The sequence below is a fragment of the Eulemur rufifrons genome, chromosome 18 (assembly GCF_041146395.1).
Source record: "Eulemur rufifrons isolate Redbay chromosome 18, OSU_ERuf_1, whole genome shotgun sequence".
Classification (NCBI taxonomy): domain Eukaryota; kingdom Metazoa; phylum Chordata; class Mammalia; order Primates; family Lemuridae; genus Eulemur; species Eulemur rufifrons.
In genome coordinates this window covers 50,926,118-50,998,206 of record NC_091000.1, presented here as the reverse complement: position 1 = coordinate 50,998,206, position 72,089 = coordinate 50,926,118, and positions in this window count along the sequence as shown.

The following is a 72,089-nucleotide window of genomic DNA, read 5'->3' as shown; positions in this document are numbered from 1 at the left end:
ACATTTTCAAGGTTCATTCCTGTTGTAGTATCACAACGTCATTCTTTTTTCTGCCTAACATTTCACTGTGTGAGTACAACCACCTTTTGTTTTCCCAGTCTTCAGTTGGTGGACATTTGGTTGTTTTCCCTTTTTCACCATTGTGAATAATGCTGCTATGGATGTTCATGTCCAGGTTTTTGTGTGGATATGTGTTTTCAATGCTCCTGTGCAAATACCTGGAGTGGAATGGCTGGGTCATATGGCATCGTGATGTACAACATTTTGAGGAATGGCCAACCAGCTTCTTGAAGAGCCATACAATTTTAAAATCTCACTAGCATTGCACAAGGGTTCCAATTTCTCCACATCTTCACCAACACTTGTTTTTATCTGTCTTTGTTTACTTTGGTTGTACTAGTGGGTTTGAAGAGGTATCTCATGTGGTTTTGATTTGCATTTCCCTAATGACTGTAATTGCTATGCATCCTTTCATGTGTTTATTGGCTATTTGTGTGTATATGTTTGTATATATATTTGGACAATGTTTAAATCATTTGCCCTTTTTAAAATTAGATTATTTGTCTTTTTATTGTTGTAAGAGTTCTTCATATATTCTAGATACAAGTCCCTTATAAGATATATGATTTGCAAATATTTTCTCCCATTCTATTGGTTTACTTTTTGCTTTCTTGGTGGTGTCCTTTGATGCACAAAAGTTTTTATTTTAATCTGGATTAAATTTCATTTAAATAATTTTTTTATTTTGTATTATGTGATTTAGATGTCCTAAGTCTAGTAATGCCTCATTCAAAAATCATTTCTATATTTTTTCTAAGAATTGTATAGTCTTATCTCTTTAATTTTGGTCTATGGTCCAATTTCAGTTAATTTATATATAAGGTAATGAGTTCAAGTCTAACTTCTTTCTTTCACATGTGTATATCCAGTTATTTCAGCACTATTTGCTGAGAAGACTATTATTTTTCCTTTGAATTATTCTGTCACTCCTGTCAAAAATGAATTAATGATTGATCTCTGACTTTATTTCTGGATTTATTCTATTTCATTGATATGTGTATCTATCCTTGTGACAGTATCACATTGTCTTTATTACTATAGTTCTGTAGTAAGTTTTCTTTTTGTTATTTTCAAGATAAATTGGCTATTCTGGCTTTCTTGCCTTTCTGTATGAATTTTCAGATCACTTTATTAATTTCTTAAAAAAAAAAAAGCCTAGGTGGCATTTTGGTAGGAGTTGCTTTGAACCTGTAGGTCAGTTTAGGGAGTACAGTCATTTTAGCAATAATAAATCTTCTAATCCCTAAGCATAGTAGGTATTTTTATTTATTTATGTCTTTTTAAACTTTTTTCAATGACATTTACTAGTTTTTAATGTAAAAGCTTTATACTTCTTTAGTAAAATTTATGCCTGAGTATTTTATTTTTTGTGCTCTTGTAAACACATTTTTTCACATTTATTTTCAAATTGTTCATTGATAGTGTATAGACATGCAATTGATTTTTGTATATTGATCTCATACCCTGAAACCTTGCTGGATACATTTATTAGTTCTATTTTTTTTTAACAGATTCCTTAGAATTTCTATATACAACATTATGCCATCTGCAAATATAGTTTTACTTCATTCTGATTTATTCTTTTTCTTGTCTAATTGCTCTAGAAATTTGTTGCAGCAGCATTAGAAACTAATACATCTGTATCCCACAAGTTTTGATACTTTATGGTTTCATTTTTATTTGTCTTGAATATTTTCTAATTTCTCTTTTATTTCTTCTCAGTTTCACTTTTTTTTTAAGGGTATGTTTTTTAATTGCCACACATATTTGAAATCCTCAAATTTTCTTCTAATTGATTTTCTTTTATTGATTTCTAATTTAATTTCATTGTGATTAGAGAACATATTTTGTATACTTTCAATGCTTTTACATTTATTTAGTCTTGTTTTATAGCCTAACATATGGGGCATCTTAGAGAATGCTCCAGGTGCGCTTGAGAAAAATCCGTATTGTGGTGTTGGGTGGAGTGGTCTATAGATGTCTGATAGGTCTAATTGGTTTACAATTTTGTTCAACTCTTTTACTTCCTCCTTCATCTTAGACCTATTTTTTTCTATCCATTATCAAAGACCCAGTAGTTATTTGTGGGTTTCGCACTTCAATTCTTTAGTTTTTGATTTATGTATTTTGGGGTTCTATTGTTAGATGCATATATGTAGGGGTGGATGTGTGTGTGTGTGTGTGTGTGTGTGTGTGTAACTCTTATGTCTTTCTGATGGATTCACCTTTTTATGATTTTAAAGGGAGTTAACTGCCCCCTGGAGGTTGTATTGAGTAGTGTCATTTCAATGTGAGATGCTGGGGGAGACTTTAAAGCCAGAAGTTACGCAGGTAAGCCTCTGACTATTAAAGTCAGACCCCACAGTGAGTGGGGTGGTGGTGGACAGAGATCAAGTTGGCTTGTCAATACCAATTAAAATATTCCTCTGAGCTAGTGAGGGACATGCAATGGGGATTATGCCCTTTAATTTGCACCTAGTATGAGAGAGTAAATCATAATTATTTTAGGTATAGATACTAGCTATATCTGGAAGTTAAATGCAACCAAATTGATGATGGATTAGCTATAGATAATAAGGAAGATGCTAAATTTGTTATTTTAAGAGATGAGCTCTCACTATGTTGCCCAGGCTAGTCTCGAGCTCCTGGGCTCAAATGATCCTCCCACCTCAGCCTCCCAAGTAGATGGGACTGCAGATACGTGTAACCATGCCCAGTTTAGGAAGACGCTACGTTTTAAATATTGGTCAGGGTGGATATGAGTAATAGGGTCATGTTCCAAAATGGAGATTAGAGGAGGAAGAAAAGTTTTAGCACGTGAATGTCATCAGTGCAGTTTTAAATTCACTGGATTTTGGCAATCATTTAACCCAACTTGTTCTCTTTGCTATCAAGAAATAACCAAGGCCTCCAAATCTCATGTAATGCAGAGAATTAGCAGAAACACCAATCTTAGAACTCAAGCTTACTAAACTTTATGTCCCAAGAGAGTAATTCTCAGACATGAAATAACTAGAGTCTTGACTGGATGATCTAAATAGCAAATTAAGATTTGCAGAATAACTGTAGAATGTAAGAGAAAGGTGGCAGGCTGGAGGTATGTTTGCCCCATTCTTAGTGAGTATGAGGGACTAACTAAGAACATAGTAGAAAGAAGAAGCAGGATGGAGATTAGCTAATGGTATCTGTGATTACATATTCTGAACCTCAAATTAAATGGTTTTATAATATGAATACGTTTGCTATAAAAATGGCAATGTATAGTTCACAGAGCCCTTCCTACAGAATACCTTTACTCATCACACTCTTACAATCATTTTAATTTTTCTTGTACAGATAAGACAAAGTCAAGCAGGAAAAATTAGCCAAAGATATTGGCGATGACAATAGGCCTATGATTACCAGAACATCAAGTGCTAACAGTTACTATTAACAGTTACTAATAACAGTAACTATTACAGCTAACAGTTCAGCCCCTAAGAAGACAAGTGGTAAATGCAAATATGGACATAGTGCGGAAAAACAAAAGAATGAAGCCAATAGTGAAGCCAATGTTGAATTACTCATGGAATCTTCCAGTACTGCCTGGATAAATCTCCTTCTTTATTGGCACTTTCTAATTCTCCTACATCTTTCCCCTACTTATCTCTCCTTTCCAAAAATAATTTCTTCACTTTGATTTAAAAACCATTTGCTCAAGGCACTCCTGAAGATCCCTAAGCCAACAGAATGTGGATTTGGTTTTTTTTTTCTATTTTAATTATGTGTCATGTAACCAGTATGAATGTAGTTCACCAGCCACACAATATTCATGGATCTTATTGCCTCTGGCAGCCACTGGCTACATCTTCATAATGTAATATATTTGTGGTTATCAGTAGGCGGAGGTTATAGTTATTCCAAGGAACACAAGACAGATATAAGACAGAAAAGCAAACCAACTCTTCTAAGATAAGAATGCATAAAATCAGAAATAGACATAAAACATTTTGTTTCCTGGTTTAATATTCTGGCACTATTTTTCTTTTAACTCCTTTTATGCAACTGTAGCATTTGGTATAATCTGTATTACATGGAAAAGATGAGTCCAAAAATGACTGTCTTCTTTTAAGGTCTGCTGAATATAGTCCTATATGGATCATAGATACTATAAAATAAAATGTTCTCTTAAGGAAGTGGAGGCCTATATATGGGGAGATTTAATAGAAATTAATCCCAGTACTGAAAACTCAGTAGTGTATATAATGTTTCATGCTTTTAATACTTGCATGTTGAACATTTTAATGTGATTTACAGAAAACTGTGACTCTCAATAAAATGTAGAAAATGAGAAATGGATTTATGTAGTATGAAACAATATGTCAAAAATAAAACTATCAATATACCTCAGTCTTTCTTTATGGTGTGGTATTATAGAGTTCTTGCTCACATCTGGAACTCAAAGCACCATAGCTTTATACATGGAGACTCAAAAGAGACTTTAATGGTGATTAATGCTAATTCTACATATATATATGCACACATACATATATACTTGATGAATGTAAAATCTATTTTATAGTAAGATGATTTAAGATGTTCAAAAAAGTCTTGTACAAACTTAAAACCAGCTTTCTTTGAAAAATTACATTTGTTCCTTTTAAAAAATTATATCATCCAAGATGTGTTTTTAATCAATTATCATTGCAGATAATTCAGAGGGCAACATGTATGGAAAAACAATGGCATGATTAACTAGGTGTTGACCTTGTATCATGGCACTGGTCCAGGGAGAGCTTCTTAGTTTTAGCTACCAGTAAATATGAAACTGAGAGCATCGTAAATCACAACAGTAGGATTAATCTGCATATGAATCAGCCACGTGGGTAAAACTGAGACATTCCCAGTTAGTCCGAAAATAGTGGCATGAGGCCAATAAAGGGAAAATAATAATTTTCATACACAGATAGATCTATGAACAGTCCTTTCAGTTTTATCTAGAATATTCAATGGAAGAACGTGGTCCTTATACTTAAATGAGAATTCTCCTTAATTAAATAGCTCAGAAACATGAGCAGTTAAGATTGCTTGTGACTTTTGTCAAGACAAAGTCTTTGCAGGGGAGGCTGTGTGTTTTGCTTCTCAAAGTATTCTGTCTAATCATACCATCAGAGGCCTGGAGGATCCCCATAACTTAGGGCATAGTTTTAGCGGCATAAACTCATTTTGTTTGGTTTGCCTGACTCACCGCAGAAGTTTTCATTCTTATAAAAACGTCATGACCCGGGCTTCCCTGAGGCAGCCAATTCATTGGTTAGACCATAGCAGACAATGATAAAAAATTGGTTGGAAGTGTTTTGAGCCCTGTTTTGATTCATTTCTAACATACAGATATGGATTTAATTGGGATTTTTAATAAAAGCCCTATGCGTGCAATGACACTTTTACATGTATTTCTCACATAAAGAAGGAGTATCATAAGAGTTCACTACATTTGGGGTTGACAAGGAGATGTGTTTATCAGCTGTCAGGCATATATGTTCATCTTAGTTTGCAATATTTAACAATCGGTTGGAATCCACATGTTCGAGTTTTTATTTCCTTGTGCTTTCCAGACACAAGCCGTATGGTAATATAGCCATCAGAGGCAGATGGAAGAGGGAAAATACCATCAAAGTCATTATTTGATATTATGGTCAAATAGCAACAATAAAATTGTTTTAGTAAATACAATTTTATTCTTACTTTTAAGAGAATATTCAACAAACTCAACCAGGTATAGAAACATAGCTAAACAGTATGCTAAGCCAGTAATATTAGATAATCAGAAGCAAACCTGTGTTTTATACTTCTTTGGGATTTCTATATGGACATTCTTCCATTCATATATTTTTATTGTTCAAGCAGACATACTGACTGTATATAAAATATATATTTCCTTACTGTCACCTGCTTATAAGCCAGCTGCTGTTGTTGCTTTACTATTTCCATTAAGACATATTTGTTCTTTCCCAGAGGCACTGATAATATTCACTGTGGGATAAGTTGTACTGAAGATGAATCAATACGGAATGCCTAATTCCAGAAGCTTCTGAGGGATCAGAAAAAGGTGGTATGCATCTGTCTTTTTCTAGCGTTGTTCATTCTAGAAATGTGTGAATAAAAAAATAATAATCAGCCCTTGCATTGTAGACCAGAAGTCCTCCCAAGCACTTTAACTGTCTTTAACTGTCACAGTAGGAGAAAAGCATGGACAGAGTGGCAGGAATAAAATTATACTGCACAGGTGATTACTATCCTGGAATGAGGATACATACTTCTTTAACCTGTGTGAGACAGGGTTAAATGAACTTAGTAAATTAAAAGATTATATCAAAGGAAGATAAAAGAGAAAGAAAAAATTTATTTTTATGATTGGAGAAAATATGAAATTATGTAGGATAGGTGAAATTTTATGTCATTCAATTTTGTTAGAATATAGCAAGGCAATTAGATAAAATTAAATTTCAAGCCTGATTGATTTTTTACATATTCATTTTAAGCACTGCATTTGCTGTTTTTTTATATTATATAGGGAATATCAAAGAACGCCTGCTGCATCCAGGAATTAAATGAAACCTATACCGTCAATAGCCTAGTAGGGGTTTTGATAAAGTATTATGACATTTCTATATTATGCAGTAACATAAAATGCCAAACATACACAGAACATGACTATAAGTTTAGAAAAGCACATACTGGAAGCTGGAGTATTTTGGCATTTATAGCTGGCTAGCACGGGAAGATAATGAGGGCTTTGATACCTTGGAAATCATAACTATGAAATATATAACAATAGTTTCCCATCAAGATGGATCATATATCACACAATATTGGAGGATAATTCAAGTCTGCAATGCAATCTGCTTTTCATTTCAAGCGGAGGGCCAATGTAAGCCATAATTTACCCAGGTAGCACTCATGTGGGAAATAATGACAAATTTAGAACAACTCATGACAAAAAAATCCATGTAGCAAAAACATGAAAGATTTTATGTACTCTCAGATCTCAACTTTCTTTCCCCTATTATTCTTACCCCTCTCCATAAGTGGAGTATCTTTTGTGATAAAATGGACTCAGGATGAAATATAAGTATTTTTTAAAAATATAAATGGACACATACAATTACCCAGAAGTATTTCCCAAACTGTTGACTAAGATAAAGTGGGATAAATCCTTTACGTGAGAGTTTATTGTGGGTATCTCAGACTCCAGGAAAATCTGAATTTAAATAATTGTCTGCTAGAATTACTTCTTATGTTAAGGTAAATAATGATTCTTATATTATATATCAATTATTTCCTTATCCAAAAAGACCTTTTATATATCATATAGAAATAAAGTTAGGGTGGCATAGGATCGGCACTTCTGGATTTTGGAAAGAGCTAAATGACTGATATTCTGTTTTGACCTTTCATCTCAATATTTCATAAAAATATTGGGATAGTAGGGAGACAGAAGAAATTTTTGGAGAAAAAATAGACTAGGTCTTTGTGATCTGTCAAAATAGAGGGAACTCTTTGGCCTTGGGCATTCCCCATGATCTATGTAGGCTTTGGCCAGCTGCCACCTGGGCTATCCATCTCTTGCCACTGGATGAAAATATGCCAAGTTTAAAGAGAGGTTTAGAGGGAGTATGGCAACATGGACCCAGCCTTTAGCTTCATTTCTACCCTTATTTACTTGTATAATATAGAGATACCTCTCCATTCTAAAATCTAAGTTCATCATGAAACAGGACTTCAAGGGTGTTAGTTCCATATGAGTAACATCTCTCCTGTATACAAGGCAAGGTTCAAGGTTCTTTTATCTCTTCTTTGCCAGCTATGTAATCACTTCAAATGCTTTACTTGAATTTCTTTGCACATATTCAAAACCATCCTTTTCATCTTATTCACTCTTTTAAGAACTTTGAACCCAAAATAAAAAGTTGTATGACATAAAAATAACACAAAAATGAAACGTTTTTGAAAACTCATTACATCGCAAGCACTTACAAGGAAGGCATGGGTAAAATAGGCTTACACTTCAATAGCAAGGCTAAGCTTGGATTTACTTACTTATTTATAAACACCCTGAGTTCTTCGCAAAGGAATTTTGAGAGCTTACAAAAACAAACATAAAAAAGATAAAACAAGTAGCTGAGAGAAACAGAGTAAAGCATTGAGAAGGGTCATGCTATAATAAAGTTCTTGATGTACAGAAGTGCAAACAGACATATGTTATGTACACACTGTAGTTACTAACGGTGAGTCACATATTTGACCTCAAAGGTTTTAGCAGTTGAAACAAAAAGAGAACGAGTATCAAACTAAGACTTAACAATGAAAACAAAATAGAAAACTATAATTCAGGAAAAAATGCCCCAAACTAAAAATCTGAGAAATTTCTCTCATGACTTATAAAAAGATTTTTTTTTATTTCAGCATATTATGGGGGTACAAAAGTTTAGGTTACGTATATTGCCCTTGCCCCCCACCCCCCACCCCCTGAATCAGAGCTTCAAGTGTGTCCATCCCCTAGAAGGTGCGCATCGCACTCATTATATATGTATACACCCATCCCCTTTCCCTCCCCGCGCCCCCCCCCCACATCTGCCCGATACCTGATTAATGTTATTCCTAAATGTGCTCTTAGGTGATGATCAATGAAACCAATATAAAAAGGTATTGAATAACATAATAAAAATATCCCTATAGTAGGTATAATGGCACATTTTATTGGATTATTTCTTAGGGTGCCCCTCAATACAGACAACTGGCATAAAGTTATTGTGTAATTTAGTGAAAACCAATCAAAATGGTGCCAAAAATTATGATCCAATGTCCAGCTCTTTTATGCTTTGGTTGGATCCAAAGACACAGTGAAAATATATAAAAGGATGAATTTTTAGCATGCTCATCAGGCCTATACCTGCAAACAATTCCCACAGCCCACTTTTTGATAAAGATTAAAAAGCAGAAACTTAAACATTTTTATCTGCCTAAAAGAACCTGGAGTGCAGCTTTTTGGCGCTGCTGATTAAGGGCCGAATCCTATTCCGCAACACTCAATTAAACCAAAATAGGGTCTTCAACCCCTTTCCTTATCTGAGATAAAGTAGGACCTAATCTTAAGAAATGGCGTGGAGAAGAAATAATATGTCAGCTCAGAGGAATAGCTGAAATCGCCCTTTCTATCTAGAGACCATCAGCCTTAAAAACATGTAAGTGTGGAAATGATATCTATGGGTAGCCACAGACTTCTTTGAGAGAGATAAACTCAAATTCCAGTGGAATTAATGCTATTGATGTTAGCAAAAGGTGGACATGGATATTGATGTTTATGGCAAGATGTGTGTTTATGTTCTTAGTTTATTTGAGGTCAGAACATCAATCACATTTAGTACTATGAAAATGATTTGAAATGCATACAATGGGCTATAAATACAGTTTTGATTTGTTTGGCTTTCCACAAAATTAAAAATGAAATGTCACTGCTCCTTTGCCAAACATATCAATTATTTGGTCAAATTCATTTTGAGGGAATCTGGAGAACATTTCATTGCTTTAAAAGTTGCATTTTTAGATGAAAGAGGAGAGTTGCTACTCACCCCACTCCACTCCATCCCCAGGAGAGAAACGCTAGAGAAGAGAATTCTGGAAACAATTTCCAGGTATGTATTCTCAAGGCAAAAGAACTGCTTATTTGCTCCTCAGCTCCCTTCCATGGCCAATGGCAGTTTTGTTCCATTGCTTTTTGGGGTTTTTTTGTTTTTTTTTTTTTTCTTCTGTAATCTCTCATCCTCATAGTACTGAAAGAGTTTAAACAAAAATGACTTTGTTTGGTTCTGCAGAATTAACACAACACTCAGGCTTACTTCTAATTGAATGCAGATGTTTTCTAAGCAGAGAAAAGCCTTAAACTTATGTGCATAATTCTTACACTACCCTGATGGAGAGAAGTGAGTCCAAAATTAGCAACTTTTTTTTTAACCCAAATCTGGCCATGTGCCACATAGACTTTCTTTCTTTCCTTCTTTTCTTTTCTTTTCTTTCTTTTTTCATTTTCCAAGGGAGTACAGACAGAAAGTCTTTAAAAATCTATACTGAGAGGGGTACCATTTTTAAAAAGAAATTTTAAAAAGGGAAAAACAGAAAGCCAAACTAATCAGTGCAGCAATGCATGTGTGCCTCTCCTCTGCTCTCTGTCCTCAGAAATAACACTTATGAGAATTCACAAAAATGTTGACCTTTGTGTGGCCCAGCAGCAAGCTTTGGAGGGAATGAGGTCAACTCAAGGGTTCTGTTTTGACTGTCGTGAGACTGAGTTGCTGACACGGACAAACTTGTGAACATCGGATGAAGAAAGGGACACTCTGTGTTCTTTCGGCTCCTTGCTTCAACAATTTGCCACTAAAGATTTAACAGCCTCGTTGTTCCCTTCCAGACTCAAGGCCGGGTGTTTATATGTCTAGAATAGCAGGCTTTGGGGCTAATTATATTGTCTCTTTTAAAAACTCACTTTGATTATTGAGAACCTCATAATTAGGCAGTTTCTGCACAAGATCTGTGCTCCAGGGCTCTGACCACAGGATTGAAGAGGGAGAGAATGCATCGCCGACAAAACTTGATGATTTAGATGGAGTATGTATGTGTCTTGTTCTCTTCTTTTCCCATTGGTGAAAGAGTTCAGGACAATTAGGCAAACTTTTAAAATGTATGATTACAACTAATGTGAAAATAACTAATTCCCTGAAATTGCATATTCATAGATTGAGAACAAAATTGTGTGGTTAGAGGATAGCATAATAATTCCAATGAACATGAAAAAGTTCAGCCCATGGTGAATATGTTGGGTTAGATTTCAACATATATTCAAGTTAGAAAGAGGATTCCTGACTTTCACTGGCATCTTCCAATCTCTTACTCAATCCATTGATAAGAGAATAATTCTAACTTCAAGCTCATTTCCTGCCCTGAGAGCCATTAGGATTTTATCGATTTTAATATGTTTGTGTTTTGTAAAAGGTCACCTGCAACAATAGCATTGCACTAGATTTTAGTGATTTACAAACCTCAGCTGGCCATGGGTTTTGCCTTCATGAAATTATTTTCAGTGATTTGATTATACAATCATGTGGATCCTAGTTTGGGTAGGTGAAGCATCCTTTGACAAATTGTTTTGAGCAAAGCACAACATTTTGGGGAGAGAGGAAAGGAAAAAAATATTTATCTCCATTTTCTTTTTTTGCAATTATAATAGATCTTTCAAAGAAGGCTCTATTGCAGAGCCAAAGCAGAAAACAACTTTCAAAAGCTAGAAGTGGAATCTGACTTCCAGAGGAGTAATTTCTTCCCCTACTCAAATAATATATATAAAAATGGAACTGTGCCTGCAGAAACATGTTGAGGTGTGTACTAAGACAGAACCAACAGATAAGGCACCTTCAGAAAGCCATCTGGGTGTTAATTATGTGTTTTCTGTTTTAGAATAATGCTTGGCACAATAGTAAAGGGAAAAGAGGTCTCTAAAGTTTCTCTACCTTTTGTGACCCTTATTTAATGTGGGTGCACTGCTTATTAAGCCAGGTTAGGGCTAGGTAAAGTCATAAGAGCATATCCTATGGCTTTTCTTATTAAACACATTGTGGGATTCTGTTATTAATAAAATACTTATTATCTCATGAAACATTAAAAATATAGAAATCTCTGAAGTTGTCTTAACAATAAGATGATGTCCCTGTGAGTTGGGAAACTTTAAGGGGTTCAGCTCGTGTCTAGATCTATGAGATGATTTGGGGCTTTAATAGCAAATAATTAGTATGTGATCTAGAGGTAAAAATTATAATATGAAAGTCTACAATAAAGGATTGTTGGAGACATAAGAAATGTAGAAACAAGTTGGTTTGCCTTATTAATACCATCCACATGTGTTCTTAAAGATTCAAAGATGTTAAATTTCTCTATTCTAGGTATCATACCTGTCTAACCTGTTACTTTACTCAGCAAAGGCCTAGATGAGCTGAATATAGATACTAAAAAATGTTAAAGTATATATAACATTAAAAAAGAAAAAAGTCATCCAAAACCCTAGCAAACCAACCCAACACTTGCCTCCTCCATAGCGTAAAAGAAAAGGAGATTATTTCTGAAGCATTTTCATATTCAAGCAGTAGTAAAAAAATACTTGAATTCTTAATAATTAAGGAAAACACTTAAGCCAATTTCAACCAAAAAGATTAACTCAATATTAAATCTAGTGACTAGTTTTGTCTTCCACCCAATACCAAAGAATACATAGGGATGTGGATTGGAATATCCACAGGACAAAAGCCTTCCCACTGCTCCTTAGAAGTTCAATATTAAGCAGCTCCAAATGCACTTATTTTCCTCTGTTTCTTTTCCTCTTGGATTTAGCTTCTGTTTGTAATCTGCTCTAGCTAGAAACTTCTAGAGTACATAGCTAATAGAGTAATTTCTGCTTTTAAAGGTAATTCATGGTGTTATATTCTCAGGTTATCTTGTAATTGATTGTTTTTAATGAATGGATCTTTTTGTTTAACTAAGGATTTCTGACATTTAAGACTATTAGTATTTCCAGGTGATATTTACTCTGCTGATCTCTTCCTTTCATTGTTTCTTTGCACTCTTTGTGTGTAGTTTCTGTGTTTAAGCTAGTGATTTCAAGCATTTTGAAACTAAACACTTAATCTCCTTGGTGGGTATACTTTCTGGTCTGTGCTTACGGAAACACTCTCCTAATGCATCAGAGAGATGTTGAAATCTTCATGTTTCTTGATGTTGGGGGATAAGGGAGTGTGGCTTAACAACTTTGGTTTATTTTCTATTTGATCTTTGGCTTATTACTAATATATCTAATTATATCAGGTCTTGGCATTTAGGAAACTTACTAGGAAAAAAGGAAAAGAAATAAATTCCTTCAAGATCTTTACCCTGCAGATCATTCTCTACTTCCTAGGAAGAATAAAAGACAAAATAATGCATTTAAAATTATGCCATTTATTCACCAAAGATAATATCAGGTTATGAATTACCTGCCAGGTGGTTTGAGGCCAATTCTCTTAGGGTGGGGTACGATGAGGGGAATGCTCACATTTACCAGTGAAATAAAGTTAAAAAATGCTTAAGGAAATTCTAAAGGAGAGAATCAAAAACCGTAGGGATTTGGGAAAGTGGACAGGATCAGTGACACCCTTTTTATCTTAATAATTTGTTCTGTGCTTCAGGGCTTGGAAACCCATAGGTGAGATTGGGCCTCCAATTTACTCTACCTGGAGTTCCTAAGCTCAAACTTGCTCTCAGCCAGTCCACCTGAATCCTTGTCTAGTGGCATGGCCCCCAGAGTGAGAGGGTTGGAATGAAAGTGGAATAATGCCTCTGATTCACCGCACCTAAAGTAGATGTCACCCGATCTTGGAAAATCTCTCCTGTGTTAGCCAAGCAATCTTGTTTGTAGAGAACATGGAAACCTCTCGGGACTCTTCTAAGAATAAAAGCAGTAATCAAAAGTGAGGTACTTAAGCAGCTCCAGCAAGCAAGAAAATGCAACAAATACCATTCCATTTACCAGCTTTCAAAAACTGAAAAAAAGAGATGTAGCCCTGAAATGCATTTAAGAAAGAAAAATCAAGACAGTCTAGCAGAAGCTGAGGGAGGAGGGAACACACGGAGTAAAAATTCCCCCTGTGCCCGCGGAAAGCAATAAGAGTTCTCATTTAACCTCGGAAAATGACTTGAGAATCACTTGTATTTTGAAACGATTCTAAATTGCAAACTAATTTCCCAGTGGGATATGTTGATGGCCTACTGTACACAGCATAAATAATGAGTTTGCAACCAGGACCCCAAAGAAAGCAGTGCACGTTCATGGAATTTATGAACAAGTTTCCCCACCTCCACCATCTGACATTGCAATGTTAATGCTCCCGGTTAGGAGTTTTACTGTGTCAGCAGGTGAATTCTCTGGCAGTAAGTCAAGCTTTAATGGAACATGCTGGTAGGAACGATTATGCTGCTACAGTGTAAAAACTCTGGTGTCAGTATTCGGCTTCTAGAATACATGGGCATGGTCTGCTATCCACCCTGGTTGCAGGTGTTCTTGGCTGTTTGACTTTTAATGCTATACTTTAAATTGACCATGACAAAGTAAAATTTCATCTTATAAAGGATTTTAGAGCTGGCAGATATAATGAGGCCTAGTGGAATCTTCTTTGTGTATACCAGGAAGAAATCTGAGCTGGCGGGGTAAAGTGACTGGTTAGATGAAATGCACTGACATTTAGTAGAACTGGGACCCTAATCTAGGCCTCCCTTACTTGTTTAGTGTTCCTATAAAGGATGCTGCCTTTGCTTTAAAAAAAAAAAGGTAGATGGAATAAATTTTATAAATGTGTTTAAGAAAACTTGACAAAAATATGAATCTGGAGTATAACGATGCTAGAAAGCAAAACATACAACCAGGTATATCTGAACATCCAGACTTTTCTGGCTGAGAAACACACACACAATGAGACAAGTCTATAAGTGATTATGATATTTTTTAATAATCATTCAAATTTAAAGGCATTGTTAGATTGGATGTCAGCAGAGGGTAAATATGATGCCTGTAAAAACCTCACTGGGGTTGAGAGCTGATGGTCCTTTCCCATATTCCCAAAGTGAAAGAAAAAAAAAAAAAATCCCTGTGAGTCAGAAACAATTGATAGTTCCTGAGAAAGGCTTCTGTGTCTCCTTCCTTAGGAGGTTGTGTCCTGAGTATGGCCAGCCCTAGCACTTGTGACATCATTCAGGGGGCCACGTGGTTTCCTCCACTAGCCCAATGCCTAAATCCTTAGCCTCTGCTCCAGCAAGTGGCTTCTGTTCCTCAAGCAGTTCCAGCCATACAAACTTCCCCAAGCCTCCCAGGGCCCCCATGGCTTGCAAACAGTGCAGTGTCAGTGCACTTTCTTCATTAGAACCCCAGGCATACGTGCGGGGTCTGAGTTCTAGTCTAGCCTGAGAATTAGTGCCACTGCCACAGAGCCAGCCCAGCTGGGCTTGGGATGCCAACCAGAGATCCTTCCCTCATTAGCTCCTTTCTTCCTTCACTATATCAGCTATTTTGTACGGTCAGCCCTTCTTTCAAATCCCCTGCTTCATGCTGTCATCATTATTCCCGGCAGATGAGCGTCCTTTTCCAAAGAGAAAGGCAGTCAGGAACACGTCAAACTGCTGCTCATCTCCAGCAAATTGTGTCCAAACCATCATCATCTCCCTTCCTCTGTCTCTACCTCTATTGTCTGCATCCTATTGCATTTTGCTCCAAAAGTCGTCTACTCTTCTCACATAGGCTTTTCCTTTCAGCAGGCAAATATATCCATATCTTCTACATCTAAGAACCAAAATAAAAACAGAAACAGAAACAAAAAGTCTCACTTGGCTACACATCTCCCTTTACCTCTTACTCTACCAAACTTCTATCAAGAGCCACGTGCACCCCATTTTCCTGTCCCTGCTGCCACACTTCTGCACCTTCACTATAAACGTACACCTCTGCCCACCCGACCCTGGCACTTATTTACTAAAATTGCCCATGACTTTCCACATGCTCATATCAAAGAACATGTTTAATTCTTCTACCTATTCACCTTCTCAGCTCACTGCGTTCCTGGAGACTCCTCCTCCTTGTAACCCCCTCTTCTTTTGGTGTCAGTGACACCATTTTATCCCAGTTTTCCTGTACCTGTTCTGGACAGTTCTCAGCAGGTCCCCATCTGTCTGTTAAATGTGGGTGTTGCTCAGGATTCCATCACTAGCCTTTATTTTTGTCCCATTCCAGCTACTCTCTGTAGGTGAAAATGTGGCTCTTATGGCTGTAACTATCATTTTTATGAGATGACACCCAAATCTGCATTTCTTTTCCACACCTCCGTGCCACAGGCAAGTATGTTCTACTGTCAACTAAACTTCCTTTGCAGGGATTTACACGTGGATCTCTGTCTAAAGAGATAAAAATCTAAAGACAGCACCTTCTTGTCTAAATGGACCTAATCCCTCCATGTTCATCTGGATGAATGACATACTGATCTGCCCAGACGAGTAAATCAGGTACCCAGGGATGTATTCTTTACTTACCCCTCACCTTGAACTTTTCAATCCAATTGGTGACGAAAATTCTCTCTCTATTTTTTCATCTTAATATTTTTCAAATTTTCCACATCTTCACTATCCCACCTCCATTGCCTTAGTTCAGACCATCCAGTGCCTCCCAACGACTGATACAGCAAACTGAGTGGCTTCCCTGCCTTCACCTCTGTCTTCCTCCCCCATTCCTTTTCCCTAATGTACAGTGAGAGGAAAAGCATTTTCTAAATGCTCCTCATTTCTAATGGTAAAAGCCAAGCCACTGAACATGGCAAAGAAGGCTCTTTCTCATGTCCTGCCTCGCTACCCCGCAGTCTGAAACACATGCTAAATTGCCAGGAGAGTCCCTCTCTCTCTCATGCTTCTAGATGTCCCTGCATAGAACACCTTCTATCTGAATCTCTCTCTCACACTCTTCACTTGGCCGTCTCCTGTTCATCCTTTAAACCTCAGCTTTACTCCTCTTTGCCACTCAGATTGGGCTATGGACCCATCTACCAAACTCTCGTGGTTCCGCTCTACCAGAGCATTTACACATAGTTGTACTTAGTGTCCACCCCTCTCTTCTCCATAGGCTATGTGGCGGGAGGTGGGGACCATGCCTTTTAACACCTCATAATGCCTGATCCTTAGTAAATACTCAATGTATAATTTCTAAGTGAATAGATGGCCACGTATGTAAAGTAAGTTGTAATTTTGATCATACATTCCCATGAACATGCTTTTGTATATTTTTGATCTTTTTGTTCAATTACATTCATTCACAAAATATCAGACATAATAAGATTTTATTTCTTTTCCACATCTCACTTAGCTCTTTATGCTAATAACAAACATACTAATTGAAGACTTTATATTTTTTCTCAGACATATTTTATTACTTTGCATTTATTTATCTAATGTCTCCAACGACTACATGGGTAGCTATTATTATTATTATTTCCATCTTACACACAAGAAAACTGGTGCGCACGGAGAAGCAGAGTGGAGACGGAAGGCAGAGGGCACAGGCCTAGAGCCTGTCTTCACTGCTATGACGTCCTGCCCAATGTCAGTGTTTACACTACCGTGGGGTTGTACTGCTTCCTGGCTGTCTCTCCCATCCATTCATTTTCGGTACACTTCTTAGAATTTTATTTTTATAGCCTTAAGCTTCAATAGCAATAAACTTTCCAACTGAAAGATTATGTCTCTTTCCACAACTAGCCTGTTTCTAGCAGTCTGTAATATGTACACAGGGTGGAGAATTGTTTCGATATAAAGTATAAAGAGATGATTAAGAAAAATGGCTATAAATGAGTTCAGAAGTGGCAACAACCATTAAGATTTAAAATGCTTGAACACTCCCTTCAGAATCAAGAGACAGTAAAATTTTGTTTAAAATATATATAGCATACCTACCTAAAGAATTCCGAAAAAGATATCCAAAGGTGATGGAGATTTCTTTTGTAGTTAAAAAAACTACAAAGGATTTGTTGACAGAATTGTGAGTGACAATATGACCCAGTCAGTGCCTGGGACATGACAAGTTCACATGGTCCCTAAACCTCTAATTATTATAAAACCTTTGAAAATAAGGCTTAATGGTTTTATTCTAAAATACATTCCTCCAAGTGCTAAGTGTTTTCTAGAGTATTATGACTTGTGTCGAGGTAATGGTGACAGAAGGAATAAATCTGTTCATTTGTTTATGCCCACTAGTTGAAAACAAAGTGAATATCAGCCAGCATAATTCAGTTGACACTATTCTGAAATATCCTCCTCCTACACAAAGCAGGATTTCACATGAGCAGAAAATATTTATCCCACGCTGCAAGTAGTATTATACCAGCTCTTTGTTTCATGCTACTAAATCATCGTATGTAGGTAGGTTGCAAATGGCAAGTCAGGTATCCTTCAATACAAGGTCAGAATGAGGGGTGTGGTGGGAAGTATTATACACTCTTAGAAGGGATGCACGTGACTTAATCAGTTTGTAATGGCTATCTGTGAGGTGGCAGCATAGTATGTATTTAATGGCTTTTGTCCAAACAGACAGCTATTTGTGCTTGCCTACTGGTTAACATGGATGGGCCAGTGTGGACTCATGATGATGTGGTCTCACCAAGTGCCTCATAGAAGTTCAGGGAAGTGGGGCACTCAGTTATCCAGACCTCGCATTCCCTCGAATGCCAAGTGGAAAATATGAACACATTTCATATTCTGGACAATGATTGTTTCCTGCACCCTAGAATGATATTCAAAGTCAAATTGTAATTCTTAACTCGCATCACATCCTGACTGTTTAAGTGAAAATAAGCCTTTGCCCTTTTGCTTTTAGTTGCTAATGTATTCCATATGTAAAAAGTGGGAAACAATTAAGCAGCAAAGCCCACTAAGAACAGGCTTTTTTTTTTTTTCCAGAAAGTAATGTATTTAATTTATTTATTCTTTTTTAAGCATTTATTACTTATACCTACAATGTATCCACCACTGAGCCAGGAAAAAGGAATGCAAATATATATCTTCTCTGTTCTCAAGTAGGCTACAATGTCTTGAAGGAGACACACAAAAATAAGTTTCAGTAGGATATGATGAATGCTCTACCACTAATATGAGTAAATACTATGGAAAACAAAACCCTTATAAATTCTTGGAGTTTAGGTGAGAGCCTCAGAGACAGTAAATCTGTGCCTGAATGCAGGAATAGAAGTTCACCTAGAAAGGGGGTTTTCCTTGTAAGCAAGTACAAAAGCACTGACTGCCAAAAATGTCTGATCTATCTTTTGACTTCTGCTCCTGCTGCAAAAGAGGGTGACCATGATGATGACAAGGGTGAAAAATGAGGAAACCTTTCTACCAGATCAGAGGAAAAATATAGGAGCAATGACCTGGAGCTTTCATCTCAAAAGTTATTTTTATTTTATCTTAATTTGGGGGATGTTTATTAATTTTTGCCTATCATAGACTTGAAGTTGGAGTGTAATTACAAGCATGTCAAGACAGTGAAAAGATTTTGTGCCCTTTGATGGATGCACACATTACTTAGATTTAGGCAATAGCAATTATGCATCAGAAAAATGATCAAGACGATACTGAAGAATTGTGTTCAACAAGGCACAGAGGACGTTTGGGTGGAGTTTGAAGAACTACAGATGCAGAGACTCAGAATGCTCCACCGTTATCTTGGAGGATTTCACACCATAATGCAGTCTTTCACAGACAGCAAAAGAAGCTAGAATCATCAAATTATAATGAAGAAGGAAGATATGAATGAGGACTCCAGTCAGGATTCCTTGCCCCGTTACTGCCAGGCAAGGTTACAAGGACTCTGAGGAGGAGGTGATCTCATTTAATAGGTTGCCATTATACATGCACATTTCTTCCTACTTATTTTATGTGTAGGCACAAAAGCTAATGGTCTAATGTTTGGCTCTCCCTTTCTTGGCATGTGGGCAGTTCCCTATAAATATTTATAGAATGAATGAATTCATTGTAAATTGTTTATACCATAAGGTAGTTTTCTTCCCCCCATACTAATCCTTTTTGGGTTATATAAAGTCCAAGTTAAAGGAAACCCTTCACCTCTTGTTAAGTAAAGTTCTTAGAAGTGAAAGAACTTGCCAAACATGGGTAGCGACTGTTGAGTTATTCCAGTTAGATCGACAGACCATGGTGAATGGTGCTGAAACAAGGGTTGTTTCAGTTTGGGAGAACCTCCCTGTAGGCCAGCTTCCATTTTACAGTTCCTGCCTTTCTATAAATACAGCTTCAATTGACAAAATATGTAACAGTCTGTGTTTGGTAGATTCTCATGGTGAATGTGAGATTGAGAACTCTTTTAGCAAGAGAAGTGTTTACATGGGAGACATAAAAGCTATTATGGGTGACATATTTATAGTGACTTGTGACTAAAGTGTCCTTCATTTTTATTAATTACTGCTAGAGATGTTCCTCAGGACCTGGGCTATGTTAAAGAACAAAGAAAGCAGAAAGAGAATTTGAAAGCTTTTAATTCTCTCCAAATACCATTAGAAGATAACTTAAATTTCACCATACCAATCAAGAGTCCAGATAACCAAAAGCTAAAATAATCCAAATCTGATTGTCATATCTACCATTATTCATACTATTGATTTAGAGCCAGCAATAATATCCAACCTGTTTCTGAATCACAGAATAAAAATTAAATTGAGAACGATTTTATTGGTAAGTATATTTGATAATGTTTCTGCTTATTTGAATACTGGAAAATCATATAAATGTTATACATTCATTCTTTCATTCAAAAAGGCATTTCATTTTTACTCATTGAGAAACAGAATGCTAGATGCTAGGGTTACTAATAAATTAAGATTAGTTCCTGCCCTCAAGAAGTTTAAAATCTAGTACATGAAAGCTGGATATCTTTGTTTATTTGCCATGTCACTCTGTACCATCGACTGTCACATTTGGCTAATGTAATGGTTCACAGTCATTGTGCAAAAAAGATGGAGAAGGATGTTGGGAGGAATGAAAGAACAACAAAAGGTCTTCTATCACTTATATTGATAGCAACACTTTATTTATTATATAAAAAGTATCTTTTTTACATCAAATTGAAAAACTATTAGGATATTTAGGTCAAAACTCATTCAAAAGAAAAAATAATAACTAGAGCCACATGGTGGTAAAGAAAATTCAAGATTCAAGGCAACTAGAATCATAAATAGCTCATTTCTCAACTTAATTGTTCTTTCTCCTTTTAATACTGCCTGTTAACATTTTGCAATTGGAATGTTTTCCATCTGTGCCTTTCCTTGAATTGTGTGAATATAGCTGATGAAAACTATTATCACTCTGTCTTTTCGTCTTCGATCTGCTTTGTGTTGACACAATCACAAGCAGAAAAATGTTAGCTCAGTCATGCACTTGATATTATATATGTTTTATGTTCCATGTTTAAAATTCTCCATATGTACTGCAAACTGCTTTAGTCATCCTTATTGTGATGGAGAATACCTATATATGCACAAGCAGAAATATTATTGATAGGATTGATAATAATCGTGAAAGTTTTGTTGTGATCTTTTAAATATCCAGGATAATATTAAATGTAAAGACTCTATTGTGTCAATACATGAAAATAATAGAATGTACTAATTTAGCAAGTGCTCATTCTTGATATTCTTCCAATATAGTGTTTTATTCAGCATTCTCTCTTACGTGTTTTTGCATGTTCTCACATGTTCTTACAAGGGTACCATATTGACTAAGTACTGCTCCAGTCGTAAATATATGAGGCTCCCATCCCTGAGACTGTGCCATGTGCAACCCACTTGGGTTGGTGAAGTGACCATGAGGTAGGGACCCCATGACTGCCATGTTGATCTCACTCCACAGTGGGGCCAAGTGAGACCAAAGTCATATTAGAGAAGTAGAATGATATTGGACATCAGAAAGCTTATTGTCTTATGCATGGGGAGATTTGTTAATTGTGAGTTTGGAGAAGAAAGTCAACTATTGGAGTAAATGAGAATATCAAATGACACTAGGAGAGTGTGACCAAAAGGTGAATTAAAATCAGGGAGGAGAAATGGCTGTTTATCAGGGTGGTTACTTTGTGTTTAAATAAGACAATTGTACAAATCATTTGATTGCTTGTATAATGATATCATCTACTTTCTTTGTAGATGGTTAGAAAAAATCTGGATTAGGAAAAAACCCAGAAAATGCTGTTTTATTTCACATTTCCATGTCAATAAATATTAGTACATAATTTAGACAAAGAAATTTTCACTAGCTCTGATGATACTCAAAAATAAGCCTGTGAAAAATTTTATGCTGTTTTTCAGTCTCTGAGGAAGCATGACAGAAAGGATTGCGACCGTTTCCTCCTGTGTGGTGGATAATGCGAGTGCTTCTCCCTGAGCCAATGCAAGCACTAACTAATGTGATTTGGGCAGGAGGCAACATTTCATTGAAAACCAGAGTTCATTCAGCTTCAAATGGCAACCTTAGAAGCACAGTAAACAAAACTAAAGCTGAAAACATGATGTGTTTGAAATGCACAGTTTGCCTTTTCTTTGAGTAATTGCCTTAGAAGAAATATTCAGGTGAATGTTGAGTAAATTAATTGTTTGTGAATTGTACCTGCTGTATGTGTCCTCCCAAAATTCATATGTTGAAGCCCTAACCACTAGTGTAACTGTATTTGAAGTAAGAAAGTAATTCAGGTTAAATGAGGTCATGAGGGTGGGGCCTGATCTGATAGGATTAGTGTCCCTGTTAGAAGAGACTCAAGAGAGCTTGTTCTCTCTCTCGCCCTGGGTACGTGTGCACACACCGAGGAAAGGCTACCTGAGGAGTTAGTGAGAAGGCGGCCATGTGCAAGCCAGTAAGATAGCTCCCACCAGAAACTGCCCCTGCCAGACCTTGATCTGGTACCTCTGGCCTGCAGCAATGTGAGAAAATAAATTTCTGTTGTTCAAGCCACTCAGTCTATGATATTTTATTATGATAGTCCAAGCAGACTAATACAGTGCTTTTAAAGAAAAATTTATAGCTAATTATGTTTGTGGATGACCTTCTTTAAAACAATTCATTGGAGAGCTCTCATATACATTAGCCTTAGGTATCCTTAATATGGATATTGCTCACATACTCCCTTCATGTTTACAGTCCGTAGGCACAAAATTATCTGTGGAAGGTAGCAGAACTTATGACCAAACAGAGCATTACCTATTAGGTCCTTCCAGAATATAACTTATGCTTCTGATGCAAATATTCTATGGCAATATCTAGTCATGTCAGTGGAAACATTTGTACAGTTCAGTCAGTGGAAGATAAGCCATTTCTATGCTTGAGTAATTTTGTAGCTGATTAAATTTGTGGTGCAGGAGATCTCTTCCTAGGAAATATGCTAATTTTCACATAGTTGTTTTATGATCGTGAGGTATGAGCGTGCACACACATGCATGTGTACGCGTGTGTGTATACCTGCTTTTAACACGTGCTTCCTCTTTCTCCAGGATTATTCAGGAAAGCATTTCCTGGAGAGTTTTCCTTCTAGGCTTCACATGCACATCTGCAGTTTTCAAGGTGAAAATGATTCCTCGTGGACTGGTTTTAACAACAAGCTGGGTAGTGCAAAGTGAAGGGGATTAAGGCAGACAATGTGACCACACACCAATTTCCTCCTTTACTAACCTTTTATATCACTTTTCAGAATTTTAATTCCATCTGCTAAGTGATGCAGGTCCCCAGAGTAGAGGTTATGCCCGTAGCCACAGGTTAGAGTTCTCAGCGGCTTTTTCATTATATTGTGCACTGCAATTTCTGTGGGTTTTTTTGGTGATGGGGCAAGGGTTATTGAGTTAAATGGTGAATTCCTTTATTTATTTAATAGAAAAAGAAACCAAGGATATTGCAGATTATTTGTCCATAGCATGACAAGGATATCCCTACAATACTTAGATCCAAATATCCTTGACCTACAAATTGGCCCTATATTTAGAATAGCCACTAGTTCTTTCTCCTAGATTATTTTAGAAAAATTTAAGTTCAGGCTTAAATATAATTCTTGGAAGAGAGAGGATCTTTCCTTAGAAAAGCTGGAGTACTCATTGGCAGGCAGCAGAGACAGGCTGTGTTAATGTCAATTTCTTTACTTTTTTTTATAAATGCCACCTGTGTTACCAGCATTGATTTGAAGGTGATGTAATTTTCTTGCAAATCCATTAGTTTTATAGGTTTTTGGCAAGCCTCACTGCTGTGTTGATTAGATATAGTAACTGTGTCTATTTAAACAGGATTTTAAATGTTTGGCTCCACTCACTGTATTGGCTGGATAACAAGACATACAGTAGATGCTTTAACTTAAGGTTGTGCTAAGCAATGATTTGACACACAGTTTAGCATTTAGCCATTTGTGATAATAAGCACTTTAATTGTGGAGTTAATTGCAGGTACCTGTAAGACATACCTTTAAGTGATCCTGACAAATAAGATATAGACTCTCCACCCTCTTTAGGTGGCTGTATTCTAACAGTGTTTCTCAAAGCGCCGTCCTCAGAACAGCAACATCAGCATCATCTGGGAACCTGTTAGAAATGCAAATTCTTGGCCACGTCCCAGATCTACTGAGTCAGAGACTCTGGGAGTGGAGCCCAGCAATCTGTGCTTTAACAAGCCCTCCATTTCCCCCTTGCTAGTTTGAGAATCACTGGAATAAAGGAATCCTTGACACAGGGGTGCTGCTATGTTTTGGTACTGGGCAATTCAATGTGAAATACTTTTAAATTGTGCTTACTGGACTACCCTTCTTTATCCAAATTAGCTAATGCTGGAAAATCATTTAACAATAATAAAAAAACTATCAGCCATCTCTTGATTTTTTAATATGTATTATATCTTTCCACTGATAGATTTTGTCTTATTATAAATGCATTAGGATCAAGGTTTGGGGTGAGGGAAAGCAGCTAATCTTTTCTTTTCTCCATATCTCTCCTTGCTTCCCCATTTTCATTATCTAAAGAAGTTAACATCCCATGCTCCATTACACAAGATGCAGCTTTTATTATCTTTTATCTCTTCCTGAACCCTTTCAATAAATGCTACTTGATTACTCTTGCATGTTAAGATAGACATTTAGAATAATCAAAACATCAAGAAAGTGTGATGCGTGGTTAATCCCGGGCAGTACAGCTTCCTCGACACCAATAAATGGGTTGAGTCCGATGCAAACATAAGTTCTATTGGATGGCCTGCGATGATGTTTTGCGGGAGACATAAGGTGAGAAAAGTGCTGCTAGCAATAAACAAAACAGTGATAAATGTATTTTCTAACAAAAGAAGTGTTAAAGTTCCCTGGGGAAAAGAATAACACTGATAATTTAGAGATCTGAAATTCACTGCAGTTATATCTTAAAGGTTATTAATTCAGTCGTTCACTTGTGCATTCATTGTTTTTTCCATCAAATATCAATTGAGAGTTTTTCGTGTTCTATTATTGTCTCATTTTAGCTGAGCCGGAACTACATTTCCAGAATTCCCTTCCCTGTATGGTTCCAGATTAGTGTGGGTCACAACACAAGAGACATTTTGCACAAGACAGATGCTTTCACTAGCTCTTATAATTTCAGGAAGTCAAATCCCCACAATAAATCATTTGTTAGTATCTTGGTCTATTAATGCTGCTATTACAAAATGCCACAGACTGGGTAATTTATAAGTAATGGAAATTTATTTCACACAGTTTTGGAGGCTGGGAAGTTCAAGATCAAGGTTGTGGCAGATTTGGCATGTGGTAAAGGCTGCTCTCTGCTTCTAAGATGGTGTCTTCTTGCTTTATACTCCAGAGGGGAGGAATGCTGCATCCTCACAGGTAGAAGGTGAAGGGCACAGGGGCCTAGCTATCTCCTTCCAGCCCTTTTTTTTATAATGAACTAATCCCATCCATGGGAGATAACTCCTAGTGGCCTTGCTTTTCCAATCAAAATATGATACATGAGTTGGTATCAGAAATGGTTCTAGAGAAATTCAACCTTGTTTGTAGTTTCTCCAGATTGGTTCTTAGTTTTCTGGAATTGATTCTCTGCTTTGTTTACATTGAAAAAATTGTTATCCCTGCTTCCAGTGGTAAAGGGGCCAAGACATAGAGTGGCAAAACATTTGCATAAATTTTTAACTATTGAAACCAAGCAGATTTGAAAGTCAAGACTTTAGTGACCAAGGATGTGGTTGCAAAAGCTCCAAATCTTTATTACTTACAAGTCACAAAGATTTATTTCTGGCTCATAATACATACAGGCACTTACAGGGGAGCTGTAGCCCTACTGCATTCATCTTCTCATCTTGGAAGAAGGAGCAGTCTTGATCTGGCAACTGCCGTTCTCATAGCAGAAGGAATGAGCAAAGGTGTTTGTAGAAGCCCATTCTCAAAGTCTAGGCTTGGATATACGGGGGAGTCACATGTATCCATATTCTATCAGGCAAATACATCACAAGGCAAAACCTGAATTCTATGGGGTGAAGTGTATTATCCTTTTACAATGAAGGGGGAGTAAATAGTGTCTAACAACAATGCAATCAACCACAGGAATTCATTAGGTGACTCAAAAGAGAAGAGGTTATTGTCTATTAGAAGTCTGGGAAACCATCTCAAAGCACAGAGCAAAAATATCTCAAGATGAAAATTATGGTAAGAATAGGAAATAAATAAACAATAGCCGTCCCAAAGGGGTGCAAAAAGCAATTGTGAAAAAGAGGCATTAATTAATCAAATAACAAAATAAAATTTTCTTGAAATAAAAAGTTCTGATTTTGCTCCAGACTAAGTCGATGATAGAAAGACAAACCTAGGAAAGTCTTGGTAAAATTTCCAACTCTTAAAAATAAAATGTGCTGGATGTATACCATGGAGTTCTACTCAGCTACAAAAACAGTGGTGATCTAGCACCTCTTGTGTTATCCTGGATAGAGCTGGAGCCCATTCTGCTAAGTAAAGTATCACAAGAATGGAAAAACAAGCACCACATGTACTTATCATCAAATTAGTATTAACTGATCAACACGTATGTGCACATATAGTAGTAACATTCATCGGATGTCAGGCGGGTGGGAGGGGGAAGGAGGGGATGAGTATATTCACACCTAATGGGTGCGGTGTGCATCGTCTGGGGGATGGTTGAAGCTCTGACTCGAGTGGGGCAAAGGTAATATATGTAATCTAAATATCTGTACTCCCATAATATGCTAAATAAAAAAATAAAAAAGTAATGCAAAGGAAAAAATGATTAAAAAAAGCCCCAAGTAATACTTTCCAAGCAGAAACAATAAAATGTCTCCTAAAGAAAAAATAATCAGGCCATGATCAAATTTTCATTGCTAATACTGGAAGCTATGGAAGAATGAAGTATCAATATGAGAAACAGTGGAAGTGAAAAGGGCTGTTGTACAAGAATCCTGTACCAACCAAGACCTCATTCACTGGTGAAAATGAAAGATACATATTTGAGGTTATGCAGGAATTTTGAGAGTCCTGTTTCTCACTTGCAACAACAACAACAATAAACATATAAACCAGAAAAGAAAACTGAAAATTTTAAAGTGCAGAAAAGCATAATAAGAAAAAAAATGATACGCAGGCTATATAGTCAAGTATCTTGCTAGCTTGCTAGATATAGGTGGATACAGAAATCTATGTATATATAGCAAAATGCAGGGCTACACATGTCCTGTTTAACCAGATTTGCAATTTCTAGATGTCATCTTATCTGAAAATTTGGTGCCCTGGCTGATTGGGCTGGTTTCTAAATCATATAAATTATTACAGTTTGAATATCTGCCTTGTAGTATAAATTATTACATTTATAGCTCCTGGAAATCTCAGAGAGAACTTTTGAAACAAAAAGTAAACACTGGTCTTGGTCTCTCTGCTGTATTGTAAGTGCAGCTTGGTGGAGAAAATAGTAACTATCTTAAGTTTCAATGGATAATCATAAGTAGCTAATAGTAACAATAGTGACTATCTTCAGTGGGAAATTTCAATAGAATTCCCAAATTAATGACAGAAAACATGAAAGAAATAGTCACTAAAAAATAAAGAAAGAAAAAGAAAAACAATAGTGTATAGTTAAGTATCAAATAAAATAAGAGGGAAGGAATGAAATCAAGTTAACCAGTTTTTAAGGCAAATATGAATACTAATTAAAGAGACCTTAAGTCAAAGAGAAAAGTGAAAGTGAAATGACAAATTATCTAGAAAATAATAAAAGAAATACTTCTTAAAAATATCTATGAACATAGCAAAATAATATCTACGTACAATTTCCCTCTTTTCTCAGGGGAGTATGAATAGCCTTAAAAGCTTTTGATATTAAAGGATAGAAAGAATTCAATATCTATTTTAAGAAAACAGAATATAAATATGCAAGAAGTAGGAATCAATAGAAATAAATTTAAATCGATGAAATAAAAAATCAAAAACTTTCAAAGAATAGGTAAAGGATTGTCAGTTCTCTGGGAAAAACCAATGAAATATAAAAATCCCTTCGAAGTCTGATTAAAGAATAAAACTGAATAGTGAAAATAATAAGATTAAGTATGAGAAAGGAGACATAATCACAGAGAAAGAAAAGATGGAAAGATTAAAAAGAGAAAGCTACTTGAACAAGACAATTCACCAAAAATGACAGAGTAGAAAACTGAATAGAGCCAATTACTAGAGAAGAGATTGGAAAGGTGAAACATCTACAATGAAAAATATATCAGAGCAACGGGTTCCAGCCAAACATTATATAATGTTTAAAGAACAGATACATTTGATATTATTTAAATTATTCAAGCCTATAGAAGTAACAGAATTCTCTCATATCCTTTAGGAAATCAGCATGACTTTGGTATCAATACCTCACATACCATAAAAAAGAAATCTGTAGACAAATCTTAATAATGACTCAAAAATTCTAAATAACAGCAAATAGTATTCAGTATTATATCAAGAGAATAATACATTATGGCTAATTAGGGTTTATTTCAAGAATTGAAGGATAATTTAGATCAGGATATTTATCAATATAATTTCTTATAACCTGATAAGGAAAAAGTTTGATCATTATCAATAAATGCTAAAAATTATTTGGTAAAATTCTGTAAACAATTCTAGTTATAATTCTAAATAAATTGAGAATAAAAGGAAAATACTTAAGTGTAACAAAGCCTATTTACCAAAAATAATAGCAAATCTTATTATAAATTGTAAAAATCAAAAACATTTCATTAAAGATAAGGGACAATGAAAAGCTGTCCACTAAAACTATTATTAATATTTTTAAGATTTAAACATTTTACTACTGTAAGATAAAAAAATGAAGTAAACAAATAAGCATTTAGTAAATGAAGCTATTTTTGCTGAAAATATAATTGAAGATGAAGAAACCCTAAGAAATTCTTGTTTAAAATTTATTATAATTAATATCATTATCTGGACACTTTAATAAATGGCTGTTTTTTCTAATCTAGAAGCACCTAGCAGAGGTGGAAATAGCAAAAACTATTAAATTTACAACAGCATTAAAGACAAACATGCTGAAGAATGAAATTTAACAAGAATGCTATGTTATCTAGATGAAGAAAACGGTAAATCTTATTAAATGATTTAATACAGGTGGAACATTCCTCATCTGAAAATCTGAAATCCAAAATGTTCTAAAATCCAAAAGTTTTTGAATATGGACATGACACTACAAGTGGAAAATTCCACACCTGACCTCAGGTGACAGGTTGCAGTCGTAACACAGGCACACAACACATATTAATAGTTTATTCAGCATCTCTGAGAGAAGAAAGGTCCTCTCTTTTTCCCTCGAGCTGCTATATATCCTTTCCATGCATGCCCAGATGTGCCCACTCAAGCACACCCACAAAGCTTAATGAAACGTAGGTGTGCAGGCTGGATGTGCCAATAGCAGGTTCCCACTCTGCCTCACATGGAACTGAGAATGTGCATTACTCGCTGTGGGGTTTCTTTGCTTATTCTCTGCTCTGTGGTATAAAGATATTGTTGAAAATGTTAAAAACCCAAAGCCTACAGATACCCTATGGGTAACAGTGGTAAGAAAACAGAGGAAGCATTTATGTTTGTCTAGAGTGTATAGAAAGTTGAACTGTTGGAGATACTGGACAGTGGTGTCAGTGTGAAATGTCTTACAGAAGAGTATGGTGTTGGAATGACTGCTATATATGAGCTGAAGAAGCTCATAGGTATGCTATTGAAGTTCTATGCTGGAAGTGATGAACAGAAGTCAAGGAAAAACAGAAAAACACTGCATAAAGCTAAAAATGAATATCTGTATTGTGTATTGAAATAGTGAATTTGTCGGCATCACAGTGAACACATGCCACTTAATGGTATGTTGATCATGAAATGAGCAAAGATCTACCACAATGAACTGAAAATTGAAGGGAACTGTGAATATTCAACAGGCTGGTTGCAGAAATTTTTTAAGAAGAACAACATTACATTTTTAAAGGTTTGTGGTGATAAAGCATCTGCTGATCACAAAGCAGTGGAGAAATTCACTGATGAGTTTGCCAAGGTCATCATGGATGAAAATCTGACGCCAGAACAAGTCTATAATGCTGATGAAACGTTACTATTTTGACATTATTACACCAGAAAGACACTGACCACAGCTGATGAGACAGCCCCTGCGGGAATTAAAGATGCCAAGCACAGAATAACTACTGGGATGTGCTAATGCAGCAGGCACGCGTAAGTGTACATTTACTGTGATAGGCAAAAGCGTGCATCCTCACTGTTTTCAAGGAGTGAATTTCTTATCAGTCCATTACTATGCAAACAAAAAGACATGGATAATGAGGGACATCTTTTTTCATCAGTTTCACAAACATTTTGCATCAGTGGCTCATGCTGTTTGTAGAGAAGCTGGACTGGATGAAAACTGTAAGATTTTGTTATTCCTTTGCAACTGTTTTGCTCATTCTCTAGCTGAAATTCTCATCAAAAATGTTTATTTCTTTGAGGAATCTCCATACTGTTCTCCATAGAGATTGTACTAATTTGAAGTCCCATCAACAATGTGTAAGTGTTCCTTTCTGCACCCACACACCGGCATCTATTGTTTTTGGACTTTTTAATAAAAACCATTTTAAATGGGGTAAGGTGATAGATATCTCATTGTGGTTTTAATTTGCATTTCCCTGATGATTAGTGACATTGAGAATTTTTTCATGTTTATGGACCATTTGTCTATCTTCTTTTGAAAAGCTTCTGTTCATGTCTTTTGTCCACTTTTTAATGGTGGTGTTTGTTTTTTTCCTGCTGATTTGCCTGAGTACTTTGTAGATTCTGGATATTATCACTTTATAGGATGTATAGCTTGTGAATGTTTTCTCCAATTCTGTTGATTGTTTGCTTTTTTGATTATTTCCTTAGCTGTGAAGAAGCTTTTTAATTTAATCAAGTCCCATTTATTTATTTTTGCTATGGCTGTAATTGCCATTGGGGTCTTAGTCATAAATTCTTTGTCTAGGCCGATATCTAGAAGAGTTTTTCCTACATTTTCCTCTAGAATTCTTACAGTTTCATGCCTTGTGTTTAAGTTTTTTATCCATCTTAAATTAATTTTTGTGAGTGGTGAGAGATATGGGTCCTATGTCATTCTTCTGCATGTGGTTATCCAACTTTACCAGCATCATTTATTGAATAGGGCTTCTTTTTCCAAAGTAGACCTACCACTCAATCATTTAATCCAGCAATCCCACTACTGGGTATTTACCCAAAGTAAAAGAAATAATTTTAGCAAAAAGACACCTGAGCTCAAATGTTTATTGCAGCACAATTCACAATTGCAAATATGTTGAATCAATCCAAGTGCCAATCAATTTATGAGTGGATTAACAAAATGTGGTATAGGTATGCCATGGAATACTACTAATCCATAAAAAACGATGATTTAATGAATTTCCAACAATTTGAATGGAATTGGAGACCATTATCTTAAGTGAAGTATCTAAAAAATGGAAAAAAAAAAAAAACGCAACCTGTACTAGCTATTACATTGGGACTAACCAATGAGCACACATGTGCACAAGGGGAAGTAAAATTCAATGGAAATCAAACACAGGGTAGGGAGGAGGAGGGGATAGATGAAAACCTACCTAATACATACAATGAACACTATCTGAGTGATAGGCATATTTGTAGCCCTGACTCAAGCATTACAAAAATGATCCATGTAACCAAAAAGATTTTTCAAAAAAGATTTTTCAAAATACTCAACTAAAAAAATAATGTTTATGACATAAACTTTTTCCCAAATATGACTTCATAAATTCACCCATGTGATGAGGTATCCTTAGATCAATGAAGAGTAAATATAAAAACACTTTCTTTAACAGCACGCTAGCAGCAGTGAACACAAATGTATATGGAAGTTTTTTAAAAGGAGTTTAGCTGTTTCCAGTGCTTGGAACATGGTGACTAAAGAAACAGTTGTTCACGCCTGGCACAACCTCTGGCCTGGGACCATGTTCAGTGGTGGTGATGAGCAAGGTAGAGGCTTAGAAGGATTCTGTATGTCAAGTGACAAAAACTGATCTCTGACCTCATTACATATGCAAAAAATATACCCTCAGAGTCTATCAGTAAGCTGGAAGAAGTGAATATTGAAGAAGTGGGATTTTGTTTGTTTCTTTATTTTTGTTTCAGAATATTACAGGTGTACAAATGTTTAGGTTACATATATTGTCTTTGAACCACCAGAGTCAGAGCTACAGTGTGCCTATCCCCAGACAGTGCACTCTGCATTCATTAGGTGTGAATATACCCATCCTCTCCTCCCCCCTCCCCTCTGCCTGATACCCAATGAATGTTATTTCTATATGTATACATAAGTGTTGATCAATTAGTACCAATTTCATGGTGAGCATATGTGGTGCTTGTTTTCCATTCTTGTGATACTTCAATTAGAAGAATGGGCTCCAGCTCCATATAGGATAACACAAGTGATGTTAGTTCACCATTGTTTTTTGTGGCTGAGTAGCACTCCATGGTATACATATACCACATTTTTTAAATCCACTCATGTATTGGTGGGCACTTCGGTTGTTCCACACCTTTGCAATTGTGAATTGTGCTACTATAAACATTTGAGAGCAGATGTCTTTATTATAAAATGTCTTCTCCTTTGGGTAGATGCCCAATAGTGGGATTGCTAGATCAAATGGTGGCTCTACTTTTAGTTCTTTGAGGTATCTCCATACTGCTTTCCATAGAGGTTGTACTAGTTTTCAGTTCCACCAGCAGTGTATGAATGTTCCTATCTCTCCACATGTATGCCCATTTCTGTTGTTTTGGGACTTTTTGATAAAAGCCATTCTCACTAGAGTTAAATGATACCTCATTGCGGTTTTGATTTGCATTTCCCTGATAATTAGAGATGTTGAGCATTTTTTCGTGTTTCTTGGCCATTAGTTTACCTTCTTTTGAAAAGTTTGTGTTCATGTCCTTTGCCCACTTTTGAATGGGGTTGTTTGATTTTTTTTCTTGCTGATTTTCCTGAGTTCTATATAGATACCAGTTATTAGCCTTTTGTCAGATGTATAGTGTGCAAATATTTGCTCCTATTCTGTAGGTTGTCTATTTGTTCTGATGATAGTTTCCTTGGCTATGCAGAAGCTTTTAAATTTGATCAGGTCCCATTATTTATTTTTGTTGTTGCTGTGATTGCTTTTGGGGTCTTCTTCATAAATTCTTTCTGTAGGCCAATATCTATAAGAGTTTTCCCAACATTTTCTTCTAGAATTCTTATGGTTTCATGCCTTAGGTTTAAGTCTGTTATTTATCATGAGTTGATTTTTGTGAGAAGTAAGAGGTGCAGATCCTGTTTCAGTCGTTTACATGTGGTTACCCAATTTTCCCAGCACCATTTACTGAATAAGGATTCTTTTCCCCGGTGTACGTTTTTGTGTGCTTTGTCAAAGATCAGTTGTCTATATGAGGATGGTTTTATGTCTGCATTCTCAGTCCTGTTCCTTTGGTCTATGTCTCTGTTCTTGTGCCAGCACCATGCTGTTTTGGTTACTACAGCCTTGTAGTATAGCTTGAAGTCTGGTAAACTGACGCCTCTCAATTTGTTCTTTTTGCTTGAAGATGTTTTTAACATTTATAATGAGTCTTCAGTCATTCATTCATGGACAAATAGTGAAATGGCAGGAAATGGTTCTGAATCAAGATGATTGTGGTAACCGTGACAATGAAGATGATATTACACTGCGGAAAAAATGCCTATAGATGACATGGTGAAAATGAGTGATGGGCTTACTGAAGGACTAGAGCAGTGCGCATTCATAACAGAACGAGGGGCCCTGCCAGTTTATAAAATGAAAGAGAAGCTTCTAAGACAAAAACTGTTGTTAATGAGGTGGATGACTCCGGAAGAAACATTTTAAAAATCCATCCACCAGAATGCCTCCTTACCCCTAGAGGACCCATTTTCTGGCCCCTTAACTGAATCTAATGTTTCTTCTCACCTAAAAAATTTAAATACAGTGTTCAGTAACCTTTTAATCAAAACACAGAATGTAGGTGGAGATTGAAAACCTGCCATTGTTTGTTGTTGCTGTTGTTTAGCAGCTTACACAAGTATTCTGGTGATGCTACTGTGATGCTTTGTTACCCTGAACACATTATTTTTTCACTGTATTAATAATGTGTCATATTTTTATTATTAAGTATTAATACTTACATGTGAATAAATGCAAGAAAATGATTGCTTATTGGTGGCATATAAATTCAGAGTTAGGAATGGTGGTGATGCCAAGGAACAACTCCCCATGGGTGGCTGAGATAGTGATATCTTTGCTTTCTGACAGTTCAATGTATGCAAACTTTATTTTATGCACAAAATTATTAAAAATGTTATATAAAATTCCCTTCAGGAAATGTGTATAAAGTAATATTAAACATAAATGAATTTCATGTTTAGACATGGGTCCCATTCCCAGATATATCATTATGTATATGCAAATTTTCCAAAATTTGAAAAAATGCTTCTGGTCCCAAGCATTTCAATCTGTATTTTCTTATTTTGTTGGATGGGAAGACTTAATATTATAAGAAAATGAATATATATGTATATATACATATATTAATATATTCAATTTACAATTCCCATCTTTTAGGGTAGTTGGGTGTTGGCTTATTAAAAAGAAAATGGGAGAGCAAACACTAGTCTTATCAGATATCAGGAATACCATAATATCACTCTAATGAAATAAATATGGTATTGGAAGAGGAATAGGCAAATAGATAAAATAGAAATAGAATAAAAATCCCAGTTTATAGGTCTTTAATACAGGAAAAGGTAGTAGCAAATTCAATGTGAATAAGAGATTTTTAAACAAATGGCACAGGTACAACTGACCAACCATCTGGAAGGTAATAAAAATGAAACTTCTTTGTATATCATACAAAAAACATATATTCCAGATGTACTAAATAAATCCCTAGGCAAAAAAACAAATGGAAAAATAAACAAGAAATGATGCAGATTTTATTAAAAAGTTAAGAGATTATGTGTACCTATATTAGTGGTTGGGTAGCCATCATAATCAGTTCTAAAAAACTGGAAGTTATCACAAATAAATATAATTTTTTACACATAAATAAAAACCTTACATGGAAAAGTAACAGCATTAATGGGCAATGATTAATTTGTAAAACTATTTTTAATCTGATGAAATACAAAGAGTTAATATTTATAAAGAATGAGTTATGACAAACAGAAAAATAGTGCTATAGAAATTGGATAAAAATATAACTAAAGGACTCATGGAAAACTATAACTTTATTGAAAATAGACACATGAAAAGGTGCCAAAATCCTCTAGCCATTGGAGACATGCAAATATACAAATTAAAGTGACAAAAAGAGATTACCCATCAGACTGGCAAAAATTAGAAGGTAAACACATATATATCAGAGCTGAGAGCAAAAGAACATGCCTGTCCATAGATGAAAGGGATGTGAAGCATATCTTTTTAGGAAGCAATTTGACATTTATTAAAGTTAAAAATACAAAAGTCCTGTCAGTCTAACAATCTCTCAATACCATGGAAATACAGCATAGAAAGGACTAAGCATTAGGGTGTCCACGGTGGCATTACTTATAGTGGCCAACGCTAGAAACATTAAGAACGTCCATCAGTTCAGGAAACAAGCCTCTGAAAGTTAGTTGTCTGTTATATGTTTAATTTTTAAAAAAGTTCTCATACGCTGGAATATGTTTTATCCAGCAAAGAAATATAAAGTACTTTTCTTATTAACACATGGACCATTTAAGATAAAATGATAATTAAAATCACAAATATCTATAATTAAGAAACAATGAAAGTGGTTAACCTTTAACCACTAACATTTAACCTCTAACATTTCCACATTCTTATTTTTTGTAGTATTGTTCATATTGCAATAATTTGGTAATAATACAATGAAAATATTATTGTAATATTATGATATAAAATAAATGTTGTGTTCATATTGCAGTAAAATATTATTCATGTGGCAATACAGGTAAAAATCAGCCAATGAAAGATCACCAACAACACCATCACATAAATAACTCATGGGTTTAAAACAACAATAATTAAAATTACAAAAGATTTATACCTGAAAAACAATGAGTCTTTATCTTCCTTTCACCTCTCTGTAGCCTCATTTTATGAGATATTCTTGTATGTGATATATATGCATCAAGGTTTGTAACATTTTATGGCATTTGCATTCTCTTATGAACCACTCTACCTGGTTAATTGTCCCTAGTTCTATGCTTAAAGGAACTTGATACTTCCCACTAATTATTTATCACAGCTTCTCAATTTATCTTTTGGTTGGTTAAATTGCAACACCAAAGATTATCTTTTGACTTTCACTTTTGCCAGGGCTTATGGTTATTATCTACTCTGAGATTTCAAATATTTGAAAATATCTCTCTGTTGCCTTTGTACACCATACACAGCCAGTGGCTGTGTATGAAATCATCTTGGTTCTCACATTCTTTCCCCAATGACTTTGTATCTATTGATTATTTCACTCTCTTTTATCATTTAATATTCCTATGAAGAAGGCTGAGGCCAACCTTATTGATTCTCCTTGTTGATACCTTGTTTTTTATTTCTACATAACCAAAGAAATATTTCTTTGCCTTAAAGTCCAGTTACTTTAAGGACATGACTTAGTATTAATTGCTCCCATATCAATTTTTTCCTAGCTTGTAGTTTAATATTCCTATGTGTAGATTTTGGTATTATTTATTTTTGAAAAGTTTACTACTTCTATAATGGTAGGGAATATAATTCAACTCCATTTTTTCATGTTTTTTTACTGACAGAAGAATAATATGTGTGCTAGGTAACTTTTATAGTTATCATTTTTTACTTAAAATTTCATTTTGTTCATGCTGTCTTTTAGACTACTGATGGTGTTTTCTGTCATGCCTTGAATTTCTGCTACTTTTCCAATATGGCTTTCATTTTTCTCTCTTTCTTTGTTGTTCTTTTTTATTACTATTATTACTTTCAGGGAGAATAGTGCATTGGAAACACTACTTTTTCTGAAATATTTAACCTGAAGTACCAATTTATGATAATAAAATCCTTTGATCTTCTACACAGAGTATCAAATTAATTAGGACATATAAAAACAAAAAAATCCGGTAGGATCCTATAGTATGATTCAGGGGCGAGATGATTGGTGTTTGTAATACAAATATCAGCTATAATGGAGAGAAGTAGACATACTGAGATATAATTTGGAGTCAAATAGCCAGAATGGGGATGGGTTAGATGTAATAGTGACTTTAGAGAGGTAATTCTTAACTGCTGTAGGTTCATTCATAGTATTACTGATATATTCTTAGGATCAAATTGAAATCCTCCAGTCAGTACACTTCTGTCCAAGATTATATAACTAATCGACAAGAAAATCAATCAATAGCAAAATCAGCAATACATTTTCCTAATCCAGTCCTCAGTACCACCGCTGCAGACAATAGTGCTCCTTTTCATCATGTACTCTTTTCCATTTCTATTAGCTAGCTCCTATATGGTCTTTTTCATTTTAATGAGTTCTAAGAATAAAATGCCAGCAAAATCTAAGATAATGACTGTTTTAATTGTGAAAAGAAAGAGACTTCAATATCCAGCAGTAGATTGGGTTCCAAGTAGGAATCTTCTATTGAAAATAGCTGAAAAAATTTTAATATGTCATCTTAAAAGAGCTAACAAGATGGTAAGTAATTAGGAGACACTCAAGTGTGGGAGTGAATGGAGGTAAGAAACCAAAGAGGTAAGCAGAGCACAGAAACTAGTTTTATCCAAGAAAATTTGTGAAGTCAAGTAAACTTGTTCATATGCTTTCAGGGCCTAACGAGGCTTGGAGCACATGAAACAAAGTCCAATGCCTGCTAATAAGATCTTCTCCTAAGTCTGGGATGCTAAAAGCCTGTGTCTTCAAAGAGATATAAAAAATGGGAATAAACCAGTGCCTCAACCCATCTACCCCAAATGGGCTGCAAGGGAAATTTGCCTATTTTAACCTTGGTACTGAGCTGGGAATTGGAATAACTCCTGATAATTTCAACACAGAAGCAAGCTCCCACCTGTGTGCAGATGAATGCATTCCTCTACGGTCTAAAAACCTCAAACCAGTGATTTAGTGTAAAGTAATCCTAGATTTGTATTTACCTAGGAAGCCTGGAAGAAACAAGCACAAAACCTCTCTGGAGGAGTTCATTGTCTTTAGACTTCAAATAAATCATGCAAGTTTAATTATAAAACTGGCACAATGAGCAAAATTATTAATTCAAAAGGAAAGGGGACACTATGAGGGAGAACCAGCAGAACAACAGAGTGCAAATACTTGTTACTCAAATTATCAAACACTGTACTAAACAACTATGTTTTGTGTATTCAGAAAACATATACTAAAGTCAAGATTGATAAAAAGTAAGAAGTTCTCCTGATCATGGCTCTGATAGTGGCAGTCATAGATGACTGTAGGAAACATCAGATTTTACCAGTTTTAAGAACTTTTTTCATAGGACCACTAAGAATTTCTCTGATAATTAGCGATGTTGAGCATTTTTTTCATATACCTGTTGGACATTTGTATGTCTTGTTTTGAGAAACATCTCTTCAGATCTTTTGCCCATTTTTAAATCAGGGTTTTTTTTGTTTGTTTTTGTTTTTTGTTTGTTTTGGATTTTCTTTTTTCTTTTTTTTTTTTTTTGCTATTGAGTTGTTTGAATTTCTTTTATGTTTTAGTTATTAATCCCTTGTCAGATGGGTCGTTTCCAAATATTTTATCTTATTCTGAGATCTGCCTTTTAATTTTGTTGATCATTTTCTTTGCTGTGCAGAAGCTTTTTACCTTGATATAATCCCATTTTTCTCTTTTTGCTTTTGTTGCCTGTACTTTTAAGTCTTACATAAAAAAATTTTTGCCCAGACTAATTTCCTAGAGTATTTCCCCAATGTTTTCTTCTAGCAATTTTATAGTTTCAGGTCCTAGATTTAAGTATTTAATCCATTTTGATTTTTGTGTATGGTGAAAGATAGGGGCCTAGTTTCATTCTTCTGTCTGTAGTTATTCGGTTTTCCCATCACCATTTATTGAAAAGACTGTCCTTTTCTCATTATATGTTCTTGGTGCCTTTTGAAGGAATGTTGTAGGAACCTCCCTTAAACCAGACTGTCTGAGTGTCTCTGAGTAGGGAAGAGCATCTCAGTTCATGGGAACGAAAATGTTTGCATAACCAGGCCGCTTGCTTTGGCTGCATCCCCTTAGTTGGTTCTATACACCTGAACCTGTGTCTGTAGGTAGAGAAGGAGAGTCTTGCGTCCACAAGGACAAAGAGACTTTCCTATACCAAGCTGATTTCTGTAACTAGGTCTCTTTTGCCAGATCTGCTTCAATTCCTTTCTATTTCTTGATGAGAAAGGTGAGTCTGAGACCTCGTGAGGAAGGAGAGTGTTTCCCAGTTGCTAATACTTGGTGGGATTTTCAATATATCCCTCTTGCTAATGGTGCTCGGATTTCCTAATGATGCCAGAGGAATGCCCCCTCAGTCTGGAGAGGGAATAAGCCTACCCGAACTGCCTTCCTTTGCTGATCAGAGGGTGGGAAATATTAGGTCTGGGTAATCTTTCTCTGTTGGTTATCTTTCTAAACCAGCACCCATCTTCTTACCACCTTTCATGGCTCTTTTTTGGCTGATTTTTGTCCCATTTCCAGAGTTTATAGTCACACTTAGCAGGAGGAGGAAGGAAAAATGAGTCCTTGTCGTCTTGCCCAGACTGGAAGTGTCTTTATTCTCTTTTAACCTGTACGCATACTATTTGGATGCACTCCTGTTGTTTAGATATTTTTATAAGATGTTAGAGTTTTAATTATAAGAGGCTTAGTAAATTTAATATTTTAGGTCTCTGTCTGGTGCCACCTTAAAACTTACTCTTAGATAACTATCTATAGGAAATGTAAAAAATGGTTTGCACATGAATAAAAGGATTTTTTCTAACTGTAAAAATGAGATCCAACAAACACTGTCAACAAGTGTGATCATTCGCCATCTAAACCACTGCTTCATGCACAGTATATGTACTTATTTTCTCTCTTCCACTTACTATATTCTGAATCTTATAATTTGGTTGGAAATATGGATTGATGCTTATTTCAAGAACCATATAATAATCTGTAATATAATTAATTGATTCTTTCTGTAGAGCACCTAACATATATTTGTTATTTTAAATGGATTATTCAAATTTCTCATCACAATAGATCTACACTTCAATTATACTATTATTACCCACATTATACCAATGAGAATACTGTTGTTAAGTTTTTCACATATAACTATGTCTATAACTCTTGTCTATGACCACATAGTTATAGACTAGCAAGACTGAGAAATGAGCTCATATCTTCTTCTAAAATCTATATTCTTTACACTAAACTACATCCTTTGTACAAAGTTACAATATCAAATAAATAATATGTAGAATGAAAACAGGTATTAATGAGCTAATCTAATTTTCTCCTTCTCTTCTATTTTTCACAAATTCAAAAATAGAATTTTTATTTTCTTTTTAAATTTAATTTAATTTTTTAAATTTTGTTTTTAAATGACACGTAATAATTGTACATATTTATGGGGTACAGTGTGATTTTTTTGATACATGTATACATTGTATGATGACCAAATAAGGGTCTTTAGTATATCTATGACCTCATACATTTATCATTTCATTTTGGTAAAAGCATTCAAATCCTCTTTTCTAGCTGTTTTTGAAGTATACAATGCAATATTATTAACCATACCACCCTACTATGCAATAGATCACCAGGACACATTTCTCCTATCTAACTATAGCTTTGTACTTATTGACCAAACCCTCTCTATCCCATTTTACGTCCTCCCTTCTTCAGTCTCTGGTAACTGCTATCCTACTGGAATTTCTATATGCTTATTAAAAAGTATACACAGCATATGAGCTGCCCCAGAAAGTTAAAAAAAAAAAAATGGAAAAAGGATATTCTTGCAGAAACCAGGGAATCCAAAACACTTGTTTCTTTTTTCCTTGCTTTATTTTATTTTTAAGATTCTATTAAAATCAGAAATATTCATTCAAAATTAAAAACAGATATCTGATTAAGGAAAATACATATCTCATCAAATTTAAAGGATTGTTCTTCTCCAATCTCAATATATGTGTAAGTAGACAGTAGAAATGAGCTTCCTTCCTTTAGATTGGGTTCCATTACTCTGAGCTTGGTATCAATATTTTGGGGAAAATGAGATTAATTGCATTTTAGGAAACATTTATGAGAGGAGCTGTTTTGTTAATATGTTCATAGAATTGACTTGTGGTTTTAAGATTGTGGAAAATTTTTTCTTAGTGCAAAGGTTTTTAAATGCTTTATGAGAAATAATTTCATTCTGAGATGTGGCATTGAAGGTAAGTTACTTTTTTATATTCTTTTAAGTCCCAAATGACACTGTACCTGTGTCATTTGACACAGAGGATCCCATTTAAGCATCTCACAAACTGCTTTTCATTTAATGTCTGAGCTGTTGCCTGTTAAAGAGTTTCCACACACATTTTACTGAAACATACAAACATTTAAATAAAACTGGATACACATTTTACTTGGAGAACAAAGGTTAAAAACCAATCAAAATTCTTTAGCTTTTATATCCATAAATGTCATCATTTCAGCCAAAAAAATGACTCCTTGTGAAATTTTTAAAATTTCTAGTCAGCTTTATTAAAGTATACTTTATATAACATAAAATGCACCAAAATAAGTGTATAATTTGATGAGCTTTGAGAAATGTACACATTCATGAACCACCACAAGATGTAGAACATATCACTCTCAAATGTTTCTTCCTTCTCAATTTTAAAAATTTTTGATAAAAGATATGTCATATTCTTCCTTTAAAAATTGAAGTAACTGCTTCCAACATTAGTATACTCAACTAAATAAGCCTTGGCCAGACATTTTATAACTCTTTGGGTGGAAGGAATCCAGCCAAATCTTATACAGAACTCACCTTTCTTCCAAAAATACTTGGATAATAATGTTTCCCTATTAAATATTTCCTTAACCTTTTTTTAGATTCAGGGTTTTTATTTTTTCCTTCTCAATTTAGCATTAAACTATATGCTCTGGCACTAATGTTTTTGCATCCCTGGCCTTTTGGCTATTTCTCTTCCTAGGATTTACTGCAGAACCAGGCTATTGAATTAATTTGCATAAGTACTCACTGCTGGGGTATAAATCAACATTACTCAAAGAGAGGGTAAAATTATTTGCTGAATTCTGAGTTGTAATCTGAAGTCAAATATTGCCATTGACTTGAATGTGAAACCCAAAGCCTAGGCACTGGTTTGCCTCTTGAGGCTGGCACCTATAACCTTTCTCATGAAGAAATTTTTTTTAAATGACAGAAAGAAAGACAAAAACAAACAACTAGCTGATTTTCAACTTTTCTTCTTTACGCTCATTTAGAGATTCCTCAAACAATCTGTGAACTTTAAACTGCTCTTGTTTTTGTTGAAATGATATGCTTCTAGGTTAACACTTTCCTACATCTCAAACAGCATTTAAAGTGGTTTGGTGGTGAAGGGAACAACTTTATTAAACAAGAGAAATGTAAAGGCATTTCAGCTTTTCCCACTCTGTACCATTCATAGATACGGAAATAATGCTATTTTGTGAATCTAGTTACATGTTTTGTTTTTCTTACATGTTGCAATTAGACATTTCATCCTTTCATAAATAGCATTCCTGCATATGGCCTATTGCTTCTGCATTAAAACCAAGATTTTCTCTGGCTCTTTCTGAAAACCAGTTGGGCCTGGTTGACATTTTGGTTTATAATAAGTCTAACATTCTCTGCATACACATTTTCACTCCAATTCAGCAGACATTCATCAGGCATCTGATGTGTGCCTGGTCACTGGTGTCACAGTTCTCTCTGATCCCATTTGGTCTCGAGCAAACACAATATTAAAGCCAGAGTTTGAGCTGATAAAAGTAAACCCAACTCCCTTCCTATTCTCTACAGCATTCCTATTTTCCTTTATCTGTAGCTGACAAATCCCCAAACAGTATATCCATCTAGCACCTCACATAAATACTATATTGACTATGCTTTCTTTAATCACAGGCAAATGATATCTCCCTCCCCGCCCATGCCCCCTGCAACACACATACCTGCTTTTCTTTTTGTTTTGTACACATTTGTTTTGGAAGCAAAAAGCAACATAAAATAATTTCTGAACATTTTTCTTGTTGGTTATGATAGCTAAAAACTGAAAATTATCTGGTAATAATTATGAATTGACATCAACTAATTCAAGACAACGTGTACAAACCTGGCATTTGTTTTCCAATGAATGATGTGAATATATGCATCTACTCTCCCTTTGAGCTTTATTTTCAATTGTTTTATTTATTATAGTTCAAAAGATACATAGTAAAGATGCCCACTATTATACTGTAAATTTAATATATTAGGCACATTCCAGCAATACTTTGCAAGGTTTATCTCATTAAACAAATGCTGCTGACATATTTATGTATGTTCTAATTAAAAGCCATTATTATTGGGTTATAACTTGCTTTAAAAACGTCTCTGGAATAAATTTCATAAGTTTGGTTTTATTTTAATCGAATGGCATGCTTTCCATATTATTTTCCATGTAATTAGAGGGATGCTGCTCACATTCTTTTTCTAGTGAAATTATATTTTAACTATTGAAGTTTTAACTGAAATTGTTCATTTGTTGGATTGGATCTGTTATTATATTTTTATGTGGCTGGCAAGGCATTTTTATAATTTAAGTATCTTCTAGTGCTTAATCTTCAGTGAGGTCACACAACTTTTTATGGGGAAAAAAGCATGGGTTGTTTTCACTTTTTCCCTAGCGGCTTAAGTCAATGCCTTGTGCATAGTTAGCACCCTATAAATGATTGTTGGACTAGGGAGTGACGATTATAGGGATTAGGAATATCAAGACTTTCCTATCTTTTGGTTTTCCATACTGTCGCACATAAGATTACCAAAGATGGTGTATTTCTTCTCTGCTTGAAAATGCAACTGGTTTCATTCATGCAGATACATCCATAACCTGCCAATTCCTTAAAACCATTTTTAATTAACAATTGTGAACATTTAATTTTCAGCAAAGTCCCAGCAAGCTCAAAGCATTCCTTCTCAGTATTTAGAAACTCAAATTGTGGGAAGACTACTGCACTCATCCAGTTGGATATTAGTGTATTCCTTAGAGGGTTATTTAAATAAACAAAACCGTTACATTGTACAATATCGAATGGTGTCAGCTATAGAATTGATGATATGTTTTTACACAAATATGTTCTTCTCATGAAATGCTATGATTCATACGGAGGAAGTCATGGAAATCCATGCCTATGCAGGCATTCTCCATTTCCTTGCAGCATCGTTCTCCAACCATGTAAATTTTTCTGTTTGAGGATTGGACAAGCCAGAATGCCGTGGATTTTCAAGGAGCCCATCTGTGTTGTGTTCCAGCTGTCAGTTGCTGGTCTCCCCATCACCAGTAATAGCCGATCTCCATGGGCTGCATTATTTGTATTACAGGTAATTTTTTGGTCACCCCACAAGTGGCCAAACCATGGTCAGCAAGCAGTGGGTTGATTCTTAAAGGATTTTAGTAAGTCGAATATTAACCATGACTTAAAGCTGATAGTGTGGTGGTGGTGGTGGTGGTGGTGTTTTTTTCGTTGTTGTTTTTGAGTTTTTTTTGGTCACAACATTTTTCCTCTTTTTCAAGTGTGTGTCCTTGTGATTCTGATAGAAGCCAGTAATTCCCAAGATCACCAGATTGAGTAGAATTAAAGTTTTAGAAATTATATGATTATCACAACCTTTATTCCCTTCCCCCATTTCAGACTCTTAAAAACTGCTAAGGGAAGATATTTTTAATTCATTCACAGTCTGTTACTATGACTAATTTTAAAGGTTATGGAAGTTCAAATGGAAGAAATTTAATTGAAAAAATTATGCTTCTATTATGCTGCAAAGTCGCAGGGAACGTCCCATGAAAAGATCTTGCTCTTGTGAGAATTTAATTTGTTTGAAGGCAGTTTTTTGAGGTATAAACTAATAAAATTCAGTAAAATTCATCCTCTTTTTAGGTGCACATTTCTAGGAATTTTGACAAATGCATACAGTCAGGTCACCACCATCAGAATAAAAGCATTTACCATTCCCATCACACTAAAAATTCCCCTTCTACAGCTCTGTGATCAATTTTCCCCAGACCCTGGAAACCAGTGGTCTATTAAGCCTAATACATTTGAAATTCGTAAGTCTTTTTGCATGTATGAAAAGTTTGCTTTGTTGGTAAGTAATGCTACTTTATTTGGAAGTAACAATATTTGTTGATCTATTTAACAGTTAATGGATATTTGAGTTATTTCTGGCTTTTGATGATTATGAATGTTAGTATAAACAAATGAATACAGATTTTTGTACAGATATATGCTTTCATTTATTTTGGATAAGTTAAACTGTTAATTTGTATGATAAGTATATGCTTAAATTGGTAAGAAACTGTCAAACTGTATTCCAAAGTGGTTGGACTAGTTTTCATTGCCACCAAAAATTTATGAAGTTTCTGTTGCTCTATAGTTTAAGCAATGCTTGACATTTTTATTTGTTTTTTACCATTCTTATAGGCAAAGTGATATCTCATTGCAGCTTTAATTTGCATTTTCTTAATGACTAATGATGTTATTCTATTGATGTGTTTATTGCTATGTATGTAGAATCTTTGGTGAAGCATCTGTTCAAGTCTTTTTCCTGATTTTAAAAATTTGGTTGTTTATTTTCTTATTATTGAAATAGTAATTAGTTAATGATTACTGAGAGTTCTTTGTATGTTCTGGAAACAAGCTAGTTATATATTTATTGCATATGTATTTTGTAAGCATTTTCTACTAGTTTATGGTTTTTATATTTTCTTTATAGTATAGAGCAGAAGCTTTTAATTTTGATAAGGCCAATTTGGCAAACTTTTCTTTTATGATTCATGTGTTTTGTCTCCTATTTAGAGACCTTTAACCTTTGCCTAACTCAAGATCTCAAAGGGTTATGAAAAGTCCATATTCCAAGCCTTGAGGTGAGTTTGTAAGGCATGTTGATCACAGCAAGCATAAAAAAGGTGGGTTCTGCAAACTGACCCATGTCACCTGTTAGACCAAGAAAGACCATGGTGGAACTGAGAGCCCACAGAGTCTGACTGTGTAGGGGTAAACAGTGTCCAAAAAAGGCAGAGCAGGTTCATATGTGATTCAAGTAATGGTCATTGACAAGGAGTCAGAGGACAGGAGGATGAGATGGGGTGAGCATGTGGTAGAATGTGTGTCATTACTCCGAAAATCTTCCCCTTGGTATCAGGAAACCAGCTAACACAATGAAACACAGCAGATATCCATTTGCGAGAGAGAGAACCAAAAAACACTGGTTTCTAGTACATACTTCCAGGGAAACAATTCCAGGAGTGTTGAGGGGCAATGTGACAGCCTGTGATTCATTCTTGATCACAAGATCACAGGTCTTAAAACCCTGTTTGTCAAGGTGTGATGTCAGGATCACCTGCCTCAGAACTACCTGGGAGGTAGTTTACCTGAAAGGTAGTTTACCTGGGAGGTAATGTAATATGCACATTCCTGAGCTGGACTTCAGGCTTGCTTAATCAGAATTATTTGAAGGATGGCAAGTAAGTCTCTGGATGTTTTATGAGCTTTCCAGGAAATTGTTAAAAAAAAAAACTGCTGACTTAAGGTATGACAAATATTAAACACAAAAGGACTGGGATAGAGGGGAGATATGAAGAGAGACAACTGTGTATTTTCATGCAGTACCTGGCTTTGGATGGATTATTTCAGGAGCCGGAGTGGTGTCTGATCTAGAAATAAAGTAACTTAGAAGTATTTCTGCAAGGCAGAAAATGCAAAGGGAGAACTAATATTTTGAACTAATATATATCAATTGGCAACATATTATAAAATATATATTAGATAGGTATGTAGAAAGAGATATAGATAGAAAAAAAGATGAATGTAGGCAGAGTAATTTGCACCAATAGAACATTCAGTAATTATGGAAACAATATAAATATAATAATCAGAACAATATTTTAACTGAAAGAGTTCGGGTTTTGTTTAGGATAAAATGTTTTATTTTGTCATTTGAAGTGGCAGCATCATTTCTAAAGATATATCAAAAATTTATTAAGCATTTATGTTATGTATAATATTTAATTGCAACAACATGAAAATAATAAAGGTATCCCAGTAACTGACATCTGGTACATTAATTCTTAATCAGAACTCCTAAAGGGTATTTTTTAATTTTCTCTCTTACTTTGGGTATTACACAATGCTTATTTATCATAAGTTTGTTTCTAATTTCCTGGTTCTACGTATTTGAAAGGAATCTGCATAATGCAAGGGAAAGTTTAGTGTGTAAACATGAATAAAATATGAGTAGAAATATGCTGTGTGAAGCAGCAAGCTATTTTAAATCTTAGTATAAGGTCTCACCTAAAAATATCAATTATTACAAGTCATTATTGTTTCAATAAAAAGCTAAGAAAGTACCATAGACAATTTTCTTTAAGCACGAATCCATGAGTACAGCAAGACCCTGACTTCTGGGTTGGTTCTGACTATTTCACAAGTGAAAAAAAGACCTTTGCCCTTGCAGACTATTTTGTTTCTACCCCAATACTCGCCCAAAATGAAAAACAGACTTTGGGTCTGTTGCACCATTATTTTAAGCCACATTACTGCATACAAGTGAATTCTGTTTTGTTTCGCTTTTGTTGTAGCATAAATTAACAAGGTGTCAAATGAACATCATGACCCCATTTTTATCTCAAGCAGACTAAATTCATAACTGAGAACAGGGCTGCCTTCTGCAGCTCAGCAAAACTGTATGTGGAGAATTTCACAAGCTCAGCTGGTTCTTGGGGACGGCAAATCTCCTGTATCCTGACGATCATCTGGTAAGAACATTTCCACACTTTGTGACTCATGCGAGCCTTGATCTCACGGTGCTTTTGCTGCCCACTAATCATATTTGAAACCTCTGCTTCCTCCACCGAGTGTGGAGAATCTGCCATAAAGAAAGTGCCCTTTCAGCTGCAGTTTTTCTCCACACAGCGCTACCCTGATTTTGGAAAGAGCTCAACTCTTCGTCTCCCCTGGGCACATAGAACAGCAGAATGGAAGGGTAGAAACTGCCAAAATGCTAATCATGGAAAAAAAAAAAAAATAACAAGATCCAGATGGGACAAAATGGACATATTTCATTTATCCTGGGAAACTCTACAGTATATCATTTGTGATGCATAATACACCCAGCCTTGGCCTTTTATAAACAAACACTACAGAGGCATATGCCACAAGATTATAAACAGAGTTGGCCATAAATCTGATGGGGCCGTACACTCGGCTCTGCACACGGGGCTGCGGCTTATTCAGCGGGATCCGGGGGCTGCAGTCTGTTCCCTTGGCTGCTAACCAACTCCGTAATCTCAGCTCACCCTACGGGGCAGAATCCCAGTGGACCAATTCACCCTAATGAAACTCAGAGGCATTTCACACCAAAGAAACTATGGCTCACTTTGTTTTGGCCCATGCCTGCGCTGGGGAACCACGTTTTTGGTGGCCACGGTTTTTGCAGGGCTAGAAGAGCTGTTCTTAACCTTCAGTGGGCAGAAGTGGGTTGTTTCAAAAAGCAGAGATTCCTAGGCTTCCATTCCCTGTTCTCAACCTTGGTCCATCTCTACTGATTCGGTAGATTTTGGCTAGAGCTCGGCATCCACCTTATTATCAAGTACTTCAGGTGACTCTGTAGTAATGGCTCTAGGAAATGCACTCCTCGGGGAAATGCTGAAATAAATTAATTATGGGGACACTGCTTTTTTGAGTATAGAAGATATGTCTACGAGTAATTCCTTCAGCTTTATTCAGGAAGGAAACTGTCCACTCTAAAGGAGTGGTACAAGTATAGAGTGATAGGCTATGACTAGCCACTTGATTAGAACACCCCTGAAAATTGTTTCAAACCCTTATATGCATTTAAAAACACTATGCACAAAGAGGGATTTTCAATAACCAACTTCTTATCCTATATGTGCCCTGCTTCACCTCCACACCGTTGACCTAGTGGCTTCTCTGTAGGTTAATTGTATGTTTGCTAATTTCCAGGATCACCTTCTGTCTGTCTCTCCTGATTTAAGGAGCAACAGAGTCTCTGGGTAAGTTAGGTAGACATCTGACTTCATGCAAATTACTTCATCACTTCCAGTCCAATCTTTCTGAAACTCGAGGGCATGTAAAATTGCATGCAATTTGGAGCATGGAGTGGAAAAATAAGAGGTATTTGGAATTCTACCAGGCCTAGATCTGTGAGTCTGTGGCTCTTACTGGGAATGGACTGAGAAGGTCAGGGGATATCCGGTGGTGGAAGGTAGTAGAGGCTATTCCACCTGCTCCTTCTCAAAAAAGTCAAAAACTGGTGGGTGAGGCCGGGCGCGGTGGCTCACGCCTGTAATCCTAGCACTCTGGGAGGCCGAGGCGGGTGGATTGCTCAAGGTCAGGAGTTCGAGACCAGCCTGAGCGAGACCCCGTCTCTACTAAAAATAGAACGACATTATATGGACAACTAAAAATCTATATAGAAAAAATTAGCCGGGCATAGTGGCGCATGCCTGTAGTCCCAGCTACTCGGGAGGCTGAGGCAGTAGGATCGCTTAAGCCGAGGAGTCTGAGGTTGCTGTGAGCTAAGCTGACGCCACGGCACTCACTCTAGCCTGGGCAACAAAGTGAGACTCTGTCTCAACAAAAAAAAAAACAAAAAACAAAACAAAAAAAAAAAAAAACTGGTGGGTGAGATGGAAGCAAGGAAATGGACCTGCTCCTTCTCATAATTTGTTTTAGTCCTGGCTTTTCCTCTTCATTAATTTATGATTTGATTTTTGTGTTGAAGATGGAACATTTTAATATAATATGTCTTTACTATGCCTGGCATATATTATTATTTTTTTTGGTGGGGGGGACTGATAAAAGGTATTGCCTACTTAGTTGCCTTCTGTCCTCTCCGCTCTTGAGTATTCAATCCTATGGACTTCCCAAGATGGTGATTATAAGGATGCCAGGACAGGATGGGTGCCTATGTCTACATCCATATGGACCTGTCTAGAAAAATCAGCAAATAGAGCATAATGATCACATGGCACTCTGGTGTATCCCTTCAACTTTTCCCTGCTTTAGCGTTTTTGTTTTTTCTTTAAATTTTCTATTACGTGTTACCACGGCTCATCGTAGTAAAGTCAACATCTTACTAAATCTTGATATTCTCATCCAGACCAGAGTTCATAATTGAGGCAGGACTCTCCTACGGTTGTTTTCTAAGGGCTTGCAATAAAAATCCCAAAAGCTCTGAGGTGTAAGAAATAATATATTTTAATTTTTCTGTACATTAACTTTACTTCTACTTTGTGCTCACTTTCCCTTGGGTGCAAACTGCAGTCAAATTAGTTTCCCTAACCTCATTTACTCTGAGTGGCACCCATGTTCCAGGGCTGTTCATGGTGCCATGCTCAGGGTTGGTAGTATCCGAGGACGTTCCTATATCTTATCCCTCTCCCAAAGTTCACTTGGGGTGGAAGAAAAATATAAGAATTCTTGGATTGGTATGGAAATCTAAGAGCACAGAAGAAGTGTGTCCTCCAGCCACAGAGAACATTCTAGGAAATAATGATAAACAAATGATTATAGACATCGCAGGCTGTCATCTGTTAAGCCTGAGGTCCCCCACTCCCAGGCTGCAGACCAGTACCTGTCTGTGCTCTGTTAGGGTCTGGGCCGTAGACTTCGTCCACTCCCCCCCAACCACCCCCAGGTCCATGGAAACATTGTCTTCCATGAAACTTAGAAACCCAGGAGGTGAGTGCGGGCTAGCAAGCATAACTTCATCTGTATTTACAGACGCTACCCATGGCTGGCATCAGTGCCTGAGCTCCGCTTCTCCTGTACCCCCCACCATCATCTGTGGAAAAATTTTCTTCCATGAAACCAGTGGCTGGTGCCAAAAAGGTTGGGGACTCCTGCCGTATCTTATCTCATCGACTCCATAGATTTCAACCCATGTAGAGAACTGTAGATATATCCCTTGCTCCTGACTATAGAAGTTATCCAGTTCCAGCTCTCTGCCAGCTGTTCATATCCTTCTGTCAAACACTGGAAATGTGTTTGACTTTCATTGACTAGACTGGGAGCTTGGAACTACTGTGAACTTTTGAGACCATGAAAGGTCCTTTAATACTTCTTTGCTCTTATAGGATGCATAGGAAATCTTTCCCATAACATTCAGAACTTGCCAGCTTCCTAGAATGTTCTCTGTGGCTAGAGGATGCACTTTTTCTTGCTCTTAGATTTCCACACCAATTCAAGAATTCTTATGTTTCTCCTCCACCCCAAGTGAGCTTGGTAAGAGAGATAAGGTATAGGAACCTCCTCATACATGTATTTTTTTCTATTTTTGTTTTCCTTACTTCCCTTTTTCTCATTCTTCCTATCTGGAAAATTTTATCTAAACTCTAGGGATTAAAAACATTGTTCTGATTTTGCATTCTTGTATCCTTTCAAATCTATTTTCTTCCTAGGTGCTAGCTTTTTTATTGTTTTTGAAATTCCAAAAGCCAAGATTGTTTGTTGCCATTTTCAGCATTATCCCTCTCCCAAGATGATGCTGGAAGAATGCCTGTGTTCTAGTTTGGTGAGGGAGGGCAGGCATGGAGGAAAATCAGAAGTATAGAACTTGTGGGAAAACCATATTGGCTAACAAATAAAAATAATTTCTCACTACTCTTATTTGTGATCTCATCTGAATATATTTTTAGGTTTATAAAAGAAGTACAATGGATGGTAGAGTCTACAGGATGAGGGTCAATGAGTGTGTGAAGCAAATTAATGAATTTGATTATAAAAATGTGCTTTGAATTTAGGTTTTTGTTCAGTTTCCATAAACCAATTATATATAATTTCACAGAGGCATAAACTACACGGAACATTGAACAGACTAGATAAAAATACAAGAAAAAGTGCAGATCTAACTTTTGTTTTGGAAACTTCAAGGTCTGAAAGTACATAAATGACATTTAAAGACCGGCCATGACTCTTCATCATAAGCATTTGGCTTAGTTTGTGGTGTCGCAATTAGTTTTGGTCTCACCATAATGATTTAAAAAAATTGTTCTTTAGAAATACTTTCCTTTTTGTGCAAGTTGATTTTTTCTTAGTTGATAATTAGGGTCATTAACTGCCTTTTACCCTAGCTCTTATTTAAATCTAGATCCCCTGGGTCATGGAAGCCTAGAGTTCCATTCTCTCCACAGTGAAGCTGCCTGGGGTGAGCACACGGGTTGGCAGTGCACTCGTCGTGACAAAAAGAACCACTTCTAGTGTGAGAGAGAAAATAAAGATTGAGATCTGGGGCTGAGTTTCCCCAAAGCTCAGAGGATAAGAAAATGGAAGCAATTATATCAAGAAAATAAGTCTCCCACTCCATGTTCCATTTTAGGTACATGAGAATCAGAAAGAGAAATTTTAAGACTTATTAGGTGATTTTGATTTTTGCTTCTAAAATTTTTAGGTAGTTGGATATCAGAAAGTTATTGATACATATTGATTAAAATAATTATGCAAGTATACTAATAATAATATTAATACAGATATACACTAATAAGTATATATGTCAGTGTATATATACATGAATAAGCATATACACACACACACTATTTTTTTCTTGGGAGTAGGAAGGAAAAAAAGGAATTAAGATGTGTTGAATATTAACTATATGAAACACACTTACATTCATGCTTTTAGTAAATATTTATTGACTTCAATATACACCATACATTTTGGGGGGAGGTTTTTGAGTATAAACTGGTGAACAAATATATATGTAGTTATTGCTTTCACTGAATTTACAATCTTGTAGTAGAAAGTTTAATCAAGTCATCTTATAAATTTAAAGTAAAATTATAATTGTGGAAAGTGTAATGAAGGAAAAGACATGGGGCTATATATTCTATACTAGTGTATTCCAAGAGTGGGGTTTACTGGAGTATTGCCAAAATTTATAGGTAAATTCCATCCTTCCATCTAAGTCTAACTACTGGCATGTAACTGATAGTAAGTAGTAAAAATAATAAAATACTTTGGGTTACTTTCAACAGCCATATTCATTCTCTTAGTGATTACCTGCTTTGACTACCTTACCCCTTCCCCAGAATGTTCTGGATTATCTCAACTCGGACCACATCACAATCCAACAACTAATGAGTGGATGCTTGACAGACTGGGGTCCCTGGGACACTGGTCCAGTGGCTGGCATGAACTTTTATTGGTTGATTTCCATTCCATACTCATTAACTATTTTTAATGTCACCTGAGCCATATAGAAAAAATTAAATAAAATTTTCTGAAAAGCCATTATAGCTTCTAAGCAGAAGAGCTACAGCTTCTAAAGAGAGAGGCTATAATTAGGAGTTAACTTAGAAAATTTATGAAGTAGGAAGAGCACACTAAGAGTATAAATATGGCCAGGCCCTCTTGTGAGAAGGATCAGAACACAGGGATGTGCAGAATAAGAAGGTCAGTGTGGCTGAAGCACATGGAGGAACGTGGAATATGGTGAAATAAAGCTTGAAAGCTGACAGGAGTCAGGTAACATAATGCCTTAAAAATGAGTATGTCTTAAGAGAAAGAAACATCAATAAATGGATTTCTGTAATGGATGGTGTGATGGTTAATTCCATGTTATCCTGACAGAGCTATGGGCTGCTCAAATACTTGGTTAAATGTAATAACATAGGTGGGCCTGTAAGGGTATTTTTGGATGAGATTGTTTGAACTGGTAGACTGAGCAAAGCAGATTGCTCTCACCAGTGTGGGCACGCCACGTCTCGTCATTTGAAGGTCGGAATAGAACAAAAAGGCTGGTTCTCCTGTAGGTAGGAGGGAACTCCTTCTGCCTGACTGCTTTCAACTGAGACTGCAGTGTTTTCCTGCCTTCAGACTTGAACTGAAACCTGAGATCTTTTGGGGTCTCCAGCCTCCTGGCTTTTGGAATGAAGCTACCAAGTCAGGTCTCCTGGGTCTCCAGCTTACTGACTCCAGGTATTAGGACTTCCTGGCCTACATAATCACATAAACTAATTTTTAGGACAAATCTTTATTTATATCTGCATATCTGCATACTATCTATCTATGTTCTACTGGTTCTATTTCTCTGGAGAACTCAGATTAACATGGGTGGCATAATCAAATCGGGTTGGGAAAATAGCTCTGGCTAAGATAGAGAATAAATTAATGGAAATAAGAGTGAAACTGAAAAGACTGTTAGAAGGCTAAAGAGTTAAGAATAAAAATAGTTTGATCTACAGCAGTAGTCCTCAATGGGAATGACATGCCCCTTCCAGGATAATATTGGAAATTAATGAGAATGTTTTGCTCTGTTTGTTTTTCAGAGGGGTGACTAATGGCACTTATTGTAATGTGGACTCCAGGTCTCCTAGGCATAGTTTGCAATGTGCAGGACATTTAAACTTAAAAAGATAATTGTCTGTGCCTCACAAAACTTTGGCATATTCTTCTCAAAAGCAGAGACTTAAATATAAATGAAAAACCTGCCTAGAACCTATTTACCTTTTATATACAAACACAGTATATTTGCATAATTTAAGTATACACTGTATTTTCCAGGAATGCATGCATCTACTATGTAAACGGAGAAATAATTATACTTCGGTTTGTTTGGGAAATTACTAAGAGTTTTAGCCATTTTGGAAAGGTCACACCACTGAAGTTATTGTAGTTTACAGTATCTGAATCTACCTTTATACCTTTGTAGCTGTCAGATTTGCACAGATTCTTTATGTAAGTGCAAACCTCTGACAACATTGTTAGGTCTAGCCACACCTGAGATTTACATATTGAAATATATACTAATTTTTTTTTTCCCCAGACAGAGTCTCACTTTGTCACCCAGGCTGGAGTGCAGTGGCAAGATCGTAGCTCATTGTAACCTTGAACTCCTGGGTTCAAGCAATCCTTCCACCTCATTCTCCTAAGTAGCTAGGACTATAGGCATGCACCACTAAGCCCAGCTCTACACACTTATTTAATATATTCTATTTTCCTTTATCTATCTATTTCACATTTTAGCTAAATATTTTGTTTAGATTTGAAATTTTGTAAGTTTTTATATTATATATAAATTTATTTCAGCATATTAAAAGAGGTATTATAAAACATTTGCTATAAAAAGGAGGCATTGGTCTGAGACAGTTGAGATTCACTGGCTTCAATTCAGGTTTACATTAGTAGAGATGGAAAAAATGGTTAGAATCCAAGGATATTTAAGAGGTGAAATTAACAGATGTTATTAGATGTGAGGGTGGGATGGATTGAGAGAGAAGAGTCAACGATGACTCATGAATTATGGCTTGCATGAATCAGTGGATGGAAGTTCTATTTACTGTGCTAAGGGACCTAGAGGAGGACTCAGCTTGGGAAGACAGCAGAAATTCAGTTTTGGTGCACATGCCTATGAAGTCAGACAGGATATATGGGACTAAGAATTAGGAAAGAGGTGCAAGCTAGCGATATAAATTTGAGAGTCATCACATTTGGCAGAAGTGAGGTTGGATTGTGAGAGTAAAGATCCAATTTCACTTCTCATCTACATCTGAGCCTTAGAGAATTCCAGCACCTAATGATACCGTACATTAAACTCTCACCACAATGTGTTAGAGAGTCATTACTTACTAGTCCCATCGTATGGTTGAGAAAATTAATACTAATAGATGTTACTCTGGCTGAAGTCACCAAAAGAGGTAGTATCAGATTTGGGGATTGTGGATCGATAAAACAAAGCTTAAGTCCTTTTTCCATGCTTTTGGGGTATATTACTGAAAAAATAAAATCTCTTTCTTAGGGAACTTATATGGGGAAAGGCAAAATAATAAACAGTAAATGTTATATTATTGTTGGGAGATGATTCTTCCTGGGCCCCTTTCTGCACACCTTGCTAGTGAGGTACCGACTGCACTCTTTCTGGCTGGTCTGAAGAAGAATAATTGTACAGTGAATAGCCGGGGAAGGTAGATAGGATCTCCCTCTGGAACAAAGAGTAGGAATGTTTATTGCCTGCTACAAAAAAATGTTTATTGCCCATTACAGGTTAATCTCTTGTAACACTGTCATGCAGGGGGTGTGATCCATTCACTTTGTCTCCAGGCACCTTGAGGCAACGGGACCTGATGCAGACATACTGATGTTCTTCCTCTTACTGTGTCATAACTAATAAAATCTTTTGTCTCTGACCCAGTTTTATGTCTTCTGCCAGCTTCCATGAAATGGTGGTAGGCTGATTTGTTAGCTCGCAAATAGAGTGAAAGCTTGAAAATTCTAGACAATACAACAGTATGCTAAACACTTGTATAATATACTAGAAGATGATAAGAGGTATGGGAGGAAAGAGAAGAAACAGTGTAAGGGGAAACAGGAGTGGCGAAGTGGGGTGGGTGTTCTAATATTAAATAATGTGATCAGATATGTTCCATTAAGAGGTGAACAATGATTTGAAGGGCTGGGAGGAGTGCTATGCAAATACAGAGGGAAGAACATCCCAATCTCAGGAAAAAAGTCAATGCAAGTGTTCTAAAACAGGAGGATAGTCCATAAGGAGGAGAAGAATGGGAGGTGAGGCCAGAGATATAGTGGAAGCCACTTCAAAAAGCTCATGTAAATTTACCCATCCCCTCCTTCCCCCTCCCACCCACTTGATTTCTGATGAGTGTTATTTCCATATGTGCACATACATAAGTCTTGATCCATTAGTTCCAATTTAATGGTGAGTACATGTGGTATTTGTTTTTCTATTTTTGTGATATTTCACTTAGAAGAATGGTCTCCACTTCCATCCAGGTTAATACAAGAGGTATTAGTTCACCATTTTTTTCATGGCTGAGTAGTACTCCATGATACACATATACCATATCTTATTAATCCACTGATGTATTGATGGGCATTTGGGTTCTTTCCACATCTTTGCAATTGTGAATTGTGCTGCTATAAATATTCAAGTGCAGGTGTCTTTTTTATAGAATGTCTTTTTTTCCTTTGGGTAAACACCCAGTAGTGGGATTGCTGGATCAAATGGTAATTCTACTTTGAGTTCTTTGAGGTAGGAGTTCTTTGAGTGGTATGGATTCTGATCCATACTGCTTTCCATAAAGGTTGTAATAATTTGCAGTTCACCAGCAAATTCACACAATGCTCACTATCTGGGGGATGGGCACACTTATAACTTTGACTCAAACAGTACAAAAGCAATTTATGTAACCAAAATGTACCCCCGTAATATTCTGAAATTTAAAAAAATTATAAAAACAAACAAACTAAAAGCTCATGTATGGTGTTTGAGAACTGTGTTTTAATTCTGAGTGAAATGTAGGGTCCTTGTCTAGCAGCAGAATAAGATGATCCCACTAATGTGTCAAAAGAAGCACATTTGCTGCTCTGTTGAAATTCTCCATAGAGAAGCAATTGTAGAAGCAGAGAGGCTATTTAGGGGATATTTTTATTGTATTGGCTGAAGGTTTTATCATATTGTTTATCTATAGCTATTTAGATTAGATTAAGACAATTCTTCCCTTTAAAAAGTTATTATTATTGCTGGAGTATTTCTTCCTTAATGCTCAACTTAGCATGCACTTAAAATCTCTTTTTATAAACTGTGCAAAATTCAATGTTATGGCTATTTATGAGCAGTGACCATTTTTTCTCAATTCTTAGATTATATCATGATATTCAGGAGACAATAAGACCATAGGTGACATAGATCAACAACTTTGATGAGGGTGATGATGGATGGTGAACAGCCACCACCAAAAGACACCCAGCATGTATCAACCAAGTTAGTGTTAACTATACCATGTTATATTATGCCTTTATTAAATACTAATTACTTTGGGATGCTAATAGATAACATTAACTCAGCAGGTGCAATAGATGATCATGAAAGAGGGAATTATTTTAATGCAATCTGCACTTTCATTTTTTGCCCACCTAGAGACAATAGGATTTGAATCCTGTTTGTGTGTGTTGGCACCTGCAGCATTATCTTTTCTAAATACCACAAAATAGATTTTCTATACTACTCCAACCAGGAAACTTCATTACAGCATCTCTGAGGAGCTTGAGAAGAAATGATTTTTGTCACTGCATCAGCACTCTAACAATCTCTAAATAGGTGGTTCACTGACTAATTTGAACCAGAATTCCATGGCAGTCTTACAGCACAGTTTGGATAAAATGGTAATTGTTATTAAATCAGTGCATGTTCTAAATGCAAGCCTGACTTTACCACAGAGACAGAGCAGGTGGCCACCCTCCAAATGCAAAACATTACTGGGAACAAACTGCAAAATGACCGGTGTGTGAGTCAAAGAATGGGATTTGGAAAGAGTAGGCAATTTCCAGTTTGCCTAGGATAAGCAAAAATTCCACAGTCAACTGCTGACTAAATGGATTAACAAATTCAAACATTTTCAGGTTAGGGAGAGAGAAGAATTTGCAAATGAACTGACAATGGATTTAACAGGTTTTAGCCTGAGGTCGCTTAAAATTTTGAACAGCATTTGCGGAGGAAATGGGGGTCATCTCCAGACAAGCACTAATATTGGATCAGCTTTGCTTATAGACCCCTGGCTTCTCTGACTCTCCAAATTAGTGTTGACTATTTCAGCATATTTCTAATTGGGTCACAAAATAAGCACACTTTCTCTAAGAAAACATTATATACACATGGCAAGTTCATGCAAATCAAATGCTCTGTTTCCTGTCTTCAGTTATTAAAAATTTTGAAATGTGTCATACTCATGACACAATGAAAATATTCAAACTGCAAGGTGAAGCACATTCAAATATGGCTTCGCATCCCTATACACTGAAAATATATACTTCACACAGAAATATCTGTTCCAATACTAATAAGACAAACTGGATTTTCAATATTATGTCTCAGAGCCTTTTTTCAAGCTATATTGCCAGCCATAAAGTATCCACTGGCCACTTTGGCAGTGACACTATATTACAGGCAAATATTCTACTCAAGTGATTTGATGAAGGGAGACTTCAGTGCAGTTTTGTCTTGATTAAGCTTATGTCACTCCCCAGAAGAACATGATTTGTACATTGTACCTCTGAAGCCAGGACACTATGGGCCAACACACATAGCCTGAGCTGCAAGCCATGTGCCTGGTAAAAATAGGTCTCAATGCCCAATCTCAAACAGAGTCCCAATTTGATGTATACACCATTGCACAGTTTAACAGTTACGTCCTTTTAACTTCAAACAGAGAAATTACTTTTTGGCCAACTGAGAACAGGATACCTTGAGTGTGAGTGGGAAATGGGAAGGACTGCAAAGTTTACAGAGGAGATCAGTCTTGCAAGGGGAGTAGAAAGCAATCAGGATTCTTCTCTAGAAAGAAAGTCTCCTTTATCTCTCTCTCACCCGGGAAGATCAAAGGAGGAATGCTTTTGGATAGGAAGCAGGCTACTTCCTCCACTGAAGCAGAGGTTGATGGGAAGTCAAAGGTATTCGTGTCTGAGGGTCTTATTTTCTAAGAGAATTTGGAGGGAAAACCATTTGCTGAGAGTGAAGTAGGCAGTGGGAAAATCCAAAGGTTTGGAGAAAGAACTGAGGGTTTAGCGCAGCCAAAGCAGAGAATAGGATAGGAACCTTAAGTGGGGAATACAGTAAGCTTTCAGGGCAGGATTAATGATCTGGGTATCTTATGTGTTTTGCAAATAAGTTAGAAATACAAATTGCAAAAGAAGAGAGTTTCAGAAACATTTAAAACACAATATAGGCCGGGCGCGGTGGCTCACGCCTGTAATCCTAGCACTCTGGGAGGCCGAGGCGGGTGGATCGCTCAAGGTCAGGAGTTCGAGACCAGCCTGAGTGAGACCCCGTCTCTACTAAAAATAGAAAGACATTATATGGACAACTAAAAATCTATATAGAAAAAATTAGCCGGGCATGGTGGCGCATGCCTGTAGTCCCAGCTACTCGGGAGGCTGAGGCAGTAGGATCGCTTGAGCCGAGGAGTCTGAGGTTGCTGTGAGCTAAGCTGACGCCACGGCACTCACTCTAGCCTGGGCAACAAAGTGAGACTCTGTCTCAACAAAAAAAAAAAAAAAAAAAAAAAAAAAAAAAAAAAAAAAACACAATATCCACATTTGAATGACATACATAATTTTTATCTTGAGGGACCGTACTCATTAATAATGTGAGCATCGACACTTTTAACTTAAAAAATTACATGATTGCATTTTATAAAAATGCACACCCTGGTGATTACACAAATCTACACATTATAAAATGGCATAAAATGGTAGAACTATCACGTACATTGTACTAACATCAGCATCCTGGTTTTGAATTATGCTATAATTCTTTAGGACGTAACGACTGGGTGAACTTGGGTGAAAGGTGCATGCATTACCTTATTTTTAAAACCTTTAAAAACTAAAAATCATGAAGATTTCTCAAGTACTTTATCAATCTGTCAATTTCATGCACATTCTCTGAGTCTGAGTTAGACATTTAGGGGCTTCTTGTGAACTTAAAATTATTATAAAATAAAAAGTAAAACAAAACAAACAAAAACACAAGCCTCTTCACGGAGCTGAACATATGTTTTGGTGTATCTACAGGAGGACATGAGCCGTGAGGGAAAACTGTAAATTAACATCTCTGTTTCCAAGCTTTTCACCAACCATTATAAAAACAAATACTGCAGTTATATTAAAAACGAGAACTCTAAGTCATATGTTAAAAATAGGGTACTAGGCTTTCAGTAGATATCCAAACACAGTTGTTGCTGAGGGAAACACATTGCCCCACCTTTATTAAAAGAGATTTACTTTATTTATCACAAAGTGTGTAACAAGGGCCTGCAACCACCTTTAATTGATTAGAAAGGAGTCGAGAATGTTCTTTCAAGTACAGAGGGTACAAAAGAACATATAAATGTTGCCTGAATGCCAAGAACAGCTATTGATTACTAACTACAATTTGTGTTTTTCAACATGAGGAAAGCCCAGCAGAATGTAACTGAGCAACAAGGAAATCTCCACTCATCTTGCTACAGTCAGTTCCCTCTAACTCTAAATAAGTGAAGCAGAGAAAGCTGAGAAAATGATGTCATTAGGACTTTACCTTAGCATCATAAACTCAACACATATAAGCCTGGAATAGTAACACTAATGAGAATCTTATATAAGAATATTTTAAAATCAAATCTCCTAAAGTAAAATAGAGAAGATTTCCTTTGTTTAGGTTGGACAGTTAACTAAATTTAGCTCTCGTCGTAAGTATTGCTTCAGATGTGATTGGGTAAAAATACTGTTCTAAGTATATACCTTATACATATTTTAGACTGTGTGTTTTCTAAGTACTAAAATGTTCTCTAGAGCACAAAATGCAAAATGGATAAGTTGCCTCAGAGAGCCCATGGTTGGAGGGAATGTTTTAATCATCTAAAAATATAATTCATTTAAATCCATTTTTCTAATTATTTTTAAAACCTTTAAAAATGGAAAATCACGATGATTTCCCAAGTACTTTCTCAATCTGTCAGTTTCATGCTCATTCCCTGAGTCAGACATTTAGTGTCTCCAGATGTGCTGAGCTGCCAAGGTTGTCAGGTGTCATTTTATTCTTGGTTTTCTTTCTTTTTTTTTTTTTAATTTCAAAATAGCATGGAGGTACAAATGTTTTCAGTTACATGGATCACTTTTGTCATGCTTGAGTCAGATCTATGAGTGTGCTCATCACTCAGTGCTCACTGTAACCATTAGGTAGGTTTTTGTCCATCCTCTTCTCCACCCTCCCCCCTGCTTGATTTCCACTGAGTTTTATTAATACTGCCCTCTGTGCACATGTGTGCTCATTGGTTAGTTCCAATTTAATAGCTAGGACATGTGGTATTTGTTTTTCCAATCTTTAGATACTTCACTTAGGATAATGATCTCCAGTTTCACACAAATTATTGCAAAAAGTGTTAATTCATATTTCTTAATGGCTGAGTAGTATTCTATGGTATACATACACCATATTTTTTTAATTCACTCATGAATTGATGAGCATTTGGATGATTCCACACCTTTGAATTGTAAATTGTGTGTAATAAACATTCAAGTGCAGGCGTCTTTTTGATAAAATGACCTCTTTTCCTTTGGGTAAATAACCGTTGGTGGGATTGCTGGATCAAGTGGTAGGCCTACTTTTAGTTCTTTGAGGAATCTCTACACCATTTGCTGTAGAGGTTGGCCTAGTTTGCAGTCCCACTGACAGTCCATAAGCATTCCTTTCTCTCTGCATCCATGCCAGAATCTATCGTTTTTGGACTTTTTAATTAAAGCCATTCTAACTGGGGTAAGGTGATACCTCATTGTGGTTTTAATTTGCATTTCCCTGATGATTAGTAGACACTGAGCATTTTTTCATATACTTATTGGCCATTTGTCTATCTTCTTTTGAAAAGGTTCTGTTCGTGTCTTTTGCCCACTTTTTAATGGGATTATTTGTTTTTTTCCTTGCTGATTTGCTTAAGTTCTTTGTAGATTCTGTTTATTAGCCCTTCATAGTCTAATGCATTGCAAGATGCATAGATTGCGAATATTTTCTCCCATTCTGTAAGTTGTCTATTTGCTCTGCTGATTATTTCCTTAGCTGTGCAGAAGCTTTTTATTTAAATCAAACCCCATTTATTTGATTTTGTTTCTGCTATGATTGCCATTGGGGTCTTAGTCATAAATTCTGTGCCAAAGTTAATATCTAGACTAGTTTTTCCTACGTTTTCTTCTAGAATTCTTACAGTTTCATGCCTTACATTTAAGTCTTATATCCATCTTGAATTAATTTTTGTGAGCGGTGAGAGAAACCATTATACAAAAATCTATGGATTTCCAGTGTACCTGAATTGAACCATTAGAGAATATAATTGAAAATATATGCTTGGGGCAGTGGCTCATACCTCTAAAACAGCACTTTGGGAGGACAAGAAGAGAGGATCTCTTGAGGCCAAAAGTCGGAGACCAGCCTGGCAACATAGCAAGACCCTGTTTCTACAAAAATAAAAAAAATTTTCCAGGCATAGTACTGGGACCTGTAGTCCTAGCTACTCGAGAGGCTAAGGCAGGAGGATCAATTGAGCCTAGGAATTTGAGGTTGCAATAAGCCATGATATCACCACTGCATCCCAGCCTGGATGACAGAGTGAGAACCTGTTTCTTAAAAAAAAGCAAAAGTAACAACAAGAACAACAAAGCTTTTTAAGTTCCTAAAAACAAAAACCAAAAATATCTATTTTGAAATATATGGAGGGAATTGTAAAACATTTCATTTCCAAAAGACATAAAAAGGATTGATATTTGGAGAGGTAGACTACATATGAATATTCATATGTGTCAAGACTGAGTATCATATATACATCAATTCTTCACAAAATACCCTATACATTATTATTATACATGATCAACAAATAATGAAATATATGTTTGCATATACACACATACACAATAAAAATTTGAAAATGTTCTTCTATTTTTCCTGGAGTCTAAAATTCAGAGCAAAAATTAAAAGAATCTGATACCACCTCATATCCATAAATTGGCAAAAATTAAAATGATTTACCATAATAAGGAAGGAATATAGGAATGTGGCAAAAATATAACTACTTAAAGAAAATAACAGGGAAAAACGTGAAGTCATTTGGTAAAGATAAAAATATGTCTAGACAAAAACCTAGAAATTTTTTTTTGACACAAATATGTGCAAAAAATTCTGTATATAAGAGACATGTGTATATAGGAATGTTAACTACACCATTGTTAATAATAGCACGGAAACAAAAGAAACACACTAAAAAGAAAACCTGGAGACTTCCCACGTGCTCATAAGTTATAACAGAAACAAACAACAACAGCAACAAAAACTCCTGGGAGTACTAGAACACAGAAAGCAGACTATGTGAGTTAACTAGATGTACACCAATCAAGTCGAATAGATCTTGAAAACAATGTATAAAAAAAGCAGGTTGTAGAAAGATTGAAAGTATACATGAATGAATTAAAACTTAAACTAAGTTTTTGTAAGTGATTACGTATGAGTATACTACACATGTAAAAATATAACTTGGAGTAAAACACAAAATTTATGACAGCAGTTGTCTCTATCTTGAGACGAAGGTAGAGAAAAAAATAGGACCATAAAATAGATTACAGGACTATCACCTCCTTCTTTGATATTCTGTATTACAAAATCAGCCTCATAATAAAAGATGACAATACGAACACATATCCTATTGGGTTGATGGGTAGGTAGGTATGATTTGGAGTATTCTCTTTGGCTTTCTGGGTAACTTTTAATACTTTCCTAACTAAATAAGTGTTAAATTAATGCAAATTAATTAATAACATCCATCAACACTTAATGGTTTACTGAGCTAAGTAAGGCAATGATACTCTTCCTCAAATTAATAAAGGGAAGTTACAAAAATTCCCCAGCTAACTTCATGCTTAATGATGAAACACTGGATACTTTCCCCCTAAGATCAGGAACAAGACAAGGATGTATATGCTCACCACTTCTAGTTAACATTTTACTTGAGGTTTTAGAATAAAAAGGAAATTAAATGAAATAAAATGTATCTGGGTTGGAAAGGAATAAGTAAAACTATCTCTGTTCACAGATGACATGATCTCATATATATACCAATCAGATATCAGACTGAGGTGGGGGTGGGGGGAGGGGATGGGTATATACCTACATGATGAGTGCAATGCGCACTGTCTGGGGAATGGACACGCCTGGAGCTCTGACTTGGGGGGACAGGCGCTACATGGGCAACGTATGTAACCTGAAATTCTGTATCCCCCGTAATAAGATGAAAAAAAAAAAAAGAAATCCATAATAAAATACTAGAAGTAATGTACTAGTTCAGCATGGTTGTAGTATACAAGATGAATATAAAAAATCAATTGTATTTCTACACATTTGCAGTAAACAATACAAAAATAAAATTAAGAAAACAATTCAACTCTTATAGTAAAACGAATAAAATACTTAGGAATAAATTTAACAAAAGACGTATGAAACTTTATACTCAAAAACTACAGAACATTGTTGAAATAAATTAAAAGATACCAAAATAAATGGAAAAGTATCTCATGTTCATGAATTAGAAGACTTAATATTGTTAAGATGGCAACATTACCCAAAATGGTGTACAGATTTAATGAAATCCCTGTAGAATCCCAGCTGGCTACTCTGTAGACCTTGACAAGCTAACTCTAAAATTCATGTGGAATTGCAAGGAATCCAGAATAGCCCAAATAATCTTGAAAAAGAACAAAACTGGAGATTCACACTTACTGATTTCAAAACTTACTACAAAGCAAAAGTAATCAAGATTGTGTTGTACTAGCATAAGGATAGACATATAAATAAATGAAAAAGAATTGAGAGTACAGAAATAACCAAACTGATTTTCAACAAGGGTAGTAAAACCATTTAGTGGGGGAAAAACAGTATTTTAACAAAGGTTCTGGGACAACTGGATAGTCCCATGGGGAAAAAAAAATCAAGTCAGACCCTTATCTCACACCGTAAACAAAAATTAACTCAAAATTCATCAAAGACATAAATGTAAGAATGAAAACAATAAAACTCTTAGGAGAAAACAGGGATAAATCTTCAGACCTCAGATTGGGCAATGGATTCTTAGATACGATGCCAAAAACACAAACAAGAGTAGAAAAACTAAATTGTAGTTCATTTAAAATTACAAAGTACTATGTTCAAAAGACTCTATTAAAAGAATAAAAAGACAACCCACAGAATGTGAGAAAATATTTGCAAATAATATATCTGATAATGGACTTGTATCTAAAATATAAAAAGAAGTCTTAGAATTCAACAGTAAAATGACACATAACGCAATTTAAAAATGAGCAAAGGAAATGAGCAGGTATTTCTCCAATAAATATATACAAATATCTAATATGCACAGGAAAAAGGCTTGGCATCATTAGTCATCAGAGAAATGCAAATCAAGATGGTATATCACTTCACAGCCACCAAGATGGCTAGAATCAAAATGTCAGATAATGACTTGTTGACAAGGATATGGAAAAAACCTACACCCATGTACAATACTGGTAGGAATGTAACATGGTGCAGCTGCTTTGCAAATCAGTCTGGCAGTTCTTCAAATGGTTAAACATAGAGTTATATCATCACAATTCCATCCCTAGGTATATACCCAGGAGAAATGAAATCCTATGTCCACACAAAGACATGCACCTGAATGTTTGTAGCAGCATTATTTATAATAGCCAAATACAGGAACAACTCAAGTGTTCATCAGTGGATGAATGAATGGATAAAAATATATAGCATATTCATAAAATGTAATATTTCTCAGAAAATAAAAGGAATGAAATATTGACACATGCTACAACATAAATAAACCATAAAAACATGATGCTAAGTGAAAGAAGCCTATCACAAAAGACCATGTATTATACAATTACACTTAATGAAATGTCCAGAATAGACAAATATATAGAAAGAGAAAGCAGATAAGTGGTTGTTTAGGGCTGGGGGAATTGGAGCAATAGGGGAGTTGATAGCTAAAAGGTATAGTGATTTTTTTTGAGGTTATGTAAATATTCTGGCATTGATTGTAGGGATGGTTATACATATCTACAAATATACTAAAAACCATTAAATTCTACATTTTAAATGAATGAATTACACGGTATGGGACATATCTCTCAATAAAGCTGTTACAAAAAATGCAATGATATTCTGTTTATAATTCCATTAAAAACAATTGATTCTTTGATTTAAAGACTTAGAAAATGTAGACCTGAATTGGCCCTGAACTGTGCTTGATCATGACTCTAAAGTATAAAGTGCTTCTTGTTGTTGTACAAGAGTTTATGCTTTATCTACCACAACTCCCCCCAAAAAATCATTACTACTGCATATCCTAAATGCTGAGAGGTAATAACTCCACCTATACGAGCTGCCAACATAACATCTGCTGTGTTATTACACGTCACACTTCAGTTGCAGTTTTCTTTTCGCTTTCTTTTCAATTATCAGAAGATTGTTTCATAGAAGTTACAAGTCCTATGAAATAAAAGCAGTCATTCAAAATTTCCATCGTCAAGGTGAGGTGCCACATTTAAGGGGTTTGAAGAGGCCTCTGAAGTAGCCAAAGCAGAACAGTTCAGTAAAAGTGAAACTGAACTCCGAGTCAGGAGCCTTTTGACCCTAGATAATCCACACGAACTCTCTAGGTCTCAGATCTCAGCTTCAATTTACAAGGTTCTCAACTGGTTCTCAACTTCTAAAATTCCGATTCTACCTTTCCCACCAACCTGTCAAAAATAAGCTCACAAAATTACATTGCTTCTAATATCTCATGTATAGTATCTCCACCTGTTGGATTGGTGAGTTTTGGGTTTAAAGATTCTCTGTTATGAAATTGACCAGGTCAATAAAATTGGATCAGTTACTAAGTAGTCATAAGCAGCAATGTTGATATATTCCTCCCATTATTCTGACAATGCTGTTAAGCTAACTACTATTTTTTCTTATCACAAGATTTTCTTGTATTTGTATTATATATGTGAAAATTTTAATTTAGCATATGTTGATATTTCTATAGTAGGATTCACTCATTCATTCAACACAATTTTTTAGTGGTTTCGAAGTGCCGGGCATTTATGTAGGCCCTAAATGCAGCAGTTAACTAAACAAAGAAATCCATATACTCTTAGAGCTTACAATTTACTGGAGAGGGACAAACATGAAGCAAATATATATATATATATATATATATAAAATATATAGCATATCATATTTTAGTAGTATTCATGAAAAAAATAAAGCTGAGAATGGGAATGGAAATTGCTGGATGTGCAGGTAGTAACTTTATTAGAGTGGTCAGCAAGGTCTAGGGAAGAAATGACATTTGAGCTGATTCTGCAGGAGAGGAGGGGGTGGAATATGGGTATACATAAGGGAAAAACTTTCCAGGCAAAGAGGGACCAACTGTAGAAACCTTGAGTCCAGAGCATTCTCAGATGGAGAGAGTTGGAGGAAAGTGACAGGAGATAATATCAGAGAAGTGATGGGGTGAAATTATGTGGGGCTTCGTAGGCTATAGCTAGGCTTCAAATTTTTACTCTGAGTTCAGTGGGGAACGATTAGAAAGTTTTGAGCAGATGAATTTCATGACTGAGAGTTTAACCTCTGAAAAGGATCATATACCACTAGGTGGGCAAGGATTGACATAAGGAAATCAGGTAAGAGGCTATTATAGTAATCCGGTAATAGATGATAGTGGCTTTTGAGCTGAGTCTGCAGGAGATGAAGGAGTGGAATATGGGTATATGTAAGGGAAGAACTTCTCAGGAAAGAAGGAGACCAACTGCAGAGATGTTGCAGTAATAGATGATAGTGGCTTTAACCAGGAGTGGAGATGGTGAAAAGTCAATTTTTAGATATACGTTCATAGAATCAATCACTTCTTTTTGTTAAATTTGATGTTGGGTATAAATCAAAAAGAAGAGTTAAAGATGATATCAAGGTTACTGGTTAGAGAATAAAAGGATTTTTTTTTTCTTAATTCAGGCAGAGATCTCACCAGGAACAGGTTTGGGACCACAGGTCAGGTCAGGAGCTCAGTTTCAGATACATTAAGTTCAAAAACATTATTTGATTTCCAATGGAGATTTTGAGTTGGCTTTGGAAATATGAGGCAAATACAGATGTCTGGACTAGACATATCAATTCAGGAATCATGAGCTTATAAATGATATCTAAAACTTTGACACAAGGAATGAGTCCTGGAGCATGCCAACATTTTGAGGTCTTGGAAATAAGGAAAAACCAGAAAAGGAGCTAATCAATGTGTAGGAAGGAAGATCAGGAGAGAAATGCTTCAAGAGTCGAGTGAAGAAAGTCTTTTAAGGAGAAGGGAAGGACCAGCCCTGTCTAAAAGCTGCAACAGTTAGAACAAGGACAGGGATACAAACTTTGGTTTCAGTAACATGACTTTCACGTAAGCTGGACTAGTGGAGTAGTAGAAGTGAAAGCTGATGGAAGTTGGTTGAAGAACGCAGGATTCCGATGATCCTGGAAGGCATTCAGATGCATGCAGTATCAGTTCTGTCTCTTTAGCAATCTTTCTGACACAAGCATACCACATTTATGGAATGTTTTATTTCTGTTATTAAAAAGAAGGATGTAAGTGCAAGCAAAAGCACACATTATAATTATTACTCCATCTCTTCCGTACTAGAGACCAATTCTTCATCTTCTTCTTCTCAATTCTTACCCTGTCCAGGAAAAAGATATGTGACATAGGACAGGTATTTTTGAGAGGGATGGGGAGAAATTTGAGAACAAACAAACGAACATGGATCACTGATATCAGGCTGTCTGGTTTAGAAACACATAATGAGAGTGGTTATATGAGAGAGCCCCGGACCGCCATGGAGGGCACACAGGAGGGCAAGCAAGGCACTGAGGATGGCAAAGACACGCACACTCAGCCTGACCATTCTGCTTACGTTTGGCTCTGCTGAGTGCTGTGAATGCGGGTCTTATCAATGGCAAATGATGGCTTTGCCTTTAGCTGCCCTAGATTGGTATAAACACTTGGTTATGCCCTCGCCTAACCAAAAGTTGCAATAACACTCACAGAGAGATTCAATTAGCTGAACAAATTATCAATTTGTAGAGTTCCTTGCACATGTAGTAACATGCCCACAAAGCATCTCTTTGTGATCTGGCAGCTGTCCCGTCCTCAATTCACAGCTTCATTAATCATGTGCTGTGCTTGCTATTATCTAAATTGCAGAGCCATCGGTGATGAGGAAAATACTGCAAGGAAATGTTGCCTACAGTTTAAGAATTGGAAAGGGCCACAAATGAGAATGGAAAACATATTTTTGAATCAATGATAAGATATTTTAATCGTTACTTTTAATTACAATTTAATACAGCCACATTGTTTTCCATATATAATGTTACATATAATAATGTGGCTGTATTAAATTATAATTAAAATAACTCTCTCTTTCTCTTTATCTCTCCCTATATAGATACATTCTATATATATATATATATATATATATACATATACATATATATGAATGAAATCACTCTGGACCAGTAGCACTATTTTTTACTTTTTTTAGTATTCTTTCATTAGTATGTTTTTGCATGTCCATTATCATCAACCAAGTCAAAAGGGAAATGGAAAAAAAAAAACTTTTTTTTTTCCTTGAGGTAATTTTGTGCTTGCAATTAGAAAGAGAAAACTTGATGTCACTATGTGGAACACTCCTGCAAACTGATAAACCAGATATTACATAGGTTAAGCTCAAATGCCCTGACTGTGATTCATCAAGCAAGTAAGTTATACTGCCTCTTGGCTTCCTCTCATTCTACTCTTCTAGTAGGAAGAGATAGGGAAATAAGGCTGAGGAATTCAAAGTTTCTCTAGTGCCTACTTCTTACCCTCCCTGTCAGCCTCTGACGATTGGAAGGTTGAGGTGACAGATACTGCAGGCTGCTGGATTGGTTCAGGTATCAGGAAGTAGAGTCTGTGCTTCTAGAGAAGCTGATGTTTCCTCATTCCAGGGCTGATACCTGGTTAACCTAAGCCAATACCAGTATTTCATTCCCTGACTGTCCCCGATTTATTTAGTGAGAGGCCTGTGATGTAATTCTGGCCAATGATCTCAAGCTTTTTTGTTGGGGGCTTCTGGGAAAGTTATTCTTGCTCTTAAAAAGAGATGTAAGTCAAGGGGCAAATCCTCCTCTCTTTTTCCTGACTTTGGCTGTTGAGTGATGGCTGGAGCTGCTGCAGCTAAGTTGTGGTCTGAGGAGGAAAATGCCAGTTCACAAAGGCCACTTGAGCAGAAGGTGGAAAGAACTTGAGACCTCATAGATGTGACTGAGCAGTGGAAGTAACCAGTCCTGAAACTATCCCACTACTCCAGTTCTTCTCATGAGAACTAGTGTTAGTCAGCTTTCTGTTGTACGTCAATTTTAGAGTATTTGAACTTCATAGCTTTTCCTCATTATAATAAAACTTTCTGGCACAGTCTGACGCACTGGCAGTATTGTGATTCAGTGGATACAGGTAGGATTTAGACGCCAAAGACCTGAGATTGAATCCTGAGTTCTATTTTTTAACTTGGAGATCTTGAGCCAGTTACTTAACTATATTCGATCATTTGTTCATTTAGTCAATAAGTCAGACCACAGACACTTATTGGCTCCATATTCTGCCCGTACTTCACTGTCCTCAAGAGTGACAAGAGAGGCACATAAAGCAATACAAGAAGCAGGCAGAAGATTGCTGTGAGCACTAACATACAGCCCCAGAAATGTGAGTGTCCGCTTTTCCTTGGATAAGATTCCTGAGTTGGGGATTCTCTTCCAAATGGTGATGCTGGGTAGGTGATGCCATGTGGATGTATAGCTAGGTGATACATTTTCAATAGTGATACCTAGCAAAGTTAGAGGGAGAAAGAACACTTAATAAGATCCAGAATATCTTCCAAGTATGCAAGTTCAAATTAAGCATTTTGTACCTAAGGAATTTCTCCA